Source organism: Tachypleus tridentatus, chromosome 5 (assembly GCF_004210375.1).
Source record: "Tachypleus tridentatus isolate NWPU-2018 chromosome 5, ASM421037v1, whole genome shotgun sequence".
In the NCBI taxonomy this organism is placed as follows: domain Eukaryota; kingdom Metazoa; phylum Arthropoda; class Merostomata; order Xiphosura; family Limulidae; genus Tachypleus; species Tachypleus tridentatus.
Window position 1 is genome coordinate 33762758 of NC_134829.1, and position 72089 is coordinate 33834846.

Genomic DNA, 72089 nt, shown 5'->3' on the forward strand with positions numbered 1-72089 from the left:
CACACTGTACCCAGCCTGTGTCTTTCTCAGCTTAAACCTATTTTAGTTTAATTCACTATTACTTTGTAATAATTCTGCTGAAACTTCCATTATAATATAGATCTACCTACTAACATTTCTGGAAATCAGTTTAATCGACAAATACCATAATTTTTAGCATTCAACTGAGTTACTTTTAGTTGGCCTAATAATTAAAACACTAGCCTATAATCTATGGGTTGCAGGTTTCAATTCCTTTGCTATATGTATTTACCGTTTTGGCTGTGGGGTATTATAATGTGATAACCAATCCCATTACCTGTTGGTAAAGTGTAACCCAAGAGCTAGCAATGGGTGACATTGACTAGTTGCTTTCCTCGTAATCTACCACTTATAAATTAGAGATAGCTAATACAAGTGGTTCTTAAGTAGTTTTGCATGAAATTCAAACACTTTTAGCTACAGTAAGCATAACTGTGTCTCATGCAGCAAGTTTTGTTAAGCTACCACCTTTATCTTGTATAATTGTTTTTATTCACTTGATAACCAGTAACAACGATGGCATAATTTAATTAAGAAAATTTGTGAAGGCCATTAAAATGAGCATGTGTGCTCAAGACTGAACAATGTTTTAGTTTTTATAATCTTACATACTGCAGTACCAGTTAAAACACAAACTATCTTTCAGTTTAGAAGATTTAGAGCAACTATTTGTCAAGAAAAACAAAAATCTTACAATTTTAAAGCAACATTTGAAACCATTCTAATGGAAGTATACCAAGGAACAAACCACATGCATGAAACTTTATTTCGCTTACACTGTAACTCAGTAAGGTAATACAAAGACTTTAGTTCTAAATCAATGTATTATTGATTTTAAAGATAAATGTTTTTGAAGTCCTAAAAACTTTACAGAAATACATATATTTATTTTAAACCAAATTTCTAAAAGCACTGAATGGCACATTATTTTTCAAGTTTATATATATATATATATATATATATATATATATACGTTTTCAATAATTATTATAGTAATAATTTTTTTTACTCCTGAATATATGATATTACCTTACATTTTTTCTTTTTCAGTAGCGTTCATTTCACAAAATGAGAAGAATATAAGTTACTTCAATTTACGCACATCTAGTCCTTGAGTAGTTTCTTGGGAAATTTAACAAAAACAAAACTTGAACATATACAAGATCTAGTAGTGATCAGATATTTTCAGAGAAAATACAAATCACAACTACATTTTAGATTCCTATTCATGGACATGAATGAATCTGTGTTAAAAATAGAATGGAAATACACCTATTTACACATATGCAACTTCATTCTATACTAAACATTCAGGTTGCATTGTTATATGCATTGTCTTTTATTTTCTGACCTACCCTGTACTAGAAATCATATTTAACTTTTTCATTAATTTACATTATGTAGTTTTAGAAAAGAGGATTTCAGAATAATCAACTGAGCTTGTTAGTTAGGATAGTACTGAACAACTCAATACTCAGGATACATGCATGGAACACCACGATTATAGATACTACAGGCATTAATATCGTCAGCTAAGTTGTTCCTTTTGATATTCTTTGGGTTTAGCTGTAGTGGATATTTTAAATAAAACAGATATCCACATGCAAGCAATAATGTTAAAATTTTTAAAATACAAACTAGCATCACACTTGAGAGGTTTAAAAATAGATCAACCTTGAACATTAGCATATCAAAACCTACTTTATCAAATCCCAGCAATAGAGTAGTTGAGATTTGTATTCCTAAAGTCAAGGTTACTGATATGTGTACAGTGTTCTTCATGGACTCTTTGCATCTTCATTACTTCTGTTATCTTTAGTAACTTAATTCAAAATTTGTTTGCACCACTAGGTATTTTCTGAAATCATGAATTGTTACAAGTTGATACAAATTATGTTTGAAAAGGTTTGAGTTAAAACCAAAAACTGTTACTTCTGTAACAGAATAATGTGACAGTTACATGCCTTTGGTTTGAAATATGTAATGGAATAGTTAAAAGAAATGTGAAAAAAAACCAACCCAAAAAACAACAAAATTCATTTTAGCATGATTTTTATCCTGATTATTGTGCTTATTTGTTCCATGATTTTTGCCATTTATGACTAACTGTGTGCGTATACATGTATACATACATTTTAGTGAAATTAAATAATTACATCCAAATTTAGCCATACAAGTAAACAAAATCATGAGGAAGGGCTGCATTAAAAACAGCAAATCCCAACCTCTGATTAATTATATTATAACCATAAATTTTTAAGCCATAAACAAAAACACATGAAAATTAAAAAAACATGCAGTATATTTTGTTTAATTTTAATGTGTTTTGTTTATGGCTTAAAAATTTATGGTTATAACATATATATATATATATATATATAAACACTTTTTTCTGGAATACTTTTGTATTAATTTTGAACTGAAAGGACTATAAATACAGGTTCATACCAACTTCAGGTCTATAACAAAATGTTAATTTTTTTTTATTACTAGAATTTTTCATTAGTTAACATTATAAAATATAACTAACACAAAATTTCACAAATTAATCTTGGTTCCCATGGTCATTTTATTACTTTAACCCTTTCAGTACTGTTTGGTTATATTTATCCAACAATTTGTTTGGGCAGGACAGTTTGGAAAAAAATTTCCAAGAATCTCAAAAGAATTCCTTGTATATTCTAAGTCATTTATACAAACACAATTTTTCTATTTTAAGAATACAAAACTCATACTGAAAGGATTTGTACCTATTTACATTGTTTATACTTTAAGATTACAAAACTCATATTGAAAGGAATAATGGAATGAAAGTACAATGATACGTTTCTTTCTTCTTGTTTTACATTCATAGTCAACTAGCAAATTCAAAAAATTCCATTACAACAATACCTAAAACATAATAATATTTACAAACAATGGTGAACTTGTGCTAATACCAGTTCATTCCGATATTCCAACTGAATACCCTTTTTGTTTGTTTTCTTTAAAGCAGAACAGAAACCTCTCCCCCTGACAGTTCAATCTGAGTAGTGCATGTAAAGACAGAATTACTTTGTTAAAAATGCGGTATTTTGTACACTTTAAGGTCAGCTAGTTTCTGGCAAAAATAGGTACTAGCACTTATGGAGAATTTCACCATTAGTAACAAACAATAAAAGTTAAAAAAATTGATCCACAGTAATATATATAAAATTATCAATGGCCTGTCTGCACTCTGTCCACCACAGGGAACTGAACTTCAGATTTTATCATTACAAGTCCATAATCTTACTGTTGACCCTGAGCCATTGACAGACTAACCAGTTATAAACCTTAAAAGGTTTAAATTCTCAACAAAAACAAAATATTAAGTTTTACCATGAAGTACGCTTCTACTGTTATACATTTCTCAATACAAAAATATTTTAGAAAAATATTTAGTTGATGTGAACAATACTAACATGTATGAGTAAATAATAACTAATGTGCACACAAACTGATAGCAATACACTATAACCATTATTACCAAGAGTTTTTCTTGAAGCTCATTGACCAAAAATACTGAGGTACTTCTAACTCTAAGTAGTTATCAGAAAGTTGGATCCAAGAGACTTAAAAAGTCAAGTTTTTGTCATCATGTCACATAATGACTTATTTTCATGCATTACAAGAAACTGACAGTTCTTCCAAATAGACTTATTGTTATTAAAGATTCAAAAACATAAATAACAGTTATTCTTGAAGAATACTCTTCTTTTTATGAACAAAAATAAGCAAAAAAAATACCACAAAGGAACAATGATGGTGGTAACTCTTGTTAAAAAGAGACATTCTTTGCTAAAATGATATGGAATAGTTGATAAATATTAGTGCAAAAATCTTGTAACGTCTTGTACTGAAAGAACATGGTTGACAGCATTTTTCACCACAACACAAGACTAGTGAACAAAGTTTACAATTACATTAGGATAAGAAAGAATACTTTGGTAAAAACATGAATTATGAGACTAGAAACAGAACTTTAACATCTGAAGCTGTTTTTATACATTACAGCTGCACTGAAAAACCACAGTTGATAGTTATCCTCTGGGCTAACATAGCTGATGCTAATTTTTATGGATGATAACTGGTGAAATATGGGTGACAATGAAACCTGAAGAGGCACAACTCTGTTATTTTTATTGGAAGAATCACAACTATTCTCATAGTTGTATCAAAGATACACAGACAACTGTGATTCATAACTTGGAGATAATACGGCTGACATTGATTTCTGGGAATGACAGACAACTTTGGTGAAGTATGGTTGATGATGAAATATGACGAGGCACAATTTTGCTATTTTGATGGGGAAGGGCAGAATAACTGCTGTTTTCATACAGGGCTACACAGAAGCAAAAGTTGTTACAATGATTCTCATAAAGAATATGTAACTGCAGTGAAAGGATGAAGCACATTGTTTTTCTGCTTTAGTGGAATACATATAACAGCTATTATATGAAGGGACACTCCTGATGGAATTACATGATGACCACCCAAAGAACATTGTTAAAGAGAACTTTATAATAAACAACAACAAAACAAAATCCACTTTCTTCAAACAGTCACTTACTGCAAGGAAAGTTTTATTTTCCTTTTTTTATGAAGGTAACTAGTTATAGCAAGAGCTCCTCCCTGTGAGAATCTAACAAAGTTGTCACCTACAAGGGGACCTAATGCAAATATTCCTGGATGGCAAACAGTTTCATGTGTAAATGAATGAATGTCAATTGGGTTTGTCTTGCAGTTTACAGACTTGCTTGATAAAACACCAATATTGTTGCCAGAATTTGGCATAAAAGATAAGTCTGGGTGCATTCCAATTAGAACCAAGACATACACTGCATGGACAATACATTTGTTCCCACAGTTGATGGATTCAAGAACTACCTCATGATTTGAATGAATAGCTGTCACCCTATGAGCTTGGTAACATTTATAACCTCCATAGCTATTTGACTGGTCAGCCATCATCTGATTTACCTTGTGATATTCAGGGTACATATTTTGGGGAAGTTTGTTGAATATAAGTTCAGGGTCATCTACACACCTGCGAAAGACATGAGCAACTGATATCCCATGAAAACGAGCAGCAATAACAGCATCTGCTGCACTGAGACCTGCTCCAACAATGAGAAGAGTTCCAGATTCTGGTGTCAAGTGGCCTCGTAATAGAAGTCTCTCCAAGTGAAGAAGAGAGTGAATAACAAAGGGCTGATTCTCTCCTGGAACGCACAAATGGTTTGGCTGATCCGAGTTACCTGTTGCTAATACAACATGTGGTGTAATATAACCAAAATCTACAGTCTTCATTTCTCCAGTGTCCTGACACTGTTCAACCTTTTCACCTTGTACTTCCCATAGTGGATAGAGTTGATTAACTCCTGGGTTTAACTTTTCTCCATCACAGTCTGTTCCAACTTGCTGCACTGATGTTACTGTTGCATAATTAACAAAAAAGTCACCAAGACCCATTATGTCTACATAGTCTTTGTAATAGCGAGCTACACTTCCAACAGAAGCTCTATTCTGTCGAATTCCAGGAATACAGGTTCTATCTCTGATTGGTAAAAAAACAACAAAAAACTCTCAAAATGTGAAAACTTAATATGTTTACACAGATGATAATGACTCATGTTAATAGGTACCAAAGTTGAGGTGTATTTGGAAGAGTAAAGTTTAATAATTATTTTAAATTCTTTATTCACTAGTACATAGTGAAAAATCTGATAAATGTAGATTTCCTGTTCAGAAGCACATTTCCATTTCTGATATAAAACTGAGCTAGTGACTTTGGAGTCAGAGAGTAATAAAAACTGTACAATACATACCAGAAAGCTTTTGAAGGAAAATTAGAAAGAAAAATAAAACTTAATTGTGTGATTTAAGAAGAATAAAACAATATTATTGAAATTGACCTAAAGACACGTACAAGTAATTTTACTGCTGACATTAATTATTTGTTTGTGAACACATGACCGAATAATGATGAAAAGAATTATTTAGAGATTTATTAAAAACAACAACAAGTGAAACTATTCTAAAAGACTACCAAAGTTATGATACCATGGGCTCCTCTGTAGCATATGAAAGAATAAAGTGAGTATTAATTGCTTGACAGCTTTAAATAAACCATGGCTTTTCTTGATAACCTGTAACAACTTGTCCTTTTGTTGTAACATATGACAAAGTCTTACTACTAAAACTGCAGTTATATCCCAGATATTTACTTGTATAAAAAAAAATTTAAAATGATCTTGTAATGCCCATTACTTGAAATAATTCATGTGATTTCTTAGTTTAGTTGAATGTTTTATTTCAAGTTATTAAATAAACAGACAAGTTTCACCTGTATCTCATTGCATTCCAATCTCTAAAAGGAAGACCAGGCAGCTCCATCCAAGACCCAAAGCTGATAGTCAAAGTTCCTCCTTCCATTTTCTGTAATACAGCATGATAGAAGTGCCATCAATCAAAGACAAAAAGTTATAGCTACTTAATTATAGATAAAAGCTAAGCAACAATTCTCTTCTGTATCAGTGTTGTAATTGGCTATGCTTATATGCGTGAGTGTGTGTATATAAACTGAATAAATATTCTGACCATTCGTGACAGCTTCTGATGTTTATGAAAACAATTTTCATATACAAATTTAAATCATTTATAGAATATTTCACTGCAAAACATCTTGCAGATGAATAACAGTTTGATTTGACATTCCACTGCACTTAACTTTATATGCATTTATTATTGTAGATACATTTTATAGATATGGTTCCTACTTGATAAGATTTTGTTTAAATGATTTCTTGTAGACAAAGTTAAGACCAGTTAATATTATGATGCACATTATAATGTATTATAATAACAATAATAATGGAATATCAAGGGTAGTGACTGAAAATTGAACACAGCAGTTTTTTTTAAACTTTTGCTTCAACATTATCTACTGATGATCTAATAAATTTATCACTGAAATTCACATAACATTTATGGACAAAAAGGGATCTTTAGGTCCATGTGGGCCACCCCCATTTATTATACTTAGAACAAAAAGAACTCGAAGCCTGGTCTTATCGTCAAAATCTCTATCAAACCTTTCTTTAGACTCCTCTAAATGTACTGCACCTGAAGCAACCCATTCAAAAGGCCAACCAGTCTGTTGAAAAATATAAAACTGTCTGAGCCAAAGGTGACTCTTATCCTGACAAACTGATACTTGTATTCTCCTTGTCCAACCACTCTCACTACTGTTCATGTACAAATAAAGATGGTGCATTAATGATGTTTTTCTAAAATCTTTCTCACTTCAATCAAATTTCTTAACTTCTTTTATAAAGAGAAAACAATTTCAGATCTTAACCTGTTATCTTACAATTTTTTTCATCTTAGTAAGCTCTCCTCTGAACCCTTTCCAACAACTCAATGTCCTTCCTAAAGTAAGGAGCCTGAGATTGAACCTGACACTCTAAATGTGTCCTAACCAGTGTTTAACAATGACATTATAACCTCTTTAGATTTGTATTCAGTATTTATATAGATACAACCTAAAATCTTATTTGTACAACCACTAGCAACAACACACTGCATGGATGGCTTAACAGACTAATAAACCATTACATCAAGATCATTTTCTTTCATGGCACTGTTAAGGCTATTCCCATCCAAATTCTAATTATTATAGCCCACATGCAATGTATTGCATTTACCATAATTAAAACCCATCTGCCATTTATTTGCACAACTCACTAAATGATCTAAACTCTTTCATCTTTATCATTTTGATATAAACCAAAAACAGCAAAGTTCCTAACTAAGCTCTGCAGCACCACATTGAGATATTAACAGAGTTTGACAGAACTCAATTTATAACAATCGTTTTCCACAATGCACCCATTTTGCCATTTAATTATCCACCTTATTCACCATATCTATAAAGATCACATTTTTAACATGCCCTTTATGTGGCAACTTGTGAAATGATTTCTGAACATCAAGATACACTAAATCTACAACCTTAGTTTCATCTACATTTGGAAAAGTACAATCAATTTCATTCTTTAAAGTTTTCCAGTTTCTCTAAACAAGTTCAGTTCTGGTGTTGTAAACATCAGTTTTATTTTTTCTAGATCTAGGAGCTATCTCAGCGATGTAAAAGAGCTGATAAACAGCATTATGTAACAAACTTGAAAAATATCAATACAGTTGGCAGGAGTATAAAACTGAGATAACTCAAAATATTCTCAAAAGTGATCCACCAGCATTTAATAATATACTCAAAACCAAACAAACTTATGCTGTTTCTGATAGCTATTATAATATAAGCTACATGCCATGTTGTGCCAACTGAAGTACATTATTTGACAAGTAGCCAAACTGGTAATTTTGCTTCAATATTAGTAGTTTATGGAGTTAGAACTGAACTGTTGTTTTACTCTCATTTGATAAAATACAGATCTGATGAAGAATTCAGTATATAGCCAAAAACTTCATCTCAAAATAAAAAGGTACAGATGTCCAAGGCAAACTTGATCCACAAGAATATTTCTTTATATAAAAAAACATTTCATGTACTTTGCAGAAAATATCATGATAGATGTTCACATACATATTGTTTGGTAATTTGTTTCCTAAAATATTGTAGCAAATGTCTGAATAGACTCCACCTTAATGTTTTGGTGCTAAGAAGTAACTGAGCAAGCCTGAATTTATTTGATAAGTTGCTTAGCCCTTAACTTCAGTTAAAAATATATTATGAATAATTTGCTATTGTTTTAATAGTTGCATATTTTAAACTATGTTTTAACTACAGACAACTTGTATGGAAAGGTGTAATATATTACAGGTAATGTATTATTAATGCCACTGAGTTTTTGTGCATAAATCTTAAACTTCTGGTCAGTTTGGTTTCTTTGACTTAGTCCATTAAGTTTACACAAGTTTCTATTATAATGTGAAACATTTCACCTGCCATGCACCACCAGGAGGTCCCTTTCCTAACACCACGTGGTCAGTTTTCTTGCTGGGTTGATAATACCAGCTCAGTACTGATGGTTGCTCCACACCCAGGTCAGCATCGGGATGACTGAGAGCATCAAACAGTAGAGATACAGGATTGTTGGACCGGCCTTCTAGTCCTTCACTCAGCCATTGCAGATCCTACATTAAACAAATATTTGTCACTTTCACTAACATAGTAGTATTATTGGTACATTCACTACAATTGTTGGACCAGTGTTTTAGTCCTTCACTCAACCATTGCAGATTCTAGATTAAATAATCGTGTAACAAATAATTGTCACTTTCATTAACATCGCAGTGTTATTGGTACATTCATTACAATTCTTTTATATGTCACATCTCCAAATACACACCACATTATTAGCTTCACTGTAGCACATTAGTCACTTTTATCACATTAAATAAAGGCCTAAATATACCTGAATTAGTGGAAATGGTCAAGGAGGAGGATTATATTATTTGTTTGAAGCATTAAGAGAAATAGTTCACAACTATAAAAAAAAGAGAAAAAATCTCAGACATTTGAAACTAAAGAATATTAAAAATTCCTTATTTGTTTGTCCAATTATTAACCCTAGGCAACACCAACAATGTTAAATATTAAGTAGGTGATAAATAAATTTCTCATAAGTACTGGTTAGGAGTATTCACTACAGTCCAAAACTGTTAATGACAGGCATTTGACTTTATGAAGCGATATTTTTGGGACTGACATAGTAGAATAATTCAATTAGTAGTCTTAAGGTTTGGTTTAGTAAGGTTCGACACATTTTGCAAGTCTAAAACTTACAATGTTTATACTATCATTTTAATTATATATGGTGCAATTTCTTATTTTAAAGTATTAATTAAATTTATTTAAAATATGTAATGAAAATCTCAAACATTTGCCAAGTTTATGAGATACGTATACAGCTAGAATAGAAAAACCAGTATCAACAGCATAAATATCAAAATATAATGTCCTGTAATATACAACACAAAAATTAAGAATTTTCAAATTAATCTCAGTACAACACTTTCAAATGTATAGTGTTTTAAGTATTGAAACATTTATTATACACTTAACACAAAAATGTACATTGTATAAAAATTATGAAGTAAAATGAAGAACAACTTCTAAATCCATTTGTGAAATACATTACTGTGAAAAATAATGTTATGTTCACAGGTGTATATACTGACAATCAGCTTTCTGTTTTTGATGAACTTCAAAGAAAGTAGCGTTTTGTAGTAAAACTTGTTTGTTGTAATGTGTTAATAAGTATACACACCATGTCCACAATGGATTGGTGTAAACCTTCCAAACGATAGTGTAAGAAATCAACTGGATGACTTTGTGCTGTGTAGTAAGGCATGTTACCAGCCAGTAAATATGATAAAGTGATAGCCGATGGTCCGTTACCTGCATAAAAGAACAAAGAGGAAAAAGTGAATTTAAATGAAAAATCATGTGTATTGTTTTGTATACAGTAATAATTTTTAAGATAACAACATAAACTCTTGTGTAATATATAACCTGGTAACACATTTACAATGAACTTGTTCAGACTAGTTTAGTGTGATACATAGAAGTTAATTACATGTATTCAATTTACATTTTGTTTGATCTTGTGAAGTAGCTATGGGGAAATACCATGCACTATCAATTTATCATACTGAGTTCACAAGCATTTCTCGTTAGATTTTTTTTTCCCTGAAAAAAAAAAAAAAAAGGTCATTTAAGGATACTGGCTATAAAATCTCACATTTTATATTATAAGGAAAAAAAGCTATACATTTAAAACTTTAACACGCTTAAATAATATTACATATTTGTTTCTATTTCAGGGTTAACTTTACGTTGTGGATCATCAGATACTGGGGTATCTTAGACAGAGATCGGTTAGGGCCCATTAACTGTGGATATGAACAGTATACTTTGATACAAAATATGTGTTTGTACTTCTCTGATTTCTGACCAAGTTCATTAAGAAGAAATTGCCAAGATACAGTCATACACAACAACAATCCAGTGTAAACTGTCCTGTAAGCTACACTAAAATAAAGTTAAATGTATAAACAAATACATCTGATATTAAAATGAAACAACAACAGAAAATGCTAAGTTTAAATCTTATGTAAAGTATAAATAACACCTCAATCAAGTATACAATAAAAATAGTGTAAAATCTTTTCAAAAATCTGTATTAGGAGGTAACTTGGTTTACAATACTAGAAACAGTAGCATTAACAAATCTAGCTTCCTTGTACAACTCCAACTTACACACATGACCTTTGTCCACTGTTATCAGATGTAAAGGACATGGCAACCTGTAACCATTATCTAATTTGCTGACAGACAAAACTGTCCATTTCAGTGTATCACAAGTTAGCTTTACTGTAAGAGAGCACAGTAACTGCCAATTAATGGACCCACATCTCACATGCATCAGAGAAAAGAATTATAATTTGTTTACTTAATTTGAGTGAGTGTCTGCATTCAAACTAAACTGATAAAAAAAGAAATTTTGAAAAAATTTATTTTAACTAAAGAGGCAGCCAGTACATCACACAGTCCTGTATCAAAAGGCAAAATGATAAAAAATACTATTTTTAATGTTATATATATAACAATTTTTTTAATATTATAGTTTGTTAACTGTTTTTGTGATTGTATAAATTAACAAAATTATTTACATAATGTCAACTAATGGTATAGAAAATCACTACATCTGAAAATAAGTAACCACTATTGATTATTAAATAATGTTGCTAAAGGAAATTATTCCTGGAATTAGTGAAATTTTCTGTTTATCTATCAGTGTGATCATGAAATATCTTATAATTCATTATGTCTGTTGTAGATTGCCTATAGTTTCTTTGAGTGTGATGCCAAAGAACCAGGCAGCCTAACAATTTGCAGTAATACATTTTTTATAAGTAATCTTCCAACTTTGTTTTGTGAAATGTTTGGCTATCTCTATTAGTTCACAATACAAATGAAAAGATATTCTATGATGGTGGAAGTTAATTGAATTTAGTGGTAGACAGTTCACTGATATGATTGAAATTATGGTTTAACTCCTTAAACCTGAATGGATGCTACCAGCATTTAGCTGTAAATTCAAATTTACCCATCACAAGGTGACAGTGTTCAAAAACGTTTAATTCTCTTTGGCTGAAAACTAATCTAAACCGTGTTATTAACTATGTATTATAAACAGACCAGAAATTTTATAAAGGTATGGACATTATGAAAATAATTCTTGAAGAATGTGAAAAAAATTATGGGTTTCAAGATTTAACTTCCACAGTGTCAAATGACAAATGTGTAGTGACTTGTAAAGATGTAATTATATATTTTATGTGTAGTGACACCAGTTGTAGTGGCTTTTCTCTAGAATGGCTGATGAATGCACAATCACTGATGTTCAGGAACAGTCACAAGCAAATTTTGTGCCCAAGTACAAAATAATATTTTCCCATAATACCCAACATTAAAAAAAAATGAACAATTGTGCAACCAAAACTGAAACCATACTATAAATTTTGTATTCATGACTGTGACAGAGCAGAATACAGTGTAAAAAGCAAATGATTAGTAAATGTGACTGTTGATCAATTATCAAAAGAACCAGCAAAATGGTATTGCTCATGTTATTACAGTTATGATACTGCATGTACTTGATCACATGAAATATGGGTACATAGTAGATGTTTTGGCTCTGACACAAATGATTTTGTCCAAGAAATTATGCTTCATCAGAAAAACCAATTACACAGGTCAACACAGGTGATTCAAAACCGTTACAGCATCTGTTTCATATTTTAAGTTAAAGCAAGCTGCTCTGTTTCAGCAGATACAGAAAGCTGCTTATCAGTGTATGATAGGGCTCATGCTTGATTGTACTAAACTCTCTCTTCCATCACCATGTGTGTACAGGTGGAAAAAAGGAAACATATATATGAAAGAAACCATGGTGTTTAAACCTGATCTAGACAGTTAAATGCATAATTCAGCTACATTATAAAACAAGCCATACTTTTAGGCACAGAGCTATGTAAATATAAAGTGAACAAAAATGGCCATTGGCAAACCATACTTATCATTCCAACAGATCAGACTTAGAACTTAACTGTGCTGAAGAGTACATTTTGTAAGTTATTCTGTATCAAATAGTAACATTTTCACATGGATCTCAATTGTTTTACTCAATTTTTCAAGGTTGGATGCTTCAAATTAAAGTATATGTTTAGACAATACGACTATAAATGTTAGGTGGTAAAGCCAGTACACTGTTAAGCATCACAACATGTGAATTCAGTCTAGACCTAGTAGTCTAAAGTTCAACAAAAGAGGTGGGAAAGTCCAAAAACATCCTGCCCCTTACGTCACACCACCAGGGTATCATTTATATTTTTTACAAAAATATAAAATCACACTTTACATTAATTTTGGTTACATTTTCTACTTATTGTCTCTAGTTATTATCATAATAGTCAAAAATTAAATTACTTGTTTTAAAGAAAACTTTTAGGTAAATATGGTGTCACTTAATAAAAGAAATAAGGTGAGTTAAAACTGGGACATTTGGCATGTTACAGAAAATCTCTTCAGGACACCAGAGCAGTGGTCCAAACTAGGATTATCCCAGTCAAGCTGGAACATATGGTCAACAATGTTATACTACAAATTTCAATTCTCATGCACCACTCCTCAATAAAAAAAAAAAAAAATTACCTTGAAAATTTTGGTGAAATAATTTAACTGACCTATATATTGTACCAAATAAGGTGGCTAGTCTTTTCAAAACTGGGTTTGTCCTAGATTAAGTCATAATATCAAAATATTATAATGAACTTTGCTTCATGTACTGCAATATTTTTATGCTTTTTTTGTTTTTGATTTTAAAGAAATTCCTTTACTGTTCACTGCACTTGCAAATCTATTCTTTATCTAAAGCATAAACTAAAAGCAGGTAAATTAATAACTAACACATTTAAATATTCATAATAAAACAGCATTGGTTTAATGTTAAAAAAAGAATCATCTTGTTTTACTACATGTTAATTAAATGACCTACAAATGACATTGAAACACTTTTTATATCTTTTTGTTGATTCTGTATCAAGTGACCATCCCTACAATAGATTGTTGTCCTTATACATTCATGGATCATAATAATTCTAGTTTTTCACCTTCCTGTAGTGCAGATTACATAATGAAAAGGTTTTGTTTTTCTTAAATGAAAGACTGTAAAAGACAGATATGGTTATAAAAACATCAAACTTCTCCACTGAATGACAACCTTTATCACCAAACAAACTGAACTGATATTACTTTAAAAACTGCTATTTTTAGTTGTTTATGGAATATATTATAACTTGCAAGTGGGTGTAAGTTCATATGATTGAATATCTTATAATAAAAAATATCTGCCAAGATGAACATAATGAGAAGCCTTAGGATAAAGTAGAATACTGAAGTATCCATACTATGTAACTGTATGTGTATAGTTAGAAAGTGTGCAAAAGCAACTCTACCTCAGATGAAAGCCTGTACAAAATTGTGGAACTGGGCAACTTTATAATCTTTACTTTTGTGCCATGTGTATATTTGTTCCGTTTCAATGATAACTACAACTGTCTGATAAAGCCCTTGATGTATTGAGAAAAAAAAATATTAAAATTGGTTGATAAAAACAATAAATATAAGTTTGTTATTAGCGATATTTAAACTTTTATTATTTAAATGTCAGTGTGGTCTGTTAAACAAGGTTATCTTGAATGTCAGTAAAATACTACACAATTGTACATATATGAAACACCACATGCAAGTCATGTCCAGTAAAGTTAAAGTTTTTGCCATTAAATAAAACAGAAAAACTGTTTTACTATCACACTGATGACATTATGAAGATTTGAAGAACTACTTACCAATAACTACCACATCTTTATACACTGCCATTCTCTGTCCAGTCTTCAGTTAGATCTTGTTACAAATACCTGAAATATATCAGTATGTATTCCTTACCTCTACATATTAAATCAAAGCACATACACATTTTAGTTAATACCTAAAAATTAAGCTATATTTTTTCTAATGCATGTACCTGTAGAGAAATATATAGAATACAAACAACAGACTTAAAACTGACAAAATCAGAGCTGTATCACTTGAACACTTGGGAAATTCACTCCCTGCCAAATTTCCTATGCTATATATTCTATACTTGTTTGACAGTAGCCACTGTATGTGCTCTTTATGTAATACATCTAGTATTCATTCCTTATGTACTTCAATTTAAAACAACCAATGACAATATTTCTACTACTGCAAATAACCCAGAATCCACACACTCACCAATGATTGCTGTGTCCTTGGTACTTCATGCAAACCAAAATTTACATAGTAACGAATGGCGTATTTCTATGCTTCAAACTTCAGGGTGTGTTTATACAGATTTTTTTTACATCACCTAAAGTGTTTTTTTATATACACAGCAGAATGTTAATAGTGGTCAACGACTATAGTTGTACATATCAACATAAAGAACTTCTAGAAGGTCCACACTCGTCAGTAACAGTGTTAATATTCCGATCACTCACTCAAAATACACAGTACCATGATTATTGTCTCCACAACAGTCACAGTGACCTACTCCCGGTAAAACCACGTCTTCCAATAACGCCGTTAGATTTAGAGCCGACTATTTAACAAAAATTATTTGGAATTACGCACTTTATTGCGATTGAATTCTTAAAACAAAATAAAAAATAGTAACTATTTTTAAAAACAACTGGAAAATAGAACTAAAGCTAACGAATCCTTCTCACTACATCTTAATTTTACATTTTGTCTTACCTGGCGCAAAAGTGTTTACTTCAATTCAGGCCAGTAGTTCGGACTCTTGAACGTGAAGATTTGCTCGCAAAGTCTTATTTTTAATATTTATCCTCGCACTCTCTACAGCCAGCCAGACACTAACCCACTTCCATCACGAAAGCCAAACGGCCTCTACTGCCGTTACTCTGAATAAAATTGAAGATTAGACATCAAACATTACATCAACCAACGTAATCATCTTCTGTATCACATGACAATTTTACAAGTTCACAGGCTCTTCTCCGCTCCGCCTACTGGAAACATTACCAAGGACAAATTAAAACCTATGACTTACGATTCGAGGAAATATTTTAACAACCTTGAATATGAAATTTGAATCGTTAAGTTACCAAACAAGCATATTATTACAAATGAACATAAAAATCTTAACTTTTTAAATAATTTTCCCAACCTGATAAAAAGAAAACACGTTGAGTTAATTAACAGAAAAAAACAAAGCGTATATATTCATATATATATATATATACAGTTTTAGCCCCGTCTCGTAATAAATCATATATATAAGTTCCCTTGTGGGACAGCTGTGGTCTAAGGATTTAAAACACTAAAATCAGGGGTTTGACTTCCCTCAGTGAACACAACAGATAGCCCGACGTGGCTTTGCCATAATGAAAACAATACAAACAAAACGCAGTTGGACGTGAATTTAATTTCATAGATGTGTAAATCGTCTCGCAACCCATTAACTCAATACCACAAATACATACATATCTCCCGTACTATTTCATGCAATGATTATACAGAAGTAACAAGAACGGCTTCTATGTTGGAAAGTGAAACTGTGGATTCTAAGACTACAGGAAGAAGTAAAATGTTTAGTAAGCATACTTATTTCCAAAACCATCTTGTTGATAGCAGAAAGAAAAGGGGAAACCTTTCAGATTACAAGAACTTTACAGAACTTTACTAGAGCTGGACATCATAGTGATGGATAACTTAAAAGTTAAAACGACAAGTTAAAGTATAGGTCGACATGAAAAACAACGAAAAAGAACTTATGCTGATTTTTGTTAAGAGACGAAATTGTGCTGGATATTTCAATATAGTTTCAATATACCAGTTTGGGGTAGATTGGTATGTTTGTTCCTGATCTCAAGGCGCTGATGCTGTATAAAACAACGGATGCTTCATAAATATTAGAACAAAAACCTAAACGTAACAGATTAGTGCGTTTGTAGCACAAAGCTGCACAACGGACTATCTGTGTTTTGTTAGCCACGAGTAACGACATTGTTTTCGTCGTAAACCTACAGACTTACCGCTGAGCCACTGAGGAGCAGGTTGGTGGACTTTTAGCTCCAATTTCAAATATAGCGACGACTAAGAGTGAAAAAACAAACAAACGAAACTACAGCGACGTCCTCAAAATGCCATTGCAATGAAGCTGGGAAAATATAACTTGACCGTATACTTCTATAAGGTAAACCAGAATCAGCGACATCGGACTTTTATGCCTCTGGTTTACTTCAGTGTGATTTTGGAAGCCCACAATAACGTACATGCATTGAAGAACAATGGGAAACTTTGTAAAGGTGTAAGAATAACCTCGCCATCCTTACCAGAAGCTAGTTATAATGGATATTGCTATGTTGTAATTGTGTCAATCAGAATGAGTACCGTCATTAAAAAAGAACGTTGTTACAAAATCTGCAATTAAACCTTTGTACATGTAGACAGAATTCGTTACAATACAAAGATTCATAAAGCAGAACTGTAACCGACTAAGAAATATAAAAGCTAGTGAATTAGTTTCTACTTTCACGAGCTCATATTTACCACTTAGCGGTGAAAAAAAAACCAACATATATTGGTTAGGCAATCAACTATATTTTGCGAAGGTGAACCGCTTAGGGGCATTTACAAATCACAGTCAAGTAAGATTAAAAATATAATCGACGAATATTCTTTTGAAATAGTTAAAATAACGTTGTGGCGTTATTCTTTCATTGAATTTTTTTTATTTATCCAGTGAAAATAATTCAGTATTCAATCTTTGTAACGAAAATAAATTGCTTTATTTCATTATTTATCATTTCTAAAAATTCGAAGACTTGTATAAATTTTAAAACTGTCACTATAAATAAAAATAACGCAGTTAGGTGTGAATTGAATATCATAGATTTATATTTGCCCTACTACATGTTAACTTAACACTACAGAAATACATCGACCCCACTATGTATAAAACATTTGATGCAACGATTATACAGAAGTAACAGCCAGGTGACTAGTATGGATTGCTATGTGGGAAAACGAAATCGTAGGAATTCTGAGACTATAGAGAAGGTAAAATGTTCAATTTGTCAGCTTGTTTCCAAATCTGTCTTGTTGAAAGCAGAGAAGAAATAAAATGAACTTTTATGATCTTGTAAGGTTTGGTTTTGTCTTGTAAGGACAGTAAATTATTTTATTTTCTTCTTGTCATTTCTGAAAATTTTAAAAACTTGTACAGTGTTGTAAGGTGCTTTAGGCCTACTTTAGAAATTACGTTAAATGATATAAAACCAAAGTAATCGCAATAGCTGAAACTCTACACACTTCACAAATATTCTACATTTATAATTTAGCTTCGAATATTTACTCTAGCTAATAAATTAAAACATTGAAAATGTAACTTACAACAGTAATAGTCATAAATACCATTTACTGGTGCGAAGTGAAAAGTGCTTTATTGTGGTTCCTGCAGTATTATAGCAATTCCTTTATTGTGTTGGGAAAGAAGTTAACAAAATAACTGTTTTAGGAGTGAATGTTGTGATTTTGAACAACAAGGAGATTTTAGCGTAGAATGAAACTTTGGCTTAATGAATTATTTATTTCAAAACTTGAAGCACTGCATGTAATTAAAAAACATAAATTCAAGAAAACTACAAAGATACTTGATTTTGCTGTATACATTCATCGTCTTATTGTACCAAAAACTGTCAAATGTGAAAAAAAAAACTGTATTAATGCATTGTTGCAAGGAATCGACTACTTTGGACAAACCATAATAAAACAAAGTCAGTTTATGAATTTTTCCGATTCGGTTCCTTAATTTCATGTGTGGCTTTAACATTACGCGCAACACCTCGTTTCTTTACATCACTCAAGCTAGCAACATGCTTCAAAAGAAGTTCGAGGCCAACGCAACAGGGGTTACCTTTTTTTGCTATTTCCAAACAATGAAATATGTAGTCATTGCTTTTGAATATATAAGGAAGTTAATAACATAATTCTCACCAAGAACACTGCAATCGTGTCAAAATGTTCTTATCTTACGTCACGAGAAACCTTGTTCTGTAACCCACGAAAAAAATATTATAAAAAGAATAGAAATACTGTGTAAATTGCCAGTAAAAAAATAAGGTTGTAAGACTGTAAACAGCAACCTTAGATTAAGGACTAAGTAAAACGAATTTCAATGATAAAACTGAAAAGTCAACAAACAGATATAGGTTAAGCTTTAACAAACATTTCACCAGCTTATAAAAGTAAAGAACTGTACTGCACGATGATGTTTCTGATTATTTCACCTCCACAACTAACATTAAAACGACTTTGTATGCAAGTTCGATAATTAACAATATGATAAATGTTAAAGCTGTATTTATAATTCTAAAAGAGTGATCTTGACAAACAGCCTACATCCATTCAAGCTACTCCACTTATATACAATAATTTGTTTTATCATACTTTGGAACTTTTACGAACTCATTGAGTATAAAGCATCATAAACCTATTTATTAAGTTTCCAGGGTGCACACTAAAGTTCCCTGACTCCCAGTGTCACAGCGGTATATCTGCGGACTCGCACCGCTAAAAACCGGGTTTCGATACCCGTGGTGGGTAGAGCACAGATAGCTCATTGCATAGCTTTGTACTTAATTGTAAACAAACAAACTAACTAACTAAAGTTCCCCGCTAGCACTGCGGTAAATCTACGGATTTATAACACTAAAATCAGGAGTTCGATTCCCTCCGGTACATTCAACAGAGAGCTCGATGTGGCTTTGCTTTAAGAAAAAACACGAACGCTGAATATGAGATAAAATATACAGAAACTTGAAGTGCCATCTAATTTACCAAGGGGTATTTTGAACTGTGATAATGAAGTTACTGGCTTTTAAACTAAATAACAAAAACAAAACTTTATAGAAAAATAATTAGATAATCATAAGACATTTCAAACCGTAACTATCTAGCCTGTAAATTAGATAAAATATAGAGAAAGGTATAGTTAGTTGACCATAAGACATTCCAACCATTAAAATCCTAGGCTGCAAACTAAGTAAAACGTAAAGAAATTTTTCGGAGCATTACTAGTTAACCAAAAGATGTTCTAACTTTGATACTAGTCAAATCTTATTGTGTAAACGAGATACAGTTGTTACGTTTTATAATTTATCTCGGACGAGTCTCCGATTTGGTTGTAGTTTTTGAATTTGCGCAAAGCTACTCGAGAGTTATCTGCGCTAGCCGTCCCTAATTTAGCAGTGTAAGACTAGAGGGAAGGCAGCTAGTCATCACCATCCACCGCCTACTCTTAGGCTACTCTTTTACCAACGAATAGTAGGATTGACCGTAACATTATAACGTTCCCATAGCTGAAAGAGCGAGCATGTTTGGTGCGACGGGGATTCGAACGCCCATGTCGGGCCAGTCTCCGATTTATTACGTTACGTATGTTAACGTGTTTTCTTATGTGTTTGTGTGTTTTCTTATAGCAAAGCCACATTGGGCTATCTGCTGAGCTCACCGAGGAGAATCGAACCCCTGATTTTAGCGTTGTAAATCCGTAGACATACCGCTGTACTAGCGGGGGGCATATGTTAACGTATTACTATTTCAAATAACCGAAAATTTGAAATTAAAAGTTAATATGTAAATTTATGTTATTTGCCAAGAAGATTGACACACACGATTTCCTTTTTTAACACAAATATATTTTAATATACAAATATAAAAAAAGAATACAATATATAATAACAGTTATTACTAATAGTTATTGCAAATGAGGGTTTATATACAAGTATTTTACAAACTTACAAACAATACTGAGTTTTATATCTGGTCTAGAACTAAATATTTTATGAAAGATTCAAGTCCTCGACAAGTAATTAATTCTGAGTTAATATTGTTGCACCTCGCTTAAGCTAGCTAGCTTGGTGGTCTCGCACCGCTTGCAAGCTTACTTCTTACTGTTGAAAATATTCAATATCCTCGTAGAAATAAATATTAACGTCCAAAGTTATTTACTGAAGTTGAACGGTTTGTAATGTTCAATATTTATAAATATTTCTGGTCCAGTTCTGTAGTTTTCTAATTAATAGACGCTAATCACAATTATAACTTCCTAGACCTATATACAAAAGTGTCCTTGAAGAAACAAAAGTATGAAAATTCTTATCAACTCCTATCAAACTGGAAGAAAAAATCTAGTTAATTTTGACAGTTTCTGGCTGTATAACCATCTTTAATCAGCAAAGCTGTAAAGATAAAATGATATCAACAATACAAAATAGCTACAAATTTCGTTACCTGCTTGCATTCAGCGTAATCCACAGTCGGCTGGATTCATCTAAACAGTAAGTTAAATATATGAATCAGAAAGAAATTAGTGTTTGTTTGTTTTTTAATTTCGCACAAAGCTACTCGAGGGCTATCTGTGCTAGCCGTCCCTAATTTAGCAGTGTAAGACTATAAGGAAGGCAGCTAGTCATCACCACTCACCATCAACTCTTGGGCTACTCTTTTACCAACGAATATTGGGATTGACGTCACACGTTATACCCCCACAGCATGTTTGGCGCGACGGGGATGCGAACCCGCGACCCTCGAATAAGAGTCGCGCGTCTTAACACGCTTGGCCATTCCGAAATTAGTGAAAAGTATGTTTGTATTTTTTTTAAAGCGAGGGTTTATTTGTTTGTTTTTAATATACTTATTTATGTCTTGACATAATACTTGTATCAAAATTATTCATTTCACACCCACACAAAAGCACATTGTATTGTTCTTTAATTGTATAACTCTTTCAAGACTTGAATATATAAAAGTTTAAAACAAACCTATGTTTGATTTTCATGAAATAGTACTTTTGAAAATTACAAGAGTATCTATAGCTTGCTGTTTGGTAACTTAGTTTATTGATTCGCAAGTCACTTTAACCTTAAAATTACTAATGACATCCATGTGAGATTCAATCGGCTTTTAAAATTATGTTTCTGAACTATTTATGTACCAAATTAATTTGGGGTCTGTAGCTTTGTTACAGTGGCGTGAATTGGGATGGCTGGGGAGCAGCGTTTCTTTATTTTTTGAAAAATTTAAAACATCTGGTAAATGGTCGAGGTTTATAGAAAATTACTAATATTAATGTATACAAAGTATAAAGTCGAAAGTTCTATGTTTGTATCATAACCCTCCAAGTCTTACCTAATTATTCCAGTTGATGTATCAACTCCGAAACGCACTACATCATCAAAAGTTCATGTATTTTGTAGAAATAGGGTTCAAGTTTGCCCTCCCCACGATTATGCTGAAGTAACGCTGTTGCATTCCTTGGTCCCTTATAAGATATGAGTAAGGAAAATATATAAACTACCTTCATTACTACAATTAGTCTTTTAAGTATTTATACATAAAAAACAGCGATGGATTAAAAATTAAATGAAACGTGTGTTTCTTGTCATTCTTGTTAGCCTTTTAAATAAATGTAAGAGCTTGTTGCTCTATGTCTGCATACAAGATATAAAGTTGCAGTTCCTCGGGAACAGTGAAAAGTATATTTAGTGTAGAAAATATACCCGTGCTGTGCGACATTTATTTCGTTGGATTCTTGTAGATGGCGGTATGCGTAAGAATGATTTACACCGCAGGTGGGAGATCAACAAAAGTGTTCTTGCTACGCGCGGCATTAAACGTCACTTTCATTTCATGTGGGCTTCACGTATGAAAAATGCAAACGACTGCAGAACTCGAACCATTTGTGTAAAAGCTTATATTAATTTGCACTCGAGTTGGGTAGTTAACGTGTTAGGTTGTCAATCAGAAGGTCCATGCTTCGAGCTCCGCACTTGGAGGCTATAAGTGCGTCATTAGAGTCATAGCTAACTTCCACTGTTTGATTAAAGTAGATAATGGTTACTGATGGATGATTTAACTAGTTAGTCTCTATTACATCAGTTCAAAGTTAAGGAAGGTCAGCACAAGTAGTTCCTGTATAACTGCGCGAATACCCAAAATAACTCTTAAGCTTGATATTTCGAATGTCTACCTGAATCCATCCACGAAATTTAATTGAGATCGATTCAGCCTCATAACAATTTATGGCATTAGAAACTCAGCGGTAAGTCAGCAGCCCCCTCCACCCATGATAAGAACTCTTACAGCAGCTCACTGGCGACTTAAAGTACGAAGCACATTTTAGGGCACTTCACGAATTCGAACCATGCTCGTTAATTCCGACATACAAAGTTATATCGTAGGGTCAACCAACGCCCCACACCTTAACGTATTATAAAATAAAGCAAAACCTGTTAGACGATCTAAGGCAATATTAAATATAGCTAAAACCACTCTAAAACATTATAAACTAAAACAGAGTGTTCTAGACAAATTGAAGGTCAGTATATATAGTCTTTTACAAAAGTATTCATTCCATACCAATAATGACACATTTTGATGAAATAAAAATGATGTAAACATTGTTAATGAACTTGTTCTTATTTTCAAAACACCAATGATCAAACTTAACACTATTATATGTGAAGGAAGTTGAATGTCTCAAAACCCGCAAACAAATATATAAATTAAAATTTGTTGATTGCATAAGTATTCAGCCCCATAAGTTTGCCCCTGAAGAAGGAATAAAGTTGTTTTCGAAATCGCTTTGGTTATATGATCTTTATCATTTTCTATCGAGATTTCTTGAACCTACCTGTTTTTCGGACATCACGAACAATCTCTTAACTCGGTACTTGGTGGAAACATTTTTGGCAGAAATTACTGCTGTGAATTTTTTGGATAGGTCTCTACCAGCTTTGCACAATGGGATGGTGTAATTTTACCCATTCTTTCTGGCAAAAATACTTCAATTCTGACAAGTTCGTTGGGAATTGTTGACGGAATCTAGTTTTAAGTCTTTTGAAACTACCATAGTATGGCCTTGGACTTGTGCTTCAAGTCATTGTCCTGCTGAAATGAGAAGTTTTGACCCACTCAGAGGCGTAGCTAGGGTTTTCAGTGCCCGGGGACAAAGTAAGTTTTCGCGCCCTCTCGTGACAAAATGTAAGCCATAATTCCTAATTATGAAACATCAATATAGCGCCCCCCACCCCAGATGCTGCGCCCGGGATAGATGTACCCCTTGCCCCTCCCTAGCTACGCCACTGGACCCACTTTTAGATTTTTGGCAGACTCAAGCAGATATTTCTCTAGGATTCACCTGTACTTTATCCATATTATGTACTTTACGTACTTTAGTTTATCCATTTCTTCTTAATCTTGACAAGCTTCCCAATCCCTGTTGATGAGAAGAAACCCCATAACATGATGCTGTCTCCACCGTACTTGACAGCTGGGATGGTGTTGATTGGATGATGCACTATGTTGAGCTTGCGCCAGACTCAACGCTTTAAATTTAGACCAAAAAGTTTATTCTTTGTCTCCTCTGACCACAAAAACTTCTGCCACATTTCTGCGGTATCATTCACACGCCATGTCACAAACTTCGTACTAGATTTAAGACGATTACTCTTCAGTAATGTCTTCTTCCATCTGTGCTAGCCGTCCCTAATTTGGCAGTGTAAGACTAGAGGGAAGGCAGCTAGTCATCACCACCCATCGCCAACTTTTGGGCTACTCTTTTACCGACGAATAGTGGGATTAAGCATAACATTATAACGCCCCCACGGCTGAAAGGACGAGCATGTTTGGTGCGACGGGATTCGAACCCGCTACCCTCAGATTACGAGTCGAACGCCTTAACCTACTTGGCCATGCCGGGCCTTGCCTAAACAGGCCACCTTTGTGTAGAAACCAGAATATTGTCGATGTATAAACATTGACTTCAATCTCGGACAAGGAACTTGGCAAATCTTTCAAAATCACTGTCGGCTTCACAGTGCATCTCTAACCAGTTTCCTGCTTGTTCTAGTGCTTAGTTTGGAAGAGCGGCCTGACCTGGGTGGTGACTGAGCGGTAAGAAACAAATTCCACTTTTTAATGATGGACTTCATAGTACCCAAACGGATAATCAGCGACTTTGAAATTTTCAAGTAACCTTCTTCTGATCTGTGCTTTTCTACCACTTTATCCTTGACTTGTTTGGAAAGCTCCTTGGTCTTCATGGTTGGTTTGTCGTATAACTATGTTAGGTTGTGGCCTGAAAAGATGCATTTGCTCTGAAGTCAAGCAAAACCATTTTGGTTACACACAGATAGATACAATTACACTTATTTCGCGACTTATCACACTGATCTGTTGCACCTGAATTGATTTAGAGTTGCCATAACAAGAAATGGAATGCGTATGCAATTGTGAGTATAAAGTTTTCTTCAAAGTCTAACTTACTTACATAAAATCAGTATTTTTTTGTTTTTTTTTTTTTTTTTGCTTTCTCAGTTTGGTATATTGTGTATATTCTAAATATAGTCTCATTTGAAAGCTTCATTATTGCAAACTCAGGCTCTACAAAATGTAGAAACCTTACAGGGGTGAATACACTGTATATATTGTATATGCCAAGCATGGCTATGTAACTACACCATTCAACTCGTAAGCTGAGGGCCGAGGGTTCGAATCCTCGTCATATCAAACATCCTCACCCTTTTAGTTGTGAGGTATAACGTGACGGTCAATCTCACTATTTATTGGTAAAATAGTAGTTCAAGAGCTGATGGTAGATAAGGTTCACTACTGAATTCTATTTTGTTTTTCACTGCTAAATTAGGGACTGCTACTTGGAGAGAAAATGGGCGCCACCAGCTAGTATCTGCTCGAGAATCACTGATGATGAAAAAGAACCTAAAGCACCCCAAAGAGATTAAAATGTGCGTGTATGTATAATATAAAATTAAAGTGAAATAACACTCAAATAAAGTCATAAGCTACAGTTTATGTGATTTGATTGTTTCCAGTGCCACACAGAAATTTAGAAAATATGTTTATATCGGTTTTCATTGATAAACTGAATGTAAGCCAACTGCATTCTAAATGAAGGTAAACTGCTGCGGCTAAGCCTTGACAGTGTAGGAGAGAGAGTTTTATGTAAAACATACGTGGAAGAATGTCAAGGGAAACTAACTCATTAGAACGTGCTGCACGCAGAAAGGCGAGAGCAGCACAGACCACGGTAAGGCACTAAAATATTAGATGTGTCACAGAATGGTTTACAAGAAGTAAAACATAAGCAAAGTCTTACAGTAAAAAAAACAAACAAAAAACAATAAACAACAACTGTTTTCAATGTCACAAAACTGACATTAAGGGTTTTAAAAAGAGAAGGTTTAGTTTTATCGTTAAATTGTCAGTTGTTCACGCAGTACGTGGTTGCTCTTTTATTGCGCTGTATAGTAAAATTAGCAGCTTGCTTAGTGACCGTGAAACATTGTTTTTATTACAATACATCTTTCTTTGTAAGTACAAAACCTGCACAATGGGCTAACTGTGCCGTTTCTGCGACAGGGATCAGTCGGTAGTTTTAAGAGTTATAAGCCTTCAAGCTTACAGAAGTACTGCGAGAACACCTTCATATGATTTTTTTTTTGTTATAGCAGTATGTTTCATAACTGTCGCTCAAAGCTATGTAAAGGGCTACCTCAGTCGTCCCTAATCTTACAATTATTGACCAGAGACTTTATAGATAATCATCAGCAACCACTACCAACTCTTGAGTGGTCGAATGATGGAATTTAACCGTCAGTCTTTTAATAAACCTGCGATCCCAAAGAGCTGAGCGCGTGCTTGCGGCAAGAACTCTCAGATTCATAATTCGATCATGCTATCTTGAAAGCCCACCCTCAGTCGTCTTTTTGTAAGAGAATATTTTATATAATAGTATCCCTCCAAATCAAGAAAACATTACGAGATTTTTTTTCCAAAACACAAACATAAGAAATTGTTTGGAAAATTACAAATTCAGATTTATCACATGCAAAAGAGCGATCCGCCAGTCATCAGTACCTCTAGAGCTTATATTATCAATCTGAAGTATATGATTAGCATTTTAAGACGTTTCGTCCGATTTAAATAAATATTTAACACAGTAAGGTTATCCTCACATATTGAGTTACAACCAATCAGCAGCACACTACCACATGCGGTAAGGGATTGATTGTTACTTTTACCACTTACCCATAGCTTCAAAAGCTGAGAATAGTTTATGGTATCACACAATTTGAGCCCTGCTCTCCAGTTGTGCACGAAATTCAGAACCAAACAAATGTTCCAAAATGGTTTAGCTACATACGTAAAATTTGGTACACTGAAGGTAAGTAGCCTCATGATTTGATGAGAACATTCTTCGCAATATGTTAACTTCTGGACATCAGAGGTCCGTAAATTGATAAGCTTTAGAGTTAGGCTTCACTTGCAAGTAGACGAGGAATTTGAAATAAATATAATCTAAAGAACCAGAAGGTGTGTCGTGATAATTTATATACCTTTTTAACGGGACAAATTAGTAACAGGTGTCAATTAAACGATTCTTTGATATTATCATGAATACTGAGTTTCCTTCTAGTTGATATCGCATATTTGTTTCATTATGATCAACAAGAAAAACGCGGGAAAAACTTTAACAAAAAATAAAAAAAGTTTGTTTTTGTTTTTTTGGAATTTCGCACAAAGCTACTCGAGGGCTATCTGTGCTAGCCGTCCCTAATTTAACAGTGTAAGACTAGAGGGAAGGCAGCTAGTTATCACCACCCACCGCCAACTCTTGGGCTACTCTTTTACCAACGAATAGTGGGATTGACCGTCAAGTTATACACCCCCACGGCTGGGAGGGCGAGCATGTTTAGCGCGACGCGGGCGCGAACCCGTGACCCTCGGATTACGAGTCGCACGCCTTACGCGCTTGGCCATGCGAAGCCGAAAAAAAAAAAAAAGAGGTAATTCTGAAGAAAAGTTAGCATTTGACTGCTTAGTTTTGATAACAAAACATTATAATTGGTATCTTAAAGATATATATTACACATATGACATAATATGAATATAGCAGTTGAAGTATGGACTCATATTTAAAATTAAGCAGAGCATTTAAATTCAAAGTTAGTTGTTTTTATAAAGTGCTATCATATTGTTTTTAACTATCAATCTTTTAGAAATACACGTACAAAGTTATGAATATTCATCTTTTGGAATTCTAATATTTTCTAGAAAGGAAAATATAACTAAAACATGATTTTGAATTGGATTATTCAGAATGCTAATGTCACATCAGCGGATCTTTTATTTCTTATTTCTTAAAATTATTTTATAAACTTAATGAATGGTGTTGTAAGTTTGGACTAGATTATCCTGAATTATAAGCAGTACATACACAGATTTAAACTTAATAACATATAGGAAAAGGAATTTGTTGAAATATATATTTTTAATGTTGTAATTATATGTTAACTACAGTTCGTTAGGCGTTAAGATAGGCTTAGAATAACCAGACAATTCTAAATTGAAGTCAAGTTTTTCACACACATTCGATCTTAGATTATAAAGATACTTTTTTTTTCATTTGTATTAAGTACAAAGCTATACAATAAGCCATCTCTGTTCTGCCTACAACAGGTATCGAAATCCGGTTAATAGCATTGTGAGTCCGTAAACATACCACTGTCTCAATGGGGGACTGAGATACTTGTGAGTTTTATAAAGTTACTAGCCCGTTTAAAGCTTCTTTGGTAAATTTCCTAAAAGATAGTGATGAATAAATAATAAATGTGCAGTCAACCCAACGCTTTGGAGCATAGCGTATATGCAATATGATTGTCTAGTGGGCCATTTACAATCGTATTTTGTCATTCCATGTGTTATTTAAATAAGGAAAACTGAAACATTTGTTTTTTAAGCAAAGACTGATTGCAATGCACTATTGTCAAAAATGTATGGGTTTCGTTGCAATGGATGTATCCAGCACAATAGAGCCTTAGATTTGCTTAGTAGCTGTAGAGGATTTTCTCGTCGGATGCCACCGTTCCTTATCATTTAATGGGTGCCAGGAAAGACTGCTACCAAAGTAAACAGTTTCTAATAGTTGTCACTTCTATAAGAAGTGTTTAAAGGGGTAAATATTCAGTTCAGTGTAACATAACTTATTCGTACAATAAACTTTGTATACATATAATACACACATAGTATAAAAGTATATGCATATAAATCATTTAGGAAAGGTAAAATAACATAAAAAGAGAACATATCAAAAGAAAGGACAGTGCAAATCTTACGTAGCATATTCAAACCCTAGATGAAGTCTAAATTCATGACAAACAAATCACAGTCACAATACAAACACTCAACAATGGGCATAAAGAGATGGGTCATTCTGTAATGTGCCTTGGCTTTTAGAGGTATTGGTGGTAGTAAGGCAGAAATTGTGTTAGGGATACACCGTCTATCCAGTTTAACTTTGGTATCCTCACATAAATAATTTAAGAAAAAGTAATAATTTTGAGCAAATGTTGCTGAATTACCAAATCATCCCACATCTTTACTACATCTCACACTCTTCAGCCAGATGTGGGAAGATGGTTGTTTACAAGAAAAAAAAAAAGATAATAAAAGGCAACGATAAATAATAGAATGCAATCCACCAATGGGGGAGATAGAAACATTGTCCTTAAAGTTAGCATCCTAGCCCCAAATATGATGTTTGGACATAAATATCTTTAATGTATTACCGTACTAAGCCTAACCGATATTATTAGTATCAGTGTGTTTAAGAGTGGAGGGTAAAAGCTATATTAATAACGTACTGATAAAAATCACCAGTACTGGTAATTATTATTGGTACATTATAAGTATAGCTTCCACTCTCAACCTTTAATATTGGTAAGTATCAGCATAGCTTCCACTCTCCACCCTTGCGATAGAAGTCCTGCGTTTTTGTTCGTGAAATTCTTTCACAAGAAGAATAATTTCTGTCCTTAATAAAGATTTTTTCTCAGATCGTTGGTTCAATACATACCAAGACTGACAGACTGATGCTGATACTGATTTAAACTTTTAGGAATTGCAAAAAAATGAATGATTTTTCCATAATATACTCTTGAGAAGAAGAATTTTCATACATACATTATATAATATTGTACATTTTTCTAAGATTAACCGTTTAGGAGATACAGAATGACAGACATTGAGCTCATATATATATATTTTTTTTCAAGCCAGAGAGTTGAATCACTCAGTGTGTTGGTTCTAACTTTCCTAACATACTTATTGAGCTACTTCTATACAAGTGATATTTATTTTCTCCTTGTACTGTTAAAAAGGTTTTGAGTGTCATTGTGACGTAGGCCTACAACAAGTTGTAACAATGTGCAATTGTTTAAGCCTGTAGAAACTTTATAGGAGGATATGAAATAATTTACGTTTGCTACATGACTGGATATTAAATTATGCTCACCAGATAATTTAAAAAAGCACATAAAGGGAAAAACAACAATAAAAATGATGTTAGGAAAGAAATATTATTTTGACTAAAATAAAATAGAACTTTCACTATACTTGAAATTAAATTTGATAGTTGAAGACGGTGACCACGAGGTCAACGAATTTGTTAATACAAGACTAAGAAGAAAGTGACAAAATTAAAAGAGGACAAAGAAAAAAAAACAGAAAAGTATCATAGGACAGGACGAGCAAGAAAAATCGATGAAAGAGGCAGAAATATTAAAAAAAGAACAAAAGAAATGGAAAAAAAATTTAGAACTATGACTGAAAAATATCATGGAAGTCATACAAAGTTTCAAATAATGTTTAGAATAAATGTGTAGAATAGTGAACAACGTGCCACCTATTTTTCTGACGATATAAAAGACGAGCTTTGAAAACATTAAGCAACTTTCCACCTGAGAGACATAATAACTTATCCAATAAATTTAGATTGTCGCACCAGAAAAAAAAGTATTCAGTGCGAAATTCTGGAATATGGTACAGAGGAAAGAAAAGATATTTAAATTTGCAAGAGATTTGGAAATTTTTATTTAAATTATTTTGCTCAAAAAACTCCTCATGAAATGTGGAGTCACTGGTATGTTGTCAACTTATAGATGTCACTGTAGACGAGGATATTAGAATTTGACTGATCTGAAATCAGTGTACATCCTTAAAGGATCTCTGCAGTTGACAATGGAACTAGAATCCATTAAGGTTGCAGATAAATCAATGTTGGTGTCATCTAGAAATTACGTGAATATTAGTTGCTGTAGTACTGAATCATCAATCCTCCTTATTGATAGTGCTGAAGAACCGAAAGTATAAATTAGACAATTAGTTAAGTAGGATAGAAGAAATAAGCCACAAGACATTAGGTGTTTCAAATGTACCTTGAAAGGACACCTTGCTAGGAGCTACAGGTAAAGATCTGTGTGGAATTAGAACTCCTTTCAGAGAATACCAAAAAAGAGATAGCTATTATAGACGTGGGAAACTCTGCAATCACAGCTACAACTATAAACAAATCATCTGTTATCAAGCCAAAAAAGGCAGAAGAAAATCAAATCAAATAATTAACACAGAATTAATAAGACAACAAGAAACCAGGAATTAATTGGATTAATAATTCAAAGTTTTGTTTGGGATACACATCTATTGAAAATGAGAAAAGGAGTTTGTTATATGAGGAAAATTGTCCATAAGTCCACCAATTTATTGATGAAAAACCTTGCAGTAAGCTAAATGACACTGGTTCTCCAGCTAAAATTGTTCAACCAAATTTCTTAAAGGAAAATTGTCTTTAGTAATGAAGAAGGAAGAGGAATTGATGTGAACAACAGTTGGGCATAAAGTTTCAGCAAAAGGGAGGTTGTAGGTTATCTTTACCTCAGAAAGCTTCCCATCACCTCATAATGTTACAGTAATATACATCAAGAAAGAGTTTACATTGGTAATTAACTTCACGCAAAGACAAGTTTATGAACAGGAAATCCATATATACTACATGAAAATTACTACAGTGGATGTTGAACTTCCAGTAGAAACAAAGACATTGCTCATCACATCACCAGAAAGTAAAATGGTCATACCAGAAGGTTTTAGTAATAACTCTTCGTCAAGGTACTTGGGTGTAGATTAACCATATGGCGAGCTCTGAGGATTTGTTGATTGAAAGAGCTGTTTCGGATAAGATGAATAAAGGTGTAATACTTGGTTTCACAAAGGAAAGATTTATGTGAGTTTGTGCTAAAAAAAAGGGTTGTTATGATCTATATGTACGTAAAATTGGATTTTATTCAACTGACATGATAAGTTTCAAAGTTAAGTAGTCGTTCAAAGAATAGGTGATGTAAGTACAAGGTCATCTATCAAGAGCGATCATCCTTGGAATGACATCACTGAGATAACAACCAACTAGACAACTCTAAAGAAGAAGAACCTGTCAGTGGAAACTCAACCTGGCGAGGAGCCCAAATTGAAGCCGCCAGTATATTCTCCCAACCACCAATCTTCGGTAATAACTTGTAAAATTAAATAATAATCTTCAAACTACATCTGTTAATACAATTAAAGAAACACTGTTATACTTTCACATTATAAAAATTTAAATGCAATGAAAACTTGCTCAAATATGTTTAAGAATCCACAGAATTTGTTTTTTGGAGCCAAAGAAAAGATCATAATTGTTTGGTAGTGTTGTTTACCTACAATTGTTCAAGAACAAAGAAAATGTCAGAACTACTTGTGATTATAGTTTACTTTATCCAGAACCACAGTGTGTCAATATGAATGAAATAAAACTTGCTTACAGTTACTTGAAGTGTAATACACAAAACTGTCACATGTTAATTTACACTCCCTTTAAGTCAAAGCACAACCAACCAACAAAAGTTTTGTTTCTGTGCACAAAGTAACTGAAAACGTTTTACTGAAAACTTCTGTGTAAATATTAGTCTTACAGTTATTAAATGTGGATAGAAGGTTGTTTATGTCATTATAATAATTCTATTACTAGTATGCTTTCTGCCAGACGTTTAAGAGTAGTAAAAATTTTTAACTCACTATATAATAATCTAAATTAATCTGAGCGTGCGAATGGTATTATGGCATTACTCTTATCTTATTATTTGATATTATATAGCGGACCAACGGTTTAATGATTATATTGAAGATTCTTCTTTTGGCCAAAGATACAATTAAAAATGTAATCTGTGAGGTAGAAGCCTAAAACATTCTTTGATTGCCACGACCTCTGACGAGGACTGAAGTTTCGTCTTTTTAAATATCACTAACATAGGTTGGACCAACAAATCAAAGAAATACGGTTAGACCTCTTATGATGGTGATGTTTATGTAATAATTATGAGGTATTTAATAGTTTGTCATACAACCTAAAGTATTGAATCACCTAGTCTAGATCCAAGTTCATAAAATTATTTATGAACACAATATTTTACAAGTCAGTTTTAAACCTAAATCATAATCACTTATTAATATTTGCTATTAATAGCACTATAATGAACGAAGCTTGTTTTAACTTATAGACACGTAAACCAATTAAAATCGTGGTACACTAATGGCTTGGATTTCTTGGCTCCAGTTGTCTGCGCTGTCTATGGTTTCCTTACCAGGGTTTCAATTTTCAAATTCACCAGGGTGAATTCATTATTTTACAGTGTTTAAATTCAAACTATCAAACGTTTTTGTTGCAGTGACTCTTTGAGAGTTAAGAAGATTGAAAGCTGAACGAAAATATAAAATGCCTATAATCTCTTGTTTGTTTTTAATTTCGGGCAAAGCGACACGAGGGCTGTCTGCGCTAGCTGTCCCTAATTCAGCAGTGTAAGACTAGAAGGAAGGCAACTAGTCATCACCACCCATCGCTAACTCTTGGGCTACTCTTTTACCGACGAATAGTGGGATTGACTTTGTGAGTGAACATTTGACGCTTAGCGCCGTTTTTTCCCCTTTATTAATCTACCCTCATAGATGGAGTAAAAGTGTGTTTTCTTATAGCAAAGCCACTTCGGGCTATCTGCTGAGTCTACAGAGGGGAATCGAACCCCTGATTTTAGCGTTGTAAATCCGTAGACTTAGCGTTACACCAGTGGGTGACGAGGGTGTATAAACAAAAATAAATCAGTCTTTTAAGACTTCTCACGATTATAGCTGTTCTTATCTAAATAATAATGAAATATTGGTCAAGGGTAATTATTTGAGATACTACACAGAAAATTATTGGTAACCAAACAAAATATTAGAATTATTACCAAACATATGAAAAATAAGATGAACTACGATAAGCTGAAGATTATTAAAAGTCAAACAAAATTATCATTCCAAATCGCTGTACACCCTCCCTTAACAAATGCCCAGAGTCGCGCTAAATGCTATAGAAATCTAACAGTTTGTCGCGTCACCGAAATCGCAAGAAATGGAAATAAATTTTAGCTTTAAGTTGAGCCTTAAAGATATTCACAACACGAACACTAACATCACGCGATAGAACTTTATTATGGGCAGAATAAATTAGCTGTACCTCTACACAAACGTAGCAACCTGAGATGATGAGAACTCAGTTGAGCTAAAAATTCAACTTAAGTTACCTGTCCTTTTTCATAATCCATTAACTCACGGCCTAAAACTGTCTTCAACAAACTCACAATTAAATTCAAAGTGTCCTATAACAAAATTAAATAATAGGTTGAACAGTCGCCAAGTATATTATATATTTTTTATATTAAAACAAGAATGACGTTTCGAGCTAGTGTCCAGTTTACGACCTTCTTTTTACTAATAAAATACTTGTTCAACTTATTATTTAATTATATGTTTTAGTCAGTCTTCTTATAATTAAATCATTAGTTCATTGCGGACTGAGCCATTCAACAGGATTACAAAGCGTTCTTGATTGGAAAGCGGACACATAGTACTGATGATAAGATAGAAAATTTAAAGTAAACCAAAAGTCCTGTAAAAATTTTAGAAGTGTGATATGGCGCCACAGATATATTTAAGTTAATTGGCAGCTAAGGATGAAAGAACTTGAAAAAGTGGGAAAACAGTTGGAGAGATATCACAGTTAAACAAGTAGTATACACCCAGTTACTAATAATTTCTATGACGTACTATTCCTCCGTCGAAAGACAACATATCAAAAACTGACAAAAATGTTTCTTTTTCTTTTTTCTTTTGCAATGGCAAGCCAGTTAAGCCTCAATTACTCAGACTGACTAACACCGCTCATTAAAACTCCTTACAGTTTTATAAATACACGGTCCGTTTTAGCACGAAGATTGTTTTAGAAAATGTTACACCCCAAGCTGTAAGGGCAAATAATCCTAGTCCATACGTTGGGTATTAGTAGAACTTATTACTTCAAGTAATACGAAACAAACAAAATGTGAACCTCATATCTATGCTACGCCTACACATGAGTATAAACAAACAGTACAAAATAAACACTCATAGATAAATTGGAATTTTGCCTGATCATACACAAACAGTAAGAAAACTGAACAAAAACGTAAAGATCTAAGATGGAAGGTGACAAACAATGTTATCAGCATTCAAGTACGTCTGTTTAGGTTCAGCATTTCAAGTGCCCCAAAATATCCTTATCGTACCTATATTGATATAGTAATACATGGTTTGTAGGACTGAACACACGTAAACGTGTACTTGAGAATAGTTTCTAAGTTTCTTTAAATTATAGTCCTCATTCTACATCATTGTTCTTTTTAATCCCTGTAACTCTTAAAACATGTTTTCCAATTTCTCTTGCTTATAAGTGAGATTAACTTTCAGATCTGGTTTACATAAAGTAGAGCTGTTTACGAAAATCAAAGTAAAAGTGTTCCGGTTGCAACGAATGAGTGAGAGTAAGAATTTAAGCAAGATTTAGGTACACTATATATCGACTGAAGAAGAGTTGAGAAGAGATGGGCATTGGTGGTGTCGTATATTTTTAGAATATAGAAACATTCAAAATGTTCTGAGATTTTAATATTACTTGGTCGATGCAAACAATACATTTTCACTTGTTGGGAGATTAGGACTGCAGCGATTAAAAAACAGTTGGACATGGTAGTAGTTTAAATGTGATATCTGTGCACTTGGTCTACACTGATGCTGAGACAAATGGAAAAGTAGCAGTGAATATGGTAGTTTTGACTGAAGACCAAATTATGATAAATCAAGATGTGACTAGGAACTTTATTTTCTAACTAATGTCCAATGTAGTTTTCTTACAGTTTTTCTGGAAAAAAGTTTTAGTTAGGATGATTTTAGTGGTTTAAAGCATAATTTGGAATTTTGTTTTTTTTAATTTCGCACAAAGCTACTCGAGGGCTATCTGTGCTAGCCGTCCCTAATTTAGCAGTGTAAGACTAGTCATCACCACCCACCGCCAACTCTTGGGCTACTCTTTTACCAACGAATAGTGGTATTGACCGTCACATTACAACGCCCCCACGGCTGAAAGGGGCGAGCATGTTTGGCGCGACGGGAATGCGAACCCGCGATCCTCAGATTACGAGTCGCACGCCTTAACACGCTTGGCCATGCCGGGCCAATTTGGAAAAATGAGACGCGTGAAATTCACACTACATACACAGTTAGAGCATGTACACATTACCTTAAAAGCTAGTCACCTGTATGGTGGAAAGAGTATTTTTTCTACCTTGTTAGTGTTAGGATTGCATAGAATGGTCAAACGGTTACGAATTAAATGAAGAAGGATAAAAAAGATTGCATAGCATGATTGGGCATAGATAAATAAATAATATATGGCAAATTGAGGTTTGAAAAGTTTGATCAAAAGGCTGTTATTTATAGAGAAATGTTCGTTTTTTACGTTATTTTGTAAGGTTTAGACCTGCTGTTTATAGAGAGAGGTAGTGATATGTAACACAGTAGCTGCAAAACAACTTCAAGAAAATTATTGTAATCAACCGCGCCCCCCAGTGGCTCAACGGTATGTCTGCGGACTAACAACGCTAAAAACCGGGTTTCGATACCCGTGGTGGGCAGAGCACAGATAGCCCATTGTGTAGCTTTGTGCTTAATTTAAAACAATAACAAGTAATCAAGAGCATCTTCAAATTAATGATTAACACTTTCTGGTCTATTATTGTTTACTCATCTTAGGCCTTTTTTTACAGAATATAAAAATTAAAATAAAAAACATGATGGTTGTCGGCTTTATTCCTAGATCATCTACTATTACTTTTTTATGAAACTAACTGTTATTTCATATTTTGGTTATATTAAAGAGATGCTAATTTATTTTATTTGATTATTAAAAGTTCAAGCTCGGTATAATACACGTACTTTAATATGTAAATTTAACGTCAGTAACAATAAATCTATTTCTAACCTAGGCCTGGCATGGCCTAGCGCGTTAAGGCGTGCGCTTCGTAATCTGAGGGTCGCGGGTTCGCGCCCGAGTCGCGCCAAACATGCTCGCCCTCCCAGCCGTGGGGGCGTTATAATGTGACGGTCAATCCCATTATTCGTTGGTAAAACAGTAGCCCAAGATTTGGCGGTGGGTGGTGATGACTAGCTGCCTTCCCTCTAGTCTTACACTGCTAAATTAGGGACGGCTAGCACAGATAGCCCTCGAGTAGCTTTGTGCGAAATTTCAAATTCCATTTCTATCCTAATATTAAAAAAGTCTTAACAAAAACGTGGCGCAAGGCCTACCTAAAACACTGCATCACTGAGACTCTTGGGGATGGTTTTCTAAATTCTAGTATTTTAATTCCAATATATTGTTTTTAAAATGAGTCACCAAGCAGATTAGTTCTTTTTCTTTTCGAGTATTAAGAATATGTAAATAAGTTTAGATTTCCCTCCAAAAAAACTCATTTTCCCGCCAAACCAGACACCCAGAAGGTGACGTTAAGACATAATTTAAAATCTAATTGTGGATCAAACTAAAGATTCATGAGTACCGAAACAAGTTCAGCAAACTAGGCAGCAGTCGGACCAACATTTTGTCACAGTAACTGTAAGGCTTTTTAAACTATAACTTCAAAAGTTATTTCTAGACAAATAGATATACTTATAGTAAGACGTATGAATCAGTATAACAATGTTTAATAAAATGCATATATAATATTCAAGTGTACATGCTTGCTTATAGTTATGGTGAGTATAAAGTGCCAGTGAGCACTTATTTTTGTGAATCATAAAGAGCTAGTTGCAAATAATCAATGTTTCCAATAAATTATAATAAAATTAGCACAAAACTAAATATCAGAACACTTATTTTTTAATGTTTTCCTAGAGGAAATGTCCGTAGACACCCCTAGCACTGGCATGCTTTCTTTGCCAAACTATGCTTTGCTCGCTATTCTGAGTTGACTGACGAATCCAAAATTACTTCCTTCACTCCTGAGATTTGGTCGCTCTTATTACAAATGAAAACTTCTCTTATCATCATGAATATACAGAAGTTTTAATACGAACTGCTAACATGTATTTACTTATTAATTTCTTTTCTTTAGCAAAACTTGAATTTCAGAGAAGAAAAGATCATACTGAGGCCTAATATATTCCTTGATTTACTGCTCCCTACTGTAACACAGTGATTCTTCCGAAGTCACTGCTCATCAGTGTTGCTTAGAAGTGCGAAGGAGATAAACAAAGTAAGCCTTATATAAAGGCGGAATATAAGTAACTTGTTCGGTTTAGATACAGAATCATTTACAACCTAAAGACCTGTACATCTAAACCAATAAACAACCATGTTAGAAATCTAAAACTATATAAAAATATAATAAAATAATTATACTTCAATTCTTTTTCTAGTTCTGTTTTGTTTTGTTTTATATTGCGCAAATCTGGACGAGGGTTATCTGTGCTAGCCGTCCCGAATTTAGAAGTGTAAGTTAAGGCAGCTAGAAGGCTAGAGAAAAGGCAGCTAGTCATTACCACTTACTGCCAACTCTTGGGATACACTTTCATCAGCAAATAGTAGGCTTGATCGTAATATTATAACGGCGAGCACATTTGGTGTGACGAGGATTCGAACCCACGACTGGCAGATTACGAGTCAAACGCTCTAACCACCTGGCGATTGCGGGCCGTTTTTCTAGTTACACAACTGAAAGTTTACTCTCTAAGAGATATCACTTTTTTTACTTCACAAATCTTTATACTGAATTAGTATTTATCAAAATTTTCTCCAATGAAAAGAGTTGTTACTTGCAATCTGTCGTATTGAACACTCTTAAACTTAGTGATAAAACTCGCGTAAACTGCAATTTTTCCCCCACATTCCTCTTGTTTTGTCAATTTCGAATTCAGAATCAGGAGCATGTTAAAACAACATTTCAGAACTATCTTTTTTCTTTTGCATTTACAATTTTCGTGTATTTTATCACAAAATTTAGGATTAACGATTTTTAACGCTTCGTCAGCCTTCAGTGCTTGAATCATAACTATTAAGTTATTATACTACTGACCAGGCATTGCCAGGTGGTAATCTGAGAGTCGCGAGTTTGAATCCCTGTCACACCAAACATGCTCGCCCTTTCAGCCGTGGGGGCGTTAGAATGTGAGAATGTACAGTCAATCCCACTATTCGTTAGTAAAAGAGTAGCCCAAGAGTTGGGGTGGGTGGTGATGACTAGCTACCTTCCATCTAGTGTTACACCACTAAATTAGGGACGGTTAGCGCAGATATCCCTCGAGTAGCTTTGCGCGAAATTCAAAACAAACCAAACCAAATTATTGTACTACATACATAACTAACGTTTCAGGAGATATTTTGTCTTTCATCATCCAGCTTCACTAAGAACTTTTAGGTAAAAAGGCGTTAGGCGTCTGCAAGGGGGCACTTGCTATTTGAATTATCAATTTTGTATTTCCCTTATTATACCTTTGATATCATTTTTCACCTTGCTTCCCCTCTGTAATATATCCTTTGAATGTCCATGTTTGGGCAGTGATTTATGAGACACAAAACCAAATCTGAAAAGCTTTTTTTTTAAATGCCTATGAACTTGAAAACAAAATTGACAGAACAATTTGCACGATTTTTGTCACAAATTACAGATCTATTGGTTTCTAATAGTTTTCCAGCTGTTGACATTTAAACATTAACGTTTGTTTGTTTGAAGTTCAGCACAAAGTTACACAATGGGCTATTTGTATATCGAAACCCGGTTTCTAGCGTTGTAAATCTGCAGATGTTCCGTCAGATATTTAATACAGTAGCAAATGTTTTTGTAGAAAGGTTCAGTTTTAATCCGACAGCTTTTATAAAACAACTTCGTAATGCACTTACGCCTTAAACTTCACATGACATGTTTATATAACGTATGTTCTTTACTCTAACCTTAAATGTCCTTCACATACTTGTGTTCTACAGAAGTTGTTTCACGAGTAGATGACTTAGACGCCCTCTTGCAGGACCAAAAAAAGTCGCTTGATCATCACCTTGATTTTATCAGTTTTCTTTGCTTTACAAAGTGGTAACCTTTTTGTCCAGTTGCTAGTTGAATTGCTTATGAAGCTGATACAAAATGGCGACTCAGTTCTTCATTGCATCTTCTCTAAGATGTGTTCTCGTTTAGAAATTTAACTTTGTTATTAGATAAAAGAACATAAATTTGTCAGTAATTTATGTTGGTAATATCTAGTGTACAATATGTAACATCGCCGCTTTTATTTATACGCTGTAATGCTGAACAGTGTTTAATTGCAAGGGTAATTTCAGTCATGAAACCTTGGTTTCAAATTTTCATACTCGTATTTTTCAATACTGAATTATGCATCAAAGTGTGCTTTAGAAAAGAAAAAGTAAAAGGTTTGTTTGTTTGTTTTGAATTTCGCACAAAGTTACTCAAGGGCTATCTGTGCTAGTCGTCCCTAATTTAGTAGTGTAAGACTAGAGGGAAGGCAACTAGTCATCACCACCCACCGCCAATTCTTGGGCTACTCTTTTACCAACAAATAGTGGGATTGACCGTCATATTATAACGCCCCCACGGCTGAAAGGGCGAGCATGTTTGGCGCGACTGGGATGCGAACCCGCGACCCTCAGATTACAAGTCGCACGCCTTAACACGCTTGGCCATGCCGGGCCAAAAGTAAAAGGAAATTAACTATGTTTGTTTAGATATAAGCACAAAGCTACACAATGGGCTATCTGTGCTTTGCCCACCATGGATATCAAAACCTGGTTTTTAGTGGTATGAGTCTGCAGACATACCGCTGTGCCACTGGAAGGCAAAGAAGGAATTTTTAACGTAGGTTGATTCGGCAGATAAAGGTTTGTTTGTTTTGAATTTCGCGCCGTCCCTAATCTAGCAGTGTAAGACTAGAGGAAAGGAAGCTAGTTATCACCACCCACCGCCAAATCTTGGGCTATTCTTTTACCAACGAATAGTGGGATTGACCGGAACACTATATCGCCCCCAAGGCTGAAATGGCGATCATGTTTGGTGCAACGGGAAATCGAACTCGCGAAATTCAGATTATGAGTCGAACGCCCTAACCCACCTTGCCATGCCGGGCCTACAGAAAAAGCAGCTGGTTTATGATTTTCTCCTGTGTCTGCACCATTAAATGTCTTTAAATGATAGAAAATATGCGTAATTAAAACCTTCTTCTAATGAGGCAGAACACTGTTACAATATTCAAAGTAAAAATAAATAAATCATTTTTCATATTCAATGTACAGAGGACTTCAATAATTGGAAAGATAAATTGAAATTTTGTAATTCGGTTTACGTTTTTTGTTGTAGTTGATAGGTTATTTAGTATCCTACCAACAGTCATGGACACAAGCAGTTTGGTGACAAATATTTTCTAAAGAAACTTGTTACAGTCTATGACGCTTGTTGTTGTTGTTGTTTTGAATTACGCACAAAGCTACTCAGTGGGCTCTCTGTGCTCTTCCCACCACGGGTATCGAAACCCGGTTTTTAGCGTTGTAAGTCCGCAGACATACCGCTGAGCCACTGGGGGGCGTTATGACACTTGTATCGACCTTGCATGTAATTACAGGAATGATAATGTTAGAGCTATCATATATTTATTTTCAAGTATGGAACCCATTGGCACACTAAATCATATTATATTTTAATGTTCATAAAAGTTACAAGTTGTAACAGATATAATTTGGGGCAAGATTGATAGTGAGAAAGGGTCAAGGCGGATTGTATCTTTGAGTACGAAAAGCTAAATCTGGAGTACCACAGACAACTCCCATACTTGCCAGTGGAAGTTGGTCTTGTTAATTGTGATTATTGTGCAACTTGCTCGTGTTACCCAAAAGTAACATACAGTCCTAATTTTTCGCTTCATCTCAGATTACCTTCTACGCCATATTTATTTCCTTCGTTTTGATTAGCCAGATATTCCCTGATTAATGACCAGTTTCAGCTATAAATTGGTGAAGTGAGATTCCCTTTAAGAGCTTCGTTTTTTATCAGTATTTATAGAATTATGGCTTGAGCTAGCTGATTGACTTAAATACCTAGCCCCACAAGAACAATAATTACAAAACCAGATTTCCATTGGATCCAGATAATGCCTTTTTAATTGCCATGTTGATATAAGTTTGCGCGCAAAATAAACAATGCCACTGTTGTAATAAGTAGGTTTTCATGTGTCTCCCGCAAGTTTCTGTACTCCTGCGCATTATCGCAAAATTAAAAAAAAAAGCTATATGGTAATAAATTATAAATTATTTACGAGAAAGATGACACTATAGCGTACACATATTTTGCACAGTTAGCAAAGTTAAATTTGACACTATTTCTAAGTATATTTTTATTAGTGGTATGGTGGTGTGTGCTTGAGCTTTATGATGCGGAATTGTAGTCAATTGAGCACCAAAATGGATAACCATAGTGCTATTGGTAAATTGTTAATGGAAACTTGATAACGAATTATTTGTCTGAAATGTTGGTTAATTTCTGTTTCAGGAGTCAATTTTTTTTTGTTTGAGCAGTTTATCACACAAAATAATTTGATATTTCTGGAGTTTTATACAAATGTGGAAGACGGGTGTAAAAGTAAGAAAGCCCTTGAGGTTAGGGAAGGTTGTGAAGGTTTGTATTCAATTACATGCTGGTAGACGATCTGAAGTAAGCTCTTACAGTCTTAATGAGCAAATTTTGTTGCCTTTTCTCTTATTTATAAAAACCAGTCACAAAATCTTTGTTTTCTAGCTTTGTTTTTATGTAATACCTAAAGAGATTCGATGAACAGAAAATTTAAAGCTCCTATTTAAGTCTAACGCATCACAATATGATCTAATGCCCGTAGAAACACTATTATTCGTTTAAGTATATCACTTCCATCTTTCTTTTCAGATCATAAATATACAACTAACCAGTGATTTTGTTTATGAAGTGCAATGTGAAATATAAGTTTGCATGAAATACGACTAGATGTACCCTAAAAAACCGAAACATGAAATACGACTAGATGTACCCTAAAAAACCGAAACTTTTTTCCTTCTCGATGAAATTCACAATTTATTATTGAGAGAAAACAAAAAATACTGCTGTATGGTTTTAAACAAAATAAGCTCCTGTACCTCCATTCTCTTTTCTGATAATTATATTTATTTAGTTTTTATTTTACTATCTGTTTGCATACAGTTTTTTTTTCCAAATAGATTAATGTATCTAACCCACGGGCCCGGCATGACCAAGTGGGTTAAGGCGTTCGACTCGTAATCTGAGGGTTGCGGGTTCGAATTCCCGTCACATTAGATATGATCGCCCTTTCAGTCGTGGGGGCGTTATAATGTGACGGTCAATTCCACTATTATTTGGTAAAAGAGTAGCCCAAAAGTTGGCGGTGGGTGGTAATGACTAGTTGCCTTCCCTCTAGTCTTACACTGCTAAATTAGGGACAGCTAGCGCAGATAACCCTCGAGTAGTTTTGCGCGAAATTAAAAACAAACAAACATCTAACCCACTTCCGTTACTGGTTTATTGCAGCATAGGTACTGCTGGTACGATATTAAGTTACAAATTTATTAAGACTCCAAGAAGAATTCTCATGACATTGATTGACTCAGGTTATTTTTAATGAGGCGGGGATGGGAGTAAGTAACATGTTTTTCATATAACATCGGGCTACCTGCTATGTATACCGAGGGGAATCGAGCCCCTGAGTTTAGCGCTGTAAATCCGAAGGCTTACCGCTGTCCCAGCGAGGTACAACATTAACAGACTCCCTACACTGCGTAACACGCACTTAACCCACCTGGCCATGCCGGGCCTTATAATCCCTTGAAAACTGAGGCGTGCAAAGTATATAAACGCTTTTTGTCTGATAACCAAAAATCGTTTACTATTGCACTGTTGTTGTTATAAATTTAAGTATTTAAGGTTACCTTTATTAGAAGTGGAACAAAACTCTTTCAAAGAACCTGCCTGTGTTATTGAAAGATAGGGAACAAAATATTTATTTTATTACAAAAAACTTTGTGACTCAACATCTGACGCTTAGCGTCGTTTTTTCCCTCTTTTTTAATCCACCCTCATAGAAAGAGTATAAGTGTGTGTTTTCTTATAGCAAAGCCACTTCGGGCTATCTGCTGAGTCTACAGAGGGGAAGTAGTATATTAATAAGACAAGGAGTTATTCAATAAATGCTAAGTAAGTGAGAGTTGCTATATTCCAACTTTCATGAATAACAACCAACAGCACATGCTACGGCCCGGATGACCAGGTGGTCAGCGCATTCAACTAGTAATCTGAGGGTCGCGGGTTCGAATCCCCTTTACGCCAAACATGCTTGCTCTTTCAGCTGTGGAGGCGTTATAATATGATGGTCAATCCTACTATTCGTTAGTAAAAGTGAAGTCCAAGAGCTGGCGGTGGGTGGTGGTTACTGTCTGTCTTCCCTCTAGTCTTTCACTCCTAAATTAGAGATACAGATATCTCTCGCATAGCTTTGCGCGAAATTCAATAAATAAATTAACAAAGCAGATACTAATATATAACAGATATCAACTGCCAACGTGGGCAAAACCTGTTTATATTTACCTGAAGCCAGCTAGGTTCTAATAAGTCTGGTAAGTTCTCCAGATAGTGGCTAAATTGTCCACAACATCCAAGAAGTGTAGACTCATCAGTTGAAACTAAATAACAACACCGTAATCGCTGTCGTGCAGTGCATTCAAGTTTTTTTCTTTATTTAACTTTGGATGGTGTACTTGGCATGGAGCCAATTTTTTTTTTCTAGTACAAAACCTGTGAGACATGTGATATACCACGACAGTAGACAACTCTTCCTACAACTTACTCTTTCAATCACGTGTGGTCAAGTGTGTTCCGTTCCTATATTTTTTATCTTTAATTAGAAACTGCTGATTCACCTTATTGCATCATTTATTTAACACGACATTATTATAATTACTGACGATTTGTTTATTGTTCTAAAATTGACAAATTAGTACATTTTTGGATATTTTTGTGATATACGACTTTATACGCTTTTTTGAAATAAATATAATTAAAATTTAACTTGATATATTATCAGGATAACTCCATCCTTTTAAATGCCCTCTGGTGACACGGCGGGGAGTCTGAAAGCTTATAACGCTAAAAATTGGTTTTGATACCCGCATTTTGCTGAATATAGACAGCCAACTGTGTAGCTTTCCACTTAACAGCAGCCAAGCAAATGAAATATTCGTTCAAAGTTTTATTCCCCATTGCTTTTCAGGAATTTCTTTTTTACACCACTCCTACATGCACATTCGCTGTTCATTGGCTCTTCATGTTTTCTTCGTCATTCTAGGTAATCAATACCATGTTTTTGATTTGTAACATAATATAAAGAGTAATAAATGCTTCGGAACGTGCACAGTTTAAGCTATGGTACTGCAGAAAAATATCCTCAAATGAGTTTCCTGCAACTTGATGACTGCAAATAAAACGATGTTCTTTCTGTACTTAGCAAAATTTTTATACAACCTATCATCAAATATAAATAATTCGATCATTATCACCGGTCAAAGTAACATATAGTGGCTAATTAGAGCTACGTCAAAATATTTCCAAAATTGGTCTGGCAAAGCGGCTGGTTTTTACGTTCGTTCACGTTTCGAGGTGGGGATCGAATGTTTATTTCAATTTTTGTGGCCCTTTCAAATTCATTTACTTTTCCAGATATGTGGTTACCCAAGTTATACCTACTTAATTAACTACTGATATCATACCTGTTTTCACAGATTAGCCAAAATATGATACTAACTATTACTTCAAGTTTCATCGAAAACTAACTAAAACTATATTGTATAAAAACTTTGTTATTTTCATTGTAGATGCTTCACACCATTCTAAAATAGGCTTAAAATCTTGTAATCTTGTAAAATGCACCACTCTGGAGGGTTCGGGATTTTCAGATGGGGAGGTATAACCTATACAAGTAACTGTGGTCAGGGTTAACCGGGCTCACTTTAAGTGACTATCAGATTACACAGTAACATGCCCTTGATTCCAGAAACAGCTTTAGCTGTTATTTTTTTGGGTGAGAAAATTATACTCCATGTTGGACCCGTCAGTGCACTAATGAACGTAAAACATAGAATTCTCCCTTTTCCAAACTTCACTATCCCAGAATTATAAAATTTAGAAATGTTTCTAAGAATATGTTAAAACAATATTGGAATCGAAACAAGTACTGCTCTTAACTGTCTACGAAGGCTGACTCAAGTTCACACACAAGCTATCTATTAACTGTGTAAGAACGAAATGTCACGATAAAAGTTGTAGAAAGATCAAAGCTCAAGATGTATTAGATGTTAAATTAATTTTTGCACGTGTTGCTTTATTTATTTTGAAATTTTAGGAATTAAAGTCGATATCGAGTTTCACTTTGATGAAGTTTCAAGTTTACTTTTTAATTTTTTCTCTAATGGTGACCTGTGCCATCGACATGTTTATTGCAAACTAACACTGATACTCATGTGTGAAAATACTTCATTTCTAGCTTCAATTGATAATATATATAAACATACGTGCACTGGTAATCGAGTGATGTGTAAGATGCATCCAGTCAGATAATTTTAGGTCTCATTTAAAGTTACTAATATATAAAGCTGATATGCATATTGATAGCCCTATACAGTCTACAGACTTTTCCTTACACTTAGGTTGCGTACAAACCACCGTTCATGATTTTTAGTTCTAAATTCTTCATTTTTCATTGTCTTAATATTTTGAATTTTATACGACATGAAGAATGGAGTTTTCTCCTTCAAACTTCTCAAAGTTTAACAGTTTCAGATAAGTTTGTTTGTTTATTTGTTTGTGAATTTCGCACAAAGCTACACGAGGGCTATCTGTGCTAGCCGTTCCTAATTTAGCAGTGTAAGACTAGAGGGAAGGCAGCTAGTCATCACCACCCACCGCCAACTCTTGGGCTACTCTTTTACCAACGAATAGTGGAATTGACCGTCACATTATAACGCCCCCACGGCTGGGAGGGTGATCATGTTTGGTGTGACGGGGATTCGAACCCGCAACCCTCGGATTACGAGTCGAGTGTCTTAACCATCTGGCCATGCCGGGCCTAGCAAAAAGTAAATCGATCTTTTTAAACTTCGTTACTTGAAAACAAAAATATCTGCATGCAATTGCAGATGATGTTTCATGTGCACCAGTGAATGAGATGTCCCTTTGTTTTCCATTCCAGAAATTTCAAACTAATAAACCATGTCGTTACAAAAACTCAACATAAAATACTCAGCTGTGAATGCGAAACACATTTAATACAAAATTGTAAACTTACTCCATTAAAAATTAACAATAAAATAGTAGGTACTGTATGGTTTCAGATCACATTTGTTAGAAATATGACGATCCTTATTGGAACATTATATGTATCACGACTGCAGCAAAAACAAAGTCACGTTGAAACGGCATTCTTCCAAACTACATTTTGACATTGGCGTTATGTAGATAGTGTGACGTCACCGAAAATTTATCGTATTTAGGAAGGGTATGTAACAGTCTTTTATGACGCGAAATCTTTATAAATTCATATTCTGAATGTGTCTTCAGGTCGTTGATTTTAAATTTTCATAAGCAGATATGCGTTGTACTTAAAGGCATTGTGAAAAAACGAATATGGATCAACTTGGATTGAGAAGACTATCCAGAAAGAGACTTATAATAAGTCGTACTCCAGCTATAGCATGCTAAATATGAGTCTCGTAATAAGCAATAATCCACGAACACAAGCGTGGTGGCAAAACCATCCAAGTTCCCCAGGCAACAGTACATGATATAATGAAGAATCTCTGTCTGGAAACGAGGCAGAGTAGGGATTCACCAAGGTGAGGCTTTTAGTCATACTTTCCTTTCATATATCAAATAGCTGGAGAATGAAATAGATATTTATGCTATTTCATAAAAATAAGTATGGATTTCTGTGCAATCGGATTGTTAATACAGGCGCTGAGAAGCCATTTTCTTCGTACACTAGATGGATTACGGAAAGCTAGCAAGGACGAGTGGTGTATTTTGGACGAATACTTTTGTAATATAAATATCCTGCAGAATTATTGTCAAGATGCATGATCGTCAGATAGTTTGGATGTTGCGACATAAACTGTAACAAAGTAGTGCGGCTTCAAAATATAACGTACTCAATTATGTACTTCTGAAAATAACATATGAGACAACTTTTACCAACAATAAACTATCTTTTCTCTACAGTACGTTTGTACAAGTGCAAAGATATATCTATTTTCACTAATGTATATGTGGAAGTACGAGAAGACAAATAATGCAAACTATTTTTCACTTCTTATAACTTATAAAAATATAACCGATCCAAAATTTCACCACCTAAACAACTTTCCATTCACTGTTTAATGAGTTTATCCAAGTCTATAAAATGCTTAAAAGCTTTTCAGTTACGTTTTAATTATGATCCATAAAAACAAACCAAAGGCCATTACCATTACTATGTTTCTTATAACAAAGCCACATCGGGCTATTTGCTGAGCCCACCGAGGGAATCGAACCCCTGATTTTAGTTAGTGTTGTAACTCCATAGACTTACCGCTGTACTAGCGGAGGGCAAACCAAAGACTTTTTTTTATAGTTTACTGAAATCTTGTCAGAAGGTCAAAATCTCCCCAGAGACCAAATTTCAGCAAGTCCTGACCACAGTATAATACAATACAAACCCTTATATTGTTACATCAAAACTTTCATAAATAGATTTTAAAAATCTATTAACTCTTTTCCCGACAGTCAAACATTTCATGCCTAATACAACATAAATCAATTTCTTTCTCTACAGTTTCGGCGTTGATTGCACAAAAGAATTTGTTTGTTTGTTTTGGAATTTCGCACAAAGATACTCGAGGGCTATCTATGCTAGCCGTCCTACTGCTAAGTAGCAGTATAAGACTAGAGGGAAGGCAGATAGTCATCACCACCCACCGCCAACTCTTGGGCTACTCTTGTAGCAACGAATAGTGGGATTGACTGTCACATTATAACGCCCCCACAGCTGGGAGGGCGAGCATGTTTAGCGCGACGCGGGCGCGAACCCGCGACCCTCGGATTACGAGTCGCACGCCTTACGCGCTCGGCCATGCCAGGCCGCACAAAAGAAGGTGGGTGACCTTTGAAAGAGAGTTACCTTCAGCTGTAGTGGATGAATTAATTTAACAATATTTAAGGGAAATGATCAAGACTGGGTTTGTGTTTTTGTCTTGTTGTCCTCAAACATTATGTTAAGAAATAAGTCCTATCTAAATGTTCGTATTCCACAGTATAATTTTTTTACATTTTTCAGAAATGAATTTTCCGCATTCATACCTCTTCTAATTTCAGAGAACCACAAAATGAGCTTTCTTCACGACTTATCATCACCAGAAAAGTGTGAAATCATTGCCCCAATTAACTATCCAAATTGCCGATACGAATAATAACCAACAAATGGGCCTATAAGCCCCATGCACCAACACCATCCTTCCACAATGAAAAGAAATATTTTAACATTATTCTTTATTTTCATGTCAAAACCATTTTTAAAAACTCTATTTTTCACTAATTCTAATTTACTATCTTACGTAACCCTACAGCTAATAATTTCTAAAAGTCTAGAATTATATCTATCAAAATGTCCTCGTATAAACAGACAAAGAAAATAAACAGAAGCCTTATAAAATGAAATTAAAATAACAAAACAGGAAAACCCCTTTTACATGCTCAATAAAATTCATAACTTCCACATTTCTATACGTAATACTGGATACCTTTAAAAATTATTTCAAATCGTTGCTTACAAAAAAATTATGCTTCGTTTAGAATTTGTATGATTTTGTTTCCAGTTACAGTAATTAATGTAAATGGGAAAAAGCAGTAGTCATTATAATGCAATATACAAAGGTTTCATATAATTTCGTAGTTCTAATGCAATGTTATCAAACTAATTACTGAACTGGTTTTGCAAGATTTAAAATCAACTTCCACTTTAAATTTTCTTTCACTCACATAATTGATTTAAAGACCAAACTGATTACCCACAAACTCTGTTAAACTAGTGGACTACAGGTCTTCATTTCAACCCCAACCCCCAGTGACATGATGTAACACTGCGCTTATTTTCAAACAAACAAATAATTTCAAACATAACAGTTTTCAAAAATGATTCGAAAACGTTGACTTATTTGGTAGGTAAACCAGTACTGAACATACATATAAGGTATATTAGCTCTAGCATACTGTGCGCAGAGCAGTGATCAAAGTTGGTATTTTCACTTGCACTAGACACCTATCCTCATACTGTTAATGCAGTCCTTCTAAACATTTGAAAGATTCGTCCATCTAAATCTGAAGACAGTAAAACACTTAATAGAAGACTTCAAGGTTGATAATTTCAACACTGAGACTTCTTTTTAAATTGAACGTTAACTTGTACAGTACCATTGGACGCAGGTTCGCGCCCGAGTCGCGCCAAACATGCTCGCCCTCCCAGCCGTGGGGGCGTTATAATGTGACGGTCAATCCCACTATTCGTTGGTAAAAGAGTAGCCCAAGAGTTGGCGGTGGGTGGTGATCACTAGCTGCCTTCCCTCTAGTCTTACACTACTAAATTAGGGACGGCGAGCACAGATAGCCCTCGAGTAGCTTTGTGCGAAATTCCAAAACAAACAGTACCATTGGTAACAGGATTCAGTACTGAATTACCAGATCACTCAAACTACCAACGAGTCTATCAGTATATTCTGATATGACTTTGTTCCAGAAAAAAGAAAGTTTCAGTATTTATTTACTTCCTTGCAATAGTTTGATATTGTACTTACTACAAAACTAGGCTGACCAGATTTTCAAACCATAAAACTGAGACATGCCCAGATTTTCAGATCTTAAAATTGTGCCCTTTCTTTATGTATGTAAGAGATACCATCAAGTTAAAAATCTATGTTTACTTACGTTTGCTTTTCTGGCAAGTGACTGGTTTTGAGCAACTTCGTACTGGCCATGAATTTGTCGTAAAATTCAGAGCAACTATCATTCACTTTTCGACCCGGTAAAATTTCATGTGCTCAGTGACGTATGCAATAGTGATATCATGTGGTCTGCTACAGCCTGACGTATCTCCAGCTAGGCCTACAGCTGTTAAATCTAACTGCGTGATTTGACGAAAGTAGTTCACGGCTTGACGATGGATGCTGTTCAACAGTTGCCCCCATTCAAATAGTCTATTAAATTTGAAGTATGTATGCGCAAATAATCCTTTGTATAGTTTTATGCAAAACATTTTAAGAAAAAGGAAATTTAAAAAACAGTTGTTGCTGAAACTAGATACTTCGAAACCTTCTCAGGAAACTGCTGGAAAGTATCAAGGAACTGGCTGTTAATATTTTTCTCTCATTAATATCATATCTTTGCAACCGTTACCGATGAGTTCAATTGTAACAAGCGCCCGGCATGGCCAGGTGGGTTAAGACGTCTGACTCGTAATCCGAGGGTCGCGGGTTCGAATCCCAGTTGCACCAAACATGCTTGCCCTTTCAGCCGTGGGGGCGTTATAATGTTACGATCAATCCCACTATTCGTTGATAAAAAGTAGCCCAAGAGTTCGCGGTGGGTGGTGATGACTAGCTGTCTTCCCTCTAGTCTTACACTCCTAAATTAGGGACGGCTAGCGCATATAGTCCTTCAGTAGCTTTGCGCGAAATTAAAAAAAACCAAAAACAAATGTAACGAAGACTGACTACCTATTCCATAATCATAAATTATTTTTTATTTGAATTTTTAAAATTTTCTCTTATAGCTTTTCAAGAAAGGTCTGTTTAAGCCTGTCTCTAACTTTCAACTGATATACAAAAAGGAACGTAGCTTGTCCAAACTGTTATAACGTACCCCCAAATTTTCTGCTCAGGAGACACGAACACTAAATCTTCGAATTGACAGCATAAGATTGTTTTCTATTAGACTGTGTCTGACGTCTGTATTATTATAACTAGTGGAAAATATACGACGAGTACATAAAATAAAGAAATGTGCTTGAACATATCATTTCAAGAGGGAATATTCAATAGCCACGGTACTTGAAATTATGTTAGACATGATTAAAATAAATTATTCTGATACCTCCCCTTTTATTAGCTATATTTATTGTGGGCCTGCAACACCAGAATCAATTTTATCACTCATTTGGATCTTTTCTAGCCTACCCTGAAATTGAAATTATTTTAGGCATAATTAGAGTAAATTAATATATGAGACCTTAGGCGTGGTCAGATATACCAGTCGAAAGGATTTGATCTACTGAATTCAAAACTGTAATTAAATCTCAAAGTCGAGGGATGACAGAGCTATAAGCTATAACTTTGTGCTTGGAAAATTCGAAGCTTTTCTAAGAAAGCCCGACACGGCCAGGTGGTTAAGGCATTCGACTCGTAATTTGAGGGTCGCGTGTTAGAATCCTCGTCACACCAAACATGCTTGCCAGTCGTGGGGGTGTTATAATGTGATGATCAATCCCACTATTCGTTAGTAAAAGAGTAGCTCAAGAGTTGACGATGGGTGGTGATGACTAGCTGTCTTCCCTCTAGTCTTACACTGTAAAATTAGGAATGGCTAGCGAGATGGCCATTGTGTAACTTTGCGCGAAATTCAAAAACAAACAAACAAAATATTCTAAGAGCCGCTATACAGCGGCTAAAAATTGACTCAGAATGGAAGATTTTGAAGGCCATATGCTTGGCTTTGTATTTTCATCCTGAACAGCTCTTATGAGTACATTGGCTAAACGGCCAGGTCAGAGACCATTAGGGTTAAAAAATAGCCATCCCTCATTTTGAACTACTGACCAAAGGACAAACAGCGAGCTAGCAACATTCACTACAACAAGAACTTCGTTTGACTTAAACCTAATAACCTGATTGATTGTCCACATCCATAACTGAAAGGGCGAAGGGTGATCAGCAGAATACTGGTCACTCTTTGTCCTACGATTGAATCAAACATCAAATAGATTAAACTTGAGAGGGAACAAAGTGAAACTTTTTTCATGAGTGATACTGAAAAAAATTAAATCTACACCAAATGAAGAACGTTGTGAAACGATTAATTCGGACCAATCATATTACATTTGCGTGTATAGACCTATACATAATATGATGCTAAAAATAACCACCTATTATACAGGTTGTTATTTGTTCCAATAAGTTAAAAGATAGGTAAAACTTTTCGCCATCTAGACTTATGAAGTTTATAAAAATCAGGTGATTAATTTTTCGGAGTTTATTTATTATCGAATTCACATTCATTAAAGGAAGATTTACTCAATAGTATTCTTGTTTTTGTGATTCGTTACCATACATGCTTAACAAGTATCATTACTGCATGAAAAAATAATCGCGAAAAAAACACTCTTTCACGTTTGTTTGTCCGAAACGAAATGAGCTGTTAAATGTACATGCTGACAATGACATAAAACGATTGTGTTTTTCGAAAGTATCAGAAATAAAGTCCAACAATTCGAAGACTGTTTTCACATTTGCAGATTTTGAAAAATCTAACAGTCTGACAACGTGTTTACAAATAACTCGTTGTTTTACATTTCATAACAGATCTTATAATGAATAAATACAAACCCCACGAATGCAGCCTTTAGCTTGGCAGGTATCTCGTGTTATTTTCACTTTATTTCACACAACCTGACTTGGGATCTAAAGAGTTATGTTATTGAAGAACAATTGCTTTTCTTTGTTCTAACCTGAACACAATTAATTATGCATTCTGTGCCGGCTTTTTTCTTTCCACTAAAAAATGAAAATAATGTAACCTATTTTCTCACGAGATGTCGTATCGATATGTTCACTTATTTTATAATTACTCTGCAACTTATACAAATAATCATTTTTGCTTCTAAAAGAGAACGTTTTGAATATTCCAATATTAAAGATTTGTTTAATCATACTACTAAGGTGTAAAAATAGTAATAAATGATATTTCTTAAGCAATCAAAAGGGTTAGTACTTATGGTTGTTGCTACGCATAAACTTACAGAATGGGTTATTTGTACTGTGCCCATCGCGAACATCAAAACCAGAATTTTATCGTTATCAGTCCTTAGACTTAGTGCTGAGCCACCAGAAGACGGAAATGACAAAAAGATAAGTAATATTCTTATTGTTTAAAAAACGATTATTCGCAACTTTCATGAAATGCCTTCCTCCTCCAGTAACTTAGCAGTAAGTCTGAGGGTTTTTACTCTACAAATCGGGTTTTGATGATCGAAGTGGGCACAGCACAGGTACATACATTGTGTATATTTCAGCTTTGCAACAAACAAAATTACTTTAAATTACCTCACCAAGAGACATCTCTCGGGGAACTTACGAATAAAGAAACATGTGTGGTCAATTAATTGGGGAGAAGTGAAACTAAAGTATCCCTAAGAAAAAACAAATTAGCATAAAATTTAAGAAAATCTGAAATTCTATGTAGTAAATATTTTACTTTGTTTAGGCTAGGGAGAAAACGTTCGGTGTCATTGTATTACTACTACGTATATATATATTTATATGTCATAAAAGCCATGGTACGTCATAACTAATGACAGTCAAATAACGTATTTGGTATGCCTTTGAAATACAACATCTTTCAACAAGAACTTGTACTTTGTTTTAAGGCGTCTTTTGTATGTTTATTAAAGTTTTTCCGTTTTCTAAACACAGTGGCAGTTGGAGATTATATTTATTGTGAAGTTAAAGAATTTATGTTTACGGTGAATTTGTGATAGAAATCAACAAATAATAATATTAGAGTTTCTGTTTCATAATTCTTTGTATGTAGATCCAATATAAGGAGCATAATCAATAATACTAAATATTATTTATGATTCGTTATTTATTAAGTTTGTATTTCTATACACTTTGAACAATTTACATAATTCGCACGTGGAGAAAGCAGACAAGCAACAGAAAATGTGGTTAACCAGGGTACTTCCCTACCTGCAAAATATTGTCTTCGAAGTGATGAAGGTTCAGTGTTGTAAAATTCATTAACTGATGATTTAAAATAATTAAAAATAAGTCAATAGCACCTTTTTGTAACTATGTCACTTTGATTGCAGACTCGAAATATTATTCAAATCAAATACAAATTAACAAGCGTTTTTTTATGGTTTTAATACTCCCAAAGTGAAAATACCAAAAGCGTTATCTTGTTAATATTAAGGTACACTATCTTTTCATATTAGAATGTAATTGATTGCTATATACATCTAAATTCTACAATACACTGTTCTTGCGTAAGAAAGTGATTTTATCCATATCTCAATGTTAAATTACACTGTATCTTTACATTATAAAGTCATTTTATTATTCACATCGTCATATTAAAAATTAAAGTACACTATGTCTCTGCAGTATCGGCCCGGCATAGCCTGGTGGGTTAAGGAGTTCGACTCGTAATCTGAGGGTCGCTGGTTCGAATCCCCGTCGCACCAAACATGCTCGACCTTTCACGGTACCTCCCACTATTCATTGGTAAAAAAGTAGCACAAGAGTTGACGGTGGATGGTGATGATTAGCTGCCTTCCCTCTAGTCTTACACTGCTAAATTAGGGACGGCTAACACAGATAGCCCCCGTGTAGCTTTGTACAAAATTCAAAAAACAAACAAACCGAAACATGAGAAAAGTGAAAAGGGGTAATCGATCGCAGACAGAAAACTGAACATTTTTCTTCATTTCATTATTTAAAAAAAAACATACTTTTTCTACACGTGAGTACTTGAAGTAACAGTTAGAATATATGATACTACTTCTCATTTATATTAATATCAATAGAAAAAACAGCCTGAATAAATGCGCATTCGTTGATTCATTTGGAACCATAATTTGTTTAATAAATAGGATTATTTCACTCTGCAAAGCATGTAGGTAGATATTCATACTTCCTTCTTCTTTCTATTCCAAAACGAGCGCATAAACGTTCCAAGCAAGAAATAAAACCATGGACTGGCAGTTAATATTATTGTTATACCTATTTTAAATCACATAACTCAATTTAATTTGTATACCCTGGTGAGATAGTGGTAAACTTCCAGGTTTCTATTTTTTCTTCCAATTTAAGCTCTTCACCCCTGATAAAAATTTGAGTTTTGGAGCTTTTGTTCTACACTTCATAAAGTTTTCACTGTTATTAGTTACACGTGAGTTTAGAGTTAACATACATTTACATTACGATACAAAATCGTTTTTTCCTTTTTCCAATAACTTCAGAGCTTTTAAACTTCCACTTCGGTGCATCTGAGAAAGTAGGCTTAGCTTGTTCACCGAATGACCTTTCCTTGTCCTGATGAGGGACCTGATTTTGGTAATTCTTCACATCGGAAATGGTTCCTGGACCATTTGGAGGGCTACCGTTGACGGTAACATGAATTTCCACTTTCACGGATTCACTAACAGAGGCAGAAGAGTACTCTCTTTGACAAACGTTTAAGTCACTCTGGGACACAGAACCATCTCCAGCTCTTAGCTCGACTTCTGTTAAACGTTTTTGTGGTTCATTCACTGATTCCTTCACTCCCTCTTTGCTTTTAAACCTGAACGACTCACACGTTTCACCATTTGTTTCCATATTTTCAGAAGAAACAACTGAGATGACGTCATTTTCAAGTGTTTTACAATTCTCGCTTTCTTTACTATTTAACTTCTCTTTTATTTGTTGATCTCCCTAATTTCCAAGAAACAAACGACTTTTTAGTTGGAAACTATTCGCACCTATTCTTTAACATAAATACTCATTAGCAGGACAACATCTTAAGTAATATATATAAATATCAAATCTCTAAATTCTATAATATTTTTCTTTTTGTTTTCATAAAGAACTTACTATAAATGTTTAAATAAATGAGAAGAATTCAAACGTAATCAGAGAAAACCAGTACCTTCGTTGTAAAATATTTAAACCAATACTTTAATAGGTCATTTAAGCTTAGTAAAACATTATGTTGATTAATTAACAGTTACACCTGATGGGTCTCATTATCTTCGTTGTAAGTCACTTCGACTTGAGGGTAATGTTACTTTATTAAATAATTAAATCTTGAAAAATATATGCATGCACATTTACTGTTGTTAAAAACAAGACTGGAACAAACTGAAGATTTAAGGAGGTGCGATATTTTCAACTCGACTGTTGCAAGCTGCCACGACATCATTGACTTTTGTAGAAAAGTCCCGTACTACATCGTGTTCTCATGTTTTATTACCAGTACGTTTCGTTTTGTATTTTTACGATCTGGTAAACCACTTTGTGGGCCCGTCATGGCCAGGTGGTTAAGGCGTTCGACTCGTAAGCCGAGGGTCGCGGGTTCGATTTTCTGTCGCACTAAACATGCTCGTCCTATCAGCCGTGAAGGCGTTATAATGTAACGATCAATCCTACTACTCGTTGGTAAAAGAGTAGCCTAAGAGTTGGAGGTGGGTGGTGATGATGACTAGCTGCCTTCCCTCTTGTCTTACACTGCTAAATTAGGGACGGCTAGCGCGGATATCTCTCGAGAAGCTTTGCGCGAAATTCATAAACTAACAAACAAACAAACAAATCATTTTACAAAATCAGTTCATGATGTAAACCAATTTTACAGCTACACTACTAATTTAAACTTTCCACCAAGAAAATGTAAAGTGGATTCAGGTACACATTCAGCCCTTAACATTTTTTTGGGCTACTTGGTGTTTAAATACTGCTGGCAGTAGAATCCTTTTTATGACTATACCTTCAGAAACATGCCATCATCGGTTTTTACACTACTTCAGTTTATTCCTCATATAAGAAGTCACAGACATTCTGTCTTAACGTTTTTACAGTATTCTCTAGTTCCTTTACTTTTTTACGCACTATGGTTTTAAAACATCTTTAGGCAATATAAAAGGTGCCATTATCTTTGCACATGTATCAGAAAGTTGTGGAATGCTGTATGAATGACAAATGTCGTCAACATACTATCTACACTGAGATTGTTTAAAACCAACGTGAAATTTTTCAGCCACTTTTTCCACAAAAATAGATTAACCATCGAGCAACAAGTATGGATCACATTATAAACCCCTGTACCCGATCATAAGTGAAACCATTAAAGCATAAAATTATATTTCCAAAATTTGTCAGCTTACAAGAGAGCTATGTTTAACCAAGAAGAAAAAACGAACTCGTTTAATTTTTCAATATAATACTTGTAATGAAATGTTAATGTAAATAAACTCCCTACTGACCACGAACACGTTAACATGACTGTTAATGTAGAGGAACTCCCTACTGACCACGAACACGTTAACATTACTGTTAATGTAGAGGAACTCCCTACTGACCACAAACACGTTAACATTACTGTTAATGTAGAGAAACTCCCTACTGACCACGAACACGTTAACATTACTGTTAATCTAAAGAAACTCCCTACTGACCACGAACATGTTAACATTACTGTTAATGTAAAGAAACTCCCTACTGACCACGAACACGTTAACATTACTGTTAATGTAGAGAAACTCCCTACTGACCACGAACACGTTAACATTACTGTTAATGTAGAGAAACTCCCTACTAACCACGAACACGTTAACATTACTGTTAATGTAGAGAAACTCCCTACTAACCACGAACACGTTAACATTACTGTTAATGTAAAGAAACTCCCTACTGACCACTAACATGTTAACATTACTGTTAATGTAAAGAAACTCCCTATTGACCACGAACACGTTAACATTACTTTTAATGTAGAGAAACTACCTACTGACCACGAACACGTTAACATTACTGTTAATGTAGAGAAACTCCCTACTAACCACGAACACGTTAACATTACTGTTAATGTAAAGAAACTCCCTACTAACCACGAACACGTTAACATTACTCTTAATGTAAAGAAACTCCCTACTGACCACGAACACGTTAACATTACTGTTAATGTAGAGGAACTCCCTACTGACCATGAACACGTTAACATTACTGTTAATGTAGAAAAACTCCCTACTGACTACGAACACGTTAACATTACTGTTAATGTAAATAAACTCCCTACTGGCCACGAACACGTTAACATTACTGTTAATGTAGAGAAACTCCCTACTAACCACGAACACGTTAACATTACTGTTAATGTAGAGAAACTCCCTACTAACCACGAACACGTTAACATTACTGTTAATGTAAAGAAACTCCCTACTGACCACTAACATGTTAACATTACTGTTAATGTAAAGAAACTCCCTACTGATCACGAACACATTAACATTACTGTTAATATAAAAAAACTCCCTACTGACCACGAACACGTTAACATTAATGTTAATGTAGAGAAACTCCCTACTCACCACGAACACGTTAACATTACTGTTAATGTAGAGAAACTCCCTACTGACCACGAACACGTTAACATTACTGTTAATGTAGAGAAACTCCCTACTGACCACGAACACGTTAACATTACTGTTAATGTAGAGAAACTCCCTACTGACCACGAACACGTTAACATTACTTTTAAAATTCTGTAAGCAACTAGTAAACTAAAAGTGAAAGTAAATTGGTAAATTCTGTAAGTAGTTATACCAAAAAAAACTGACATTTTATAATTGTACACATTCAAACTTACAGATATTTTAGGCAAATAATGCACTATCCAAGCATGAAAAGCTGCTTGTATTTCTTTGTTGAATCACAGGCGCATCGTACAAATCTTACTGTGTTATGCAACCAAATATTTTATCTATCTTGCTACGAAATGTAAATAATTATTAAATATTAAATCACAAAATAAACTAAATAACAATGCCTACGTCAGATAACCTTGTATACCAAACAATAAGACCCTCTAAAAGAAGAATATTTACAATATTTTAGTGTATACAAAGACTGTTCATAGTTCATATACTGAGTCTTCTCATATAATCTACACCAACATTTCCGGTTCCTTTGTCTGTCTTTCCTAGTATAGGGTCTCCAGTAGGTCTTCACTTTGAGAGGGTCCCTTGTCCTCATTTTGATCTTATGTTTCATGAGATCTGTCTTTCCTAATCTATCTGTATAATTACCCAGTATATTTTATACCTATTTCTTCTCATTCACAGATCTTCACTTGTGGTGACATCTTTGTGCATCTCGTCTCCACCAGTAGTCTTAGCACTAGTAGGTCTTTACCTTCTATAATGAAGTCATTGTTTTAAGATTCTGCTTCCTAAACAGCAACATCTGTCATGTCTTTTTGTTCCTCAGTAGCTACACTCGTGAGGTCTTCTTCCCTCTGGAGTACCTCTTCAACAGACTTCCATGAAAGATCTTTAGTCTTCCCATTCACTTTCACCCTATAGTGCATTCTGTTTACCACTTCCTATACTGTGAAAGGTCCTTTCCACAGCCTGGTGAATTTGTTGTTGACTGTGGGTAGCAGAACTAAGACCTTCGAAATGTAGATCCTTAACCTTCTTGTTACATGAGAATGTTCGGGATGTCACTCTTGTAAAGTATCAAACAGTGACATCAAATAAGTTCTTATTTTCCTTATTTGTAATGAACTGTGAATCTCACTTTAAAATGTTGCTCGTTATAGATAATTACTCACATGCTGGCTAACTTCATGTTTTCTAACTTTTTCTGACTGAACTTTAGTTTCACTCCACTTAATATGAGCTCACTCAATCGCCTATATTTATATATTGTTCACTAAGGCCTAGTTTTCTCTAAACAACGCGAGTGGCAGGGAAAAGTAATAATACTTCAAAATGTTGATTTTTGACCTTTTTGTAATATAAGCACTTCTTTAATACAAGCAAGAGCTTGATGTTTTGCTTTGTCTTCTTCTCTTAAGCTTTTGTACTGACTGCAGACGCTACATCAGTCTTCTATTTGTTCAGTTCCTTCATATTTCTACTATCTGATATGTTTCCATTCATCAAATCGTATATTAGTTCCTTCATACACATAGTCTCAAGGTTCCCTACATAACATGAAGTATCCAGATTTATTTTGCTAAGGGAAACTTTCTCACTGCCTCATCAATTAGCACACATGGTCGTACCTTGCCTGTCATCTGGTTATCAGATATTATACTGGTTCTCACTGCTGTACTACTGTAACCATTGTCTTGCTGAACTTTCACTTTTTTTGTCCCTGACATAACCTTCACCTATTGATATATTGTAATTTGTTGGCACCTCTCAGTATCTGTAACATTATCCGATCACTACTGGTACTGTTAATTTTAGCTGACCATTAAGTGAGAACTGATCAATCATAGAAATGACACTTCCTTCCTGTGGTGAACCTGACGAGTCGAATTCATTCTGTTTCTTCTGGCAGTAACATCCGTGGTGACAGCCATTTTTCTCTTGTTTCTTACCAGCACTATTTGTGTAAATAACTCTAGCTGTTTTATGTTGAGCTTTGTGCTGTTGCTTGTTGGTAATGGACTTGCAATCTTTTGAAATTGTCCTATTTTATAACAAATATAATATTTCTTCTCCCATGTGTCTGTTAATCTCTTGTCATCTTTGGTAGACTCATGTTCCGGTTCAGCCATAATTGATTTTGAATTTAACTGATATTTTTTAACTTGCCCATTATACTCCTTCATTAGCTTCCATATACTGTTCTCTGCCAGCTTGGTCGTCTCCTCTACGTCTTCTGGTGCTCTATCCTTTAGGAACAGTGACATGTATTTGTAGATCTAACAGTCCCTTAAAACAATTTTAACATCTGACTATGTCAGTCAATCTGGTGAAGTATCACCATAGACGGACCACAAACTGAAATAAAATTTCTTCAGTGTAAGGATTGGCTTCTCTGGACTACAAATGAAAATTTTCTTCAATAAGTTCATATTGTTTCAACAATGCCACTCTTAATTCGTCACAATCCATGACATCTTCTGATACCATGCTTATATGTACTTGTAGGTCTTTATATGTGAAAAGTGGGCTGAGACAGACTATCCAATCGCCTTTGTCCTAGTTCTGACTTTGGGAGAATCTTTACTCTCCCCAGGAAAGCATCCATATCACCTCCTTTCTGTTAATCAGATTTGGGCAGCTTAGGTTGACTGACCTTGATCCCAACGCTATTCTTGGGTTTATCTTTCTGTTAGATGAGCTTGGTGATTTCAGTCTAGGTTCTTATTCTCCTTACTTCTAGTTTCCCAGTCTGTCTATTTCACTTTCTTCTTTTAGTCATTCTTTCTTTCTCTGTTGTTGCTCTTTTCTCTCTGGTTTTTCTTATTGTTTAACAAACTCCTGAAGTTCACTGTCTTTTAACCCAGTACACTTACCTCTTTCAACCCACTTATCAAAATCTGTTGACATGGTTATATAGCATGATTGTAATCTCTACATTATTTTCGCCACCACTACTGTAGCCTAATGCGTATATAGGCTTATTTATTTCTGCTGTTCTTCACGCCTGTCTTTGTACCACCATTTAACACTGTATAATCCTGGCTGGTTCGTCAAATATTAGGGTTTTAAATATGAATGAGCTGAGGATTTTTCTACAGTCGGTGTCTGTGACTTACTGGCGATAAATATCAACAATAAATGGACAACACAATCCACTTGTTTTAAAATAATATATTCAAAACAAGTCAAATGTATGTACAAAAATCCTTTACATTATAGGATATCTCAGTAATACCTAAAACTGTAAATATTTCTTTTGTCAAAGTCCACACAGGCTGATTCAATTACTTTATATTCAGATTACAATATTAATTATCATTTTTTTACCTTCTGTTATCCTAATACAAATCAGTGAATAATTCACTTATGTTATTCCATGGGGCCCCCCGCTAGTACAGCGGTATGTCTCCAGATTTACAACGCTAAAATCAGGGGTTCGATTCCCCTCGGTGAGCTGAGCAGATAGCCCTTTGTGGCTTTGCTAAAAGAAAATACACACACACATATTCCATGGGTTATCAAAATCGTAACCTGAACTTTGAATAGTTGTCTCATTTTCATCATAGTTCACAAAGGTGGGTTCAATTACTTTAGAACACACCCTTTGACAAGACCGCTTATTTTCCTTAAGTGTAATGAACTGTGAATCTCACTTTAAAATGTCGCTCGTTACGCCAGCTAACACCATAGTTTCTAACTTTTTTGACTGAACTTTAATTTCATTTCACTTGATTTTCGCTTATTTAATCTCCTATACTTATACATTCTTCACTGAGGTTTAGATCTTTTTCTAAATCACGCGAGGTAACAAGAAAAATACCGAAGATTCGAGTAATGTTTCGTCAACAACACTACAATAACTTATCACATGGACAACGTAGGACACTTACCTAGTTACGCAACCAAACTTATCATAACTATTGCTTTAAAATAATTACTTTAACTCTTTTGTTATGAAAAGTAAATAATTATTAAATATTAAATTACCAAATAAATTAAATAATTACACTTACACTAAACAGTCTTGTATATTCAACAATCAAATTAGTAAAATAATAAAAAGTTACACCTAATTAAAACACTGTATTAGTACAAAGTTACATCTAAGGAAAACGTCATATTAATACAAAATAACACCTGACTAAGACATCATACTAATACTAAATTACACCTGATTAAACATCATATTAATAAAATGTTACACCTTATTGAAACACCATATGAAAACAAAGTTATACCTGATTAAAACACACTATTATTATTGGTATTTGTATATTAACCAATCGTAAACAAAAAGTTTGTGTGGTTGCTCATAGTTAAAACGATATTGAAAGATTCACGTTATATAGCTGTAATGTATACCAACTTATGCCTTACAGTATTGTTACTGACGTGATTCTCAATGAAATGCAGCGACACCTAGAAGTTAACTGACCGAGCTGTAGTGAATTACTTTAGAAGGTATTAGAACAATCGTAGAGACCTGATTATCACGTAAATATTAACGCATACATAAACAAGTTTTGTTCTAAAGTAGTTACTGCATCAGATACACACCTGGTGGTTTTCACATGCCTTTTCCGTTTCTTGCCTCAGTCTCGCTTCTTCTAAAACTTCTCTGCGGGAAATTTTATTCTTATCTTTTATGCTAGTCCGACGAACCGACTGACTACAGGAGGACAAAAACTTATAACATCCAAGAGTGTAATACAAATAACAGAATAGAAAAATTAAACGATGTCACGAGTTGTGCTATCAAAGTTGAGTTACACTTAAGAAAACTTGGTAGAGTTAATGAAAGCAACATTTGAAATTCGCAATTGTAGTTTTCATAGAATATTTTACAGTTGTTTCAGTAAGGTTTTTTTTTATGGCGAAATTTATTTACCTTCTGCTGTTCAGACTTTGTGATCGTCTGATATCATGTACGTGTGTTTTACTGTCAGTTTCCATCTGGGTCTTCAGTTCACTTAACACCATTTTGAGTTCTGGATCTTCACAAATATCTATTAAAAACGTATCTTAAATAATTCTCATTTGCATGTTTAAAACACACTAGTTTTATCCTGATATCTTATTCAGATAAGCTTTTGATTCCTCAAATGAACTTTTTACAAAAAATATTTGTAAAGTTTTTGAATTATCAGTTTTGTTACATTATTACTAAAAATAAGACGTTGTTTGATTAATTTATAGAGTGTGATTAAACTCAGGTTTTCACCAGAATGATCCTTGCTGTATTCTTACCTAGTTAAAACAACAAAAATGAAGAATATAAACACATTTTGGTTCGTAACTTGTTTTCATAAACATATTTACTGGAAAATATTCTAGTATATCACATAAAATGTTAAAAATAATTTAACAAACATTAAATACTATAATACTTGTTAAGTTAAAATATGAACTTACACAGGTGAGGATAGCACTTTGCAAGTGAACGTAAGAAATAAAAACAAACATGCAGCAGGTATGTATGTATGTAGGGAAAATCAAATAAAATAGACACTCAGATAAATACATGCAGTTACATACAGACGACTAAAAACATCTGTAAATGTATTAATATAATCTAACTAATAATTGTTAAAAGCATGAATACACATGTATAAACGAAGAAATCAGTACATACTGACGAACAAATAAAATCTGTACAATACTGAGGTATGAACGAGTAGAAATAGAAAAAAAGTCAGATTCATTCTGACTAATGAAGAGATTCAGTCAACAGTACACACGCTGGTAAACAACCACAGTCAGAAACAACAAATACCAGTGATCAGCCACAGTCAGTAGTAACACACACTGATTAATAACCACAGTCAGAAACAACAAACACTGGAGAACAGCCATAGTTAGTAACAACACACACACACCAGTGAACAACCACAATTAGCAACAAAACACACTGTTGAACAGTAATAATCAGTAATAAAACATATTAATATACAGTCATACTCAGTAACACATACTAGTGAACAGCCACAGTCAGTAACTAAATATACTGATAAACAGCCACAGTCAGTAACTACACATACTGATAAACAACCATAGTCAGCAACAACACATACTGGTGAACAGACATTATCAATAACATTACAGTTAATAACAAAAGTAGCATAACATTTTAGTGAATAAATAATGTTGGCCGAGAAAATTTTTTTAAATCAAATAAGCATGGAGTTAGAGATGAAACAGTTACCCAGTGTTCGTCCATGACTTTTAATTTAAAATGTTTAGATGATTTAATTGAGAAACGTAACCAAGCTACACTTTTTATTATTAATTCTACATTAAACCAAAGAGATGAATACTTCTCTCACCGAAAGGGGTTTCTCCATTCTTTGTTGTTGCGCTGAGGTCGGCACCAGCATGTACTAACATCTCCAGCACACCAGAATCCTAAAGGATAAAACATTCTTGTCAAAAAAAAAAAGATATAATACGGGCATACATCTACGTCACTACCCGCCTATATGAACTGAGATCATTTACAAACATCTACGTCACTACCTGCCGATATGAACTGGGATAATTTACAAACATCTACGTCACTACCTGCCGATATGAACTGGGATCATTTACAAACATCTACGTCACTACCTGCCTATATGAACTGGGATCATTTACAAACATCTACGACATGTAAAGCTGGTTTTAAAAACAGCTGTACAACAGAAAATGGGCATATAAAGGGCTTTGAACTTTGTTTGATTCAGCAAATATTGGTAGACACGGTGAAACCAATTTATGAAAAGGTAATAAGCACGTGCCTGAACTTCATAGAAACATCAGTTCAAAATATTTTTCAGTACACGTACATTACCGAAAATAAACATGGAGACAGTGAATAAAATGAGCATCGAAACGTAATTATTATGAAATTGCTCCCATCCAACGTACGAACATTAACTTTACCAGAGCACAGTCACGTGTTAGTAGTTTTTACTGTTATTGGCTGTCATCTAATCGATCAGGTAGTGCTATAAGAGTATAATGTATATAAAAATTCAAGCAGTTATACTGTTCCCAACAGTAGGGTGGTGAATGCACGCATTACGCTCAGCCCAGAGAAGCCACATGTCAAACATGTTTTGACTATCTGAAAAGGAAAAATGATACCTGAAACCGGTTCTGTAGATAATCGAATAACAGAAGCAGTCGAGAAGACCAAACTATTAAAAACTGATGTTAAATTATTTGGGGTATGCCCTTTACGTACAGTGGTACCTCGGTTCTCGAACGACTCCCTTCTCGAACAATTTGGTTTTCTAATATATTGTTTGAGAAAAAAATGTCTCGGTTGTCGAACATAAACTCTGTTCCCGAACCCTCGAAATAACCCGAACGACCCTTCGACCATTTTCGGCTCACGCCAAGCTCGCCCAAAACATTTTACCCGCACCTGTCGCTCAGCCCACAACCCGCTAAAATCTGCTGTGAACGTTCTCGTTTTTCTTTTAGTTTTTGTTATTTTTCTAAATATTCTGATTAAATAAGCCACCATGGGGTCAAAGAAGGATAATGAAAGCAGCAAACAAAAAAGAAAAGTTGTTAGAGCCACAATAGAGGTGAAAAAAGATCTCATAAGGAAGTATGAGAGTGGTGTTCGGGTGTTTGACCTTGCTACACAGTTTGGTATGGCAAAGTCTACAGTCTGCACCACACTTAAAAAATAAATAGGTCATAAAAGGAACTGGTGTTGCAAAAGGAGTGACAGTGCTTACGAAACAAAGATCACAAACAATGGAAGAGGTAGAAAAACTATTGTTGATTTGGGTAAACGAAAAACAGTTAGCTGGTGATAGCATTTCTGAGACCCGCATTTGTGAGAAAGCAAAGCAGTTGCATGCTGACCTCCTGAAAAACGCCCCTGGAACGAGTGCTGATACAAGTGATGCCTTTAAGACTAGTAGGGGGTGGTTTGAAAAATTTAGGAAGAGAAGTAGCGTACATAGTGTGGTGAGACATGGGGAGGGTGCCAGTTCTAATAAAGACGCTGCTGATAAATTTGTTAGGGAATTTAAGGACTATGTAGAAGTTGAGGGTTTTATTCCCCAACAAGTGTTCGACTGTGATGAGACAGGCCTCTTTTGGAAAAAAATGCCAAAGAGGACCTACATCACCAAGGAGGAGAAGTCACTGCTAGGACACAAGCTAATGAAGGGCAAGCTAACTCTTTGCTTGTGTACCATTCTGATAACCCGAGGGTGTTTAAGAAAAATAATGTTCTGAAAAGTAAACTAAATGTCATGTGGAGGGCTAATAGTAAAGCATGGGTAACCAGGCAATTTTTATGGAGTGGGTCCATGAAGTGTTTAATAAAGAATTACCTCACGGAAAAACAGTTGCCACTCAAGGCCCTTCTTGTGATAGACAATGTACCAGCTCACCCACCAGGCTTGGAGAACGGGTTGGTGGAAGAGTACAGTTTCATTACGATGAAGCTCTTGCCCCCTAACACGACTCCTCTCATTCAATCCATGGACCAGCAGGTCATATTGAGCTTTAAGAAACTCTACACCAAAGCACTGTTTCAAAGATTCTTTGAAGTGACCTCTAACACAGAGTTAACCCTCAGAGAGTTCTGGAAAAATCACTTTAATATCCTCTATTGCTTGAGGATCATAGACAAAGCCTGGAGGAAAGTTCTTTGAGGACCATGAACTCAGCCTGAAAGAAATTGTGGCCAGACTTAGTAGCAGACAGAGACTTTGAGGCTGAACCTGTTGTCGAGGATATTGTGTCACTAAGCAAGTGTATGGGCTTGAATGTGAGTGGTGATGATGTGTGACCACAACACTGAGCTCACAACGGAAGAACTCCAAGACCTTCAGAAGGAACAGCAACAGAAGGCAACTAAGGAAGTGTCTTCAGATGAGGAGGAGGGAAGGGAGGATGTTCCTAATCCACTAATCAAGGAAATGTGTGGAAAATGGGGAGAGTTGCAAAGTTTTGTGGAAAATTTTCACCCTGACAAAGCTGTAGCAAACCGCAGCATAAACCTTTTCAATGACAATGCCATGTCTTTCTTCAGAAACATTTTAAAATTCAGAGAGAAACAAACCTCATAAGACAAGTTTTTAGTGAGAAATAGGTCCAGTGAGTCTCAAGCAGGTTGTAGCAGTGCAAAGAGACAGAAAAGAGAAAGAACCCCAGAAGGAGAGTTACCTGACGTTTTTATGGAAGATGACTCCCCTTCCAAAGAATAATAACCCTCCTACTCTCCACGTTCCTCACCACGTTTCACTTACGTCATCAACTCTCCTCAGCACAGGTAAAGTACAGTTAAATTTTCATTTACTGTTTTTTATTGTGTTTATAGTTTTTGTGGTTGACTTTATGCATGTAAGTGTTATTATACAGATATAAATAAGTAATATTTTTACTTAAAATGCTTCATAATGCGTAATTTTTGGAGGACTGTAAAAGATTAATTTAATTTACAGTATTTTTTATGGGAAAAATTGATTCGGTTTTCAAACAAATCGGTTTTCCAACAGCCTTCTGGAACAGATTAAGTTCGAGAACCGAGGTACCACTGTAATAAACGACAATTCTCTAGAGATCTTTCCAACGGCCTAGTTGTGAATACAGGCGTGGATGTTGCCTTTAAATTATTAACACACACATTAGCACGAATTGATCTCAATGTCAAAATAGTCACTACTTCACAAATATCAAATTAAAAGGGCTGAAATGGCCATCGCACTTCAAACAATGGGATATGCATACCTGCAGTAGAGAGATATTTACAAACGAGACCAAATTAAGATTATTTGGCAATAAGGAATAATAGTTTGTTCGATAACAGGGAAAATACTAATATCATGATCAGTGTACAACATCTACAGTCAAACATGCCTACAGAGAGTGAGGTGGAGAGAAATTAATATCATGATCAGTGTACAACATCTACAGTCAAACATGCCTACAGAGAGTGGGGTGGAGAGAAATTAATATCATGATCAGTGTACAACATCTACAGTCAAACATGCCTACAGAGAGTGAGGTGGAGAGAAATTAATATCATGATCAGTGTACAACATCTACAGTCAAACATGCCTACAGAGAGTGGTATGGAGAGAAACTAATATCATGATCAGTGTACAACATCTGCAGTCAAACATGCCTACAGGGAGTGGGGTGGGGAGAAATGCAAGCATGGGCTGTCAGAAGTGTTGAAGATCTAAACAAAACTTCATGATAACCTAATTCCCAGAGATACATCATATCCACCATGATATACCCTAAGGAACAAGATCTGTTGGGCTGAGGTTCATCTTCCAGCAGGACAGTTGTCCTAAACATAAAAACAAAATGTGGTAAAACAATGGTTGAAAAGAGAGAAGCCGGTTGTTCACAATCATGACTTGGCATAAACAAAATACCAATATGAACATTAAGGCTATATATAATTATATAAAAACTGAAAAAAAAAATCAAACGGTAGCTGAAAACGTGATCGAACTGTGGGAAATCATACAAAATACTTTGACACTGATAATCTTATGGAAACGTAAAACAAGTTGTTTGATGCGAATAGAAAACAATGGTGCATTGTTCAAATAATTATTTCTTAATAATTTTCTGTTTCTTTGTTTTACCTGTGTATGTGTGCTTTCTTATAGCAAAGCCACATCGGGCTATCTGCTAAGTCCACCGAGTGGAATCGAACCCCTGTTTTAGCTTTGTAAATCCGTAGACTTACCGCTGTACCAGGGGTCTCTTTGTTTCGAATTTTATGAAAAACTACTCGAGGACTAACTGGTACTTGTACAGAATTTTTCCAATAACATATTGAGTGTAAGAGACGTATCCATTTGTATTCGTTTAGTTGATAACTCAGTGATATTACAATTCTTTATTATAATGTAAGTTAGAATACCTTCAACGTCATTATAGTTACACTTGTTTGTGGATCACAGAAGTAAAATATTAAAAGTGAAATAATGAGTTATCAACTAAACTTCTACAAATGGATACGTCTGTTACACTCTATATGTTACTGAGAAAATTCTGTACAAGTACCGAATAATTTAGTAGTAATAGACTAGAGGGAGGCAGCTAGTTAACACCACCCATCGTCAACTTTTAAGCTACTCTCAGACAGCTTAGGGAAGAAGTCTCGAAGGTACTTAAAGGCTGCAGACTCCTTATCAAGAGCTGTGACAAATTATTTCATAAGACCTAATTGTATGTGCAATGGTGAGAACAACACCTTCTGGAGGTCCACTAATGGCTCACACTTGACATTGTGCCTCCCCACAGAGAACTCGGTCCGTTGTGGCCAGTGCTTCCTGTTGAAGTGCACTGCGGTCTCCTTGCTGTCCCAGAGGTAAAGATAATAGGGAAACTTAGTGAGAACTCCTTGGAGACCCATCAAAATGCCACCATTTTGAAGTATCCGATAACCTCCCAGCCATATTAATCACAGTTCAAGGCTTCTAACAAGGTCTCGACACTGTTGTATTCCTCTTTGAAGTGCACCGAATGAGCCAGGGGAAGAGATGGATACTTATTCCTGTCATGAAGTAGCACAGCTTTGACGCTTCTGGATGAACTATCAATAAAAAAAACTCCACTCGGTGAGTTACAGGCAATTCCATTTGCCTCGCACAGACTGAACACATTGTGGCAAAAGGAGAGCCCATCTTGATGAATGAAGAAGCTTGAAAAATGTCGGTGACGCATCTTCTGACTTGCGACTTGCACACTTTCATTTAACAAATCCCACTCCTTGAGCCTTGATGTCAAAAGCTCGGCATATGACTTTGTTAGACCACGATCTCTGATCAAGTCATTGGGGTCTCTTCGTTTGAGGTAGTATGGGTTTCTCTCATCAGCTGCACCTCTGAAATTGTAATCTGAATCTTCAACGTCTACCTCCTCTTTTGATTTGCTGCTCTCTTCTGAAAATGGCTGCTTTTTCTCTGGCGGAGTGGATACAAGGAGCTCAGGGCAGTGTAACACTAGGGCGATGAATGATGGAAGGTCCGGATACATGATATCAGATGCATTCATGCCAGCCTAACATTTGGAAGGGTCCACCATTCAGAAGTAGCAATTGCTTGAGTGGTCAGTT

General features: G+C 34.5%; 2 protein-coding genes across 3 annotated transcripts in view; both read right to left on the minus strand.

Moving 5' to 3' along the window:
* Window positions 1-768: 768 nt before the first annotated feature.
* Window positions 769-45206, minus strand: LOC143250891 (oxidative stress-induced growth inhibitor 2-like). 2 transcript variants are annotated; one of them, XM_076502047.1, is made up of 7 exons: window positions 45106-45206; window positions 15911-16077; window positions 14983-15051; window positions 10338-10468; window positions 9010-9201; window positions 6392-6483; window positions 769-5602 (listed from the first exon to the last, which is right to left on the minus strand). In XM_076502047.1, exons 3-7 carry the CDS (start codon window positions 15011-15013, stop codon window positions 4612-4614), a joined length of 1437 nt encoding a protein of 478 aa, XP_076358162.1. In that variant the 5' UTR covers window positions 15014-15051; window positions 15911-16077; window positions 45106-45206; the 3' UTR covers window positions 769-4611. The 2 variants fall into 2 exon arrangements, with proteins under 2 accessions (XP_076358162.1, XP_076358161.1); XM_076502046.1 differs by lacking the exon at window positions 45106-45206 and having other exon boundaries at window positions 15911-16180.
* A 10226-nt stretch (window positions 45207-55432) lies between these two features.
* The window catches only part of LOC143250892 (protein phosphatase 1 regulatory subunit 16A-like), a 49087-nt gene continuing 32430 nt past the window's right edge, over window positions 55433-72089 (minus strand). The window contains exons 7-10 of the mRNA XM_076502049.1: window positions 66328-66406; window positions 64893-65010; window positions 64562-64673; window positions 55433-57284 (exon numbers count right to left, since the gene is read on the minus strand). Of these exons, the coding sequence (XP_076358164.1) occupies window positions 56784-57284; window positions 64562-64673; window positions 64893-65010; window positions 66328-66406 (810 nt within the window). The 3' untranslated portion in view covers window positions 55433-56783. The remainder of the gene's footprint in view (window positions 57285-64561; window positions 64674-64892; window positions 65011-66327; window positions 66407-72089) is intronic.

What these genes read in the sequence shown, in the direction of transcription:
- LOC143250891 (XM_076502047.1), bottom strand. Translation starts at nt 15,013, where the DNA reads ATGGCAGTGTATAAAGATGTGGTAGTTATTG. An exon ending in TAAAGATGTGGTAGTTATTG is followed by an intron (nt 10,469 to 14,982) that starts GTAAGTAGTTCT and finishes TCTTTTATGCAG; the next exon opens with GTAACGGACCATCGGCTATC. An exon ending in TGGAATGCAATGAGATACAG is followed by an intron (nt 5,603 to 6,391) that starts GTGAAACTTGTC and finishes TTTACCAATCAG; the next exon opens with AGATAGAACCTGTATTCCTG.